The 72,089-nt window shown below is 40.4% G+C and overlaps 1 protein-coding gene and 1 long non-coding RNA gene across 2 annotated transcripts; both read right to left on the bottom strand.

The window, feature by feature from the left end:
- Positions 1-2,789: 2,789 nt before the first annotated feature.
- On the bottom strand, positions 2,790-6,194 carry LOC311290237. The gene is made up of 4 exons (XR_014627346.1): positions 6,167-6,194; positions 4,055-4,125; positions 3,470-3,599; positions 2,790-3,383 (listed from the first exon to the last, which is right to left on the bottom strand). It is a non-coding gene; the product is annotated as an uncharacterized lncRNA (long non-coding RNA).
- A 33,754-nt stretch (positions 6,195-39,948) lies between these two features.
- Positions 39,949-69,931, bottom strand: LOC311290236 (stonustoxin subunit beta-like). Its single transcript, XM_084408596.1, has 7 exons — positions 69,823-69,931; positions 55,989-56,101; positions 55,785-55,881; positions 51,724-51,816; positions 48,828-50,552; positions 40,854-40,901; positions 39,949-40,650 (listed from the first exon to the last, which is right to left on the bottom strand). The coding sequence occupies exons 2-7, from the start codon at positions 56,076-56,078 to the stop codon at positions 40,112-40,114; spliced, it is 2,592 nt and encodes an 863-aa protein (XP_084264722.1). The 5' UTR covers positions 56,079-56,101; positions 69,823-69,931; the 3' UTR covers positions 39,949-40,111.
- Positions 69,932-72,089: the final 2,158 nt, after the last annotated feature.

Below are 72,089 nucleotides of genomic sequence, written 5' to 3'. Positions count from 1 at the left end.
AAGGAGAAATCTTCGAAAAGTTCAGTTCAGTTTTACCATTAAAGCGGTGGTATAATGCCCTGTTCACAATATGTAAAATAGATCTCTGATGTCTTCAGAGTGTGTGTGTGAAGTTTCAGCTCTAAACAGCCCACAGATATTTTTATATAGCATGTTAACCTGATAAGATCCGGGGCCCTTTTGGGGGATTTCCGCCTGGATTTGCCTACCCAAATTGAAAAGCCTGACATTTCATCATTGCTTTGTCAAAATGGACAATGTTGGTGTCATTTTAACAGTGCTAAAAGTGATAAACATTTATGTATATATCTAGATGTTTTGTTTCCTCCAGATGCCAGCAAACACTGGCTATTTTTTTTTTTTTTAACTAACATGAACAATACAATACATTTTTCAACATGAACTAACAATGAGCAATACATTTACTACTGTTTTTGTTAATCTTTGTTATTGTTAATAAAAATAAAGCTGTTCATTGTTTGTTCATGTTAGTTCACAGTGCATTAACTAAAGTTAACAAGATTTTAATAAAGTATTAGTAAATGTTGAAATTAACATTAATAAAGATGAACAAATGCTGTATAAGTGCAGTTCATTATTAGTTAATGTTAACTAATGTAGTTAACTAATGAACCTTATTGTAAAGTGTTGCCGTAATTTTGTATGTTTGATTCTCACATTTAATATGCATTACTTTTGTATTTTTTCATTTGTTCTTCTGGGTGACATTGGTATTATTATACTCTTTTTGAGGGGGTTTTGGGTTGGGGTGGGTGTCACCTGAGAGTATAAAGGCATGGTGTGTTTAACTCTTAACTGTCTGACGAAGAGCCTGCGTGCTCGAAACGTTACCACCTGTGTGTGAGTATACATTTTTCACATTTTTGGACCTGTGGTGTGCCGACTTTTCCTTTTTTATAACTGTGTGTCTTAATGCAGATCATCTGTTGTTCTCACTACTTTGAGGAAAGATTTGTTTACCAACGTTTATGTTACATCAGCCATTCACGCTAGAGCTCGGCTAATGTACACATTGCATACATGCACTGTTATTGATACAGTTTCCACGTGTTCACCGCAATATATTATATAAATAAAAACCTCTGGATGTTTCATTACCAGAAACTTACCAGTTCTTCAGGTGCATTTATATGAGTGAAACACTTCTCAGTATAACCAGGACCAATTAAAAGCACCTCTTACTACAGCTTACGCCACAAAGAACACCTACAAATGTCAAATAATACAATGTTAAACTTGTTACTTTTTATTTAGAGGTATAGCAAGTAAACTGTCCAGTCACATTTATAAACACATGGGTAGGGTTGTAACGGTATACCGGTATAGCGATTTATCACGATATTGGCATGTACGATTATCATATCGTAAACATTTGCTAATCCACGGTTTTGAAAAAAAAAAAAAAAAATTAAACCAGATCTCATCTGCGCATATGCAACTTCTTTTCACTTGACGCTTAGACTCCACCCAATACATGTGCAGCAGACAGAGGCTGCGAATTCTAATCTCGTTTTCCCCCGCCGAAAACAAGTATACTTTTGTCATCTGAAAAACGAACGCGGGATTTTCCTCGAAGATGGATATCCAGTTTAGAGTGCTGATCGGGAATTTTTCTGTCCGAGCCCGGCCCGCGTCCGACAGAGCAGTAATCGAACCCGACCCGAGTCCGACAGGCATAAAGATATGTCCGAGCTCGACCCGAGACCGACAGTTAAAATCTGTTTTTTTTTTTTCTCATACTAATGAGACATGTACGTTTGTTTGTGTGGGAAGCCCGCTTTTATTAAGCAACTGTAGGAAGGCATTCGGAAACTTCAACAGGTCAGTTGTGTCTAGAAATATGGACGAAGAGTGGCTGCAAAAGGAGGAAATATGTCGAACATATTTAAATTTCTAAATGGTAAATTAATCCAAATCGCTATGAGTGTGTCTATTAATATACAGCGGAAAACAATGCTATACTGTAAAACTATATTCTGCTTGTTCTGTGTGAATGAGCAGCGCCATTTCGCCTAGTACATACTTAAGTATGTGCGCTCATGGTGTTTAAAGCGTCTGCTGTCTCACTCATATGAGGACGTGAACACATGAACATATCCAGAGCTGCTCTGCTTTTATTTAAAAGAATCATCATCAAATACACTCTGACTGAAACTCATAGGTGTTTAGTACAACCTGTCAAAATAAAAGTTCGATTTAGCTTAAAGAAATGTTACTATTGTACAATAGAATATAGCTTAGTTATAATAACAACAATAATAAAGTTTATTTAAACATTAAGAAATATAGTTTTTTGTCTGTTTTAATTTAGTAAACCTATCCAGACAAACAAAAGTTGTTACATTTCATCTGATTGCATTTTCAATAATATATTTGTATTAAATCATAGAATCCAGACAAATTATATCAGACAAGTTACCCAGAATTTCTGAGGAAATACATTTTATAAGACTCTACTATCTTATAATTATCTGAAATAATAATTAATAAATTAAGAATAAAAATAAGTTAAGGTTTTATGAATTCAATTGATTAGACATGTTTGTTCAATTGGGAATTTATTTTTTCTTTCTTATTTTTTCAAAAGGTAGACTCATACAAAAAAGTTTGTTTTAATAAACCATATGTTCAACCAAAAAACCCTATCTGTTTTCATTCATTTAAGAGCCATTGTAGCAGATGATTAAAATAATAATAATAATGATTGTTTAATACCGTATATCATGAAACCGTGATATTTTCTGAGACGATTATCATACCGTGAAAATCTCATACCGTTACAACCCTACACATGGGCAGGTGATGAGAAAAGCATAAGGGTTAGATAAACACACAAAGCTGGAGACACACGTCTCCTGTCCGTCCTCCACTCTCTCTTCCTGACGGATTTGCTCCTTATAAAGCACAACTGCAACAGCAATCCTAGCCTGTTCCAGTTAGACTCCTATCGAGGCGAGTAACCGAGAGCTGTTGTTCTGTTCGCTGAGTCTCCGGACTCCAGGGGTCCTTCGCCCAAGTCAACCTCGCCGAGTCCGAACCTGCCCTTGAGGAACACCTCTAAAAGAAGTAGCGTTGTGGTACTCTGCCAAAGGGGATGCGGCTTCAAAGAAATTCATAATGCACATATTTATATCATCTTAAAGGGACAGTTCCCCTCGAAACGAGAAGAGAATGCAGCATTTTATTCCCAGGGAGAACTACAGACGTCAGCCTGCTCTTCATCTTCCTCTCTTGAAGCCGCCGCCTCGTGTTCCTCTGAAGGAGCCGCCCTTGACCATCTTCCTCACGCCGCTCGACTGCTCGCCGTCCTCTTCCTCGGCCGCTCTGGGCCGCTTCCTCTTCTCGTTGCTCTCCTGCATCTCCTGCCAGAGGAAACACAGCCGTCACACACACACACACACACACTCCGTCACACCGCAGTACCTGATCACATGGCAGGAGGACGTACGATGCGTGCGAATCGCTGAGCCTCGCTCACTCGCTCCACCAGCATCATCACTTCCTCTTCCTGTGTGGGGAAGGCGGGCAGCTTCTTCCCGATCAGCGTCTCGATGCGCTGGAACAGCTCCACGTCATACCTGCGCACACACACACACACACACACACACACACACAGCGCGTCAGAAGCCACTGAGAGCTGTTCCCCTACAGACACTTTCTGAAGGCTCCAGGGCTTCATTCACATGATCAACACAGTCGCTCTGAAGAGGGACTTAATCAAGACTTCTTCAGACCTGCACTAATAAAGCCTGAAATCCTTCACTGGTTCATCAGTTCTTAAGCCAATAACAGCTTACAAAGTTGTGAATTTAACTTGTGCACAAAATGGGATGTTTGCTATGCACTTTTAAGAATTCATCTCTGCGTTTCCATCCAGTGGTTTTACATGCGACATCCCATAATTCACATACATATAGGTGTATGGAACCCCTGAAGATGAAGCTAGTAACACACAGATTCTCCTGAACGCAGATTCTAAGGCCTGAGATGGACAGCAGAATCACTGAACGACGGAAGAAGAGGAGTGACTGACTGTGTGACGAAGGTGATGGATTTCCCAGATCTCCCTGCTCTCGCCGTGCGGCCCACGCGGTGGATGTAGTCCTGCGGAGAACACAGCTAGCGTTAGCAAACACACAGGCCAACACTTCTTCAAAGGGTTTTAATCAACTAAATCAAATATCAATTCAAATTAACAACAGCATCTAACTGTATTCTTCCATTACATTAGCAACACACAAACAGCCAGTAAGCAAGCACAGAATAAAGCACTAAAACAGAGTTTTTCAGGACTATATTAAAGCTAATCAAGTGTTTTTATTATTATTATTATTATTATTATTTATTATTATTATTATTATGATTAAGCATCAGATGATTGACACTCAGTTAAAGTTCAAACCAGTGTGTGTGTGTGTGTGTGTGTGTGTGTGTGTGTGTAATATATTCTCTCATCTCTGAAACTCTAGATATCCACAGAATCTCACGTCAGGCTCATTCCAGCTTCTGTTTTCCACATGTGACGTTATCAACGTTCAAACGACCATCTAGAGTCAAACTGATATGAACATCATCATGCTGCGTTCACACCGAATGCGAATTGAGCGTCTGGAGCGAGTGATTTCCATGTTACGTCAATGTAAAGACGCGCGTCTGGAGGTCCTGCGGCGCGATATACGCGTTTAACTCGTTCGCGTGAAAGAGGCACATTGAGTGTCTGCGCGAGTGATTTTATTTGGTGCTTTTTGTGCATTCCCGTGTCTGAAGAGAATTCGCATCTGACGCCGGAGTAGAAAAATCTGAACTTTGGTGTCTGTTCGCACCGCGTTAACCAATCAGGAGCCTGCTTGCTGCCGTCATGTGGTGAAGTGACAGGGTAATCGGGGGCAGGCCCGCTTTTCAGTTTATAATGTTATTTTATATGTTTGGCCTCAAATTATTTTGTAATATGACTAACGCCTGGTGTGGTTGTAATGCACAACAAAGCAAATCTTTTATCACATAAAAACTTAATTTCAATATTTATTCCATATCTAAATCTAGATTATATGAAACAATTATTCTAATGTAAAGACAACCAACATACTTTAGTGAATAAGAACATAGTTCGTGTCTGGGCAGTGTTGTGTGAAAAAAAAAAAAAAAAAAAAAATTCACAGGACATGTTATTACTTTTGGAGGCTGGCTCCATTTATCATCAAAACAAAAATAAATGACAGATTATGTGGGTGAGGGCACGGGTGATCCTCGCTCCGATGCGGGACAACAGGTCATCAAACTGGGCGCGGGACAGGCGGAGGCACCGCTGAGAGCGGCCGTCATCCAGCCGCAGCTGCTGGAGCAAGTGGTGAAACTCCCAAACTGGGTTCGCCTCCGGAGGGTCTGGTGGACCCAAGTACGGCGACGGTGACCCCCTACACCGCTGTCCTGCTCTCCAGAGCAAATACGAGCGGTGACTCTCTCGATGAATGCTCGATCAACATCAGCCATCTTGCAAACAGACAACCGCCTAGCACCTGCTCCTCCCACGAGAAGAATTTCGCCTCGAATGCGCATCTATTTCGCTTCAAACGCTCTCTTTAGATGCGCGAGTGGATTCAAAATGTTCAAGCGTCCAACTAGACACGATAGACGCGAATTAAGTCTTCAATCTAATTGGCCCGTTCCAACACCGGGAAGAAAAAAATAAATAAAGAAAAGAAAAAAACACCACACTGGTCGAAATAAAAAACTGTCTTTGTGACGCCGCGATTGATTGCACCCGGTGTGAACAGCTCTACATTTAAATGTATACATTCACATTCAGTGTGAGGCCCTTCAGTTGGGTAAAAACATTGGTTGCTCTTCACATTTGTCTGAACAAACGCGCTGACTGAAAGTACAGTTTCAATCTCTGACAGTAGGTGGCGCTGATGGAACAGCAGAAATATGGTTACCTTTGTAAACAAAGCAGCGCTGTGCTTATAAACTACTTCATTAGGAATTATTCAGAGTAATGAGGCTAGATTCTGAGCAAAGCATCACAATCCATGTCCTGCCCGCTTTCACCGTTTCACTCAGGCATGTTTATAATAGCACATGCTACTCTAACAGGTTTAACTCAAGCCCTGTCAGGCAGCCATGTTTGCTGTCGCAGCTCTTCTACCTTGGAGTGTGTGGGGATGTAGAAGCTGCTCGTGTACGTACCCTCGAGTGTGTGGGGATGTTATAATTTTTTTTCTAGTAATTTGAATGTTGTATTCGAAAGGAGATGCAAAGAAATTGCACACTGCTGGGTGTTAGATTAGATAAGAGTCACTTATTTGGTTTAAAAAGTCTTTTAAAATGTCAATGACGTCAGAATGCTGACGTCATTAGCAGAATGCTAGCGTGTTATGGGCAACAACAACTCAACCTGTAAGAAATCGAAAAGAAATAAGTACTCGTTCATTCAACTTTCGACCTATAACCCATGTTGAACTTGCAAAACCTACAATAAAATCTGAGATTTCTCAACAGCAATCGGGTGAAAGAGACACATTTAGCCGTCTAGCCCCATAGACTCCCATTCAGTCTGCACTCGCCCGCGATCACCTCCAGTGGAATTCTAATGGAACTGCAACCAAGATCGATACAATGGGGCTAATAGGAAGTACCAAGGCTCTCCGTAGACGGGCTCTGGTATCACACAAGCAACACAATTTCTAGTGAAGCACCGTATCAGGGTGTGTATTGGTTTACTAGAGTCACGTGATCTACGACAAACGAAGCCTCAATTTCTGTCCAATCACGTGCGCGTTTCGCTTTGGGTGTCAGAAGGCTCGAACCCCAGATCTTATTTAACAAGTCATTGTTGGCTCAGTCTGGTTGATGGGTTTGTGAGGAGAGTGCTGTACTTTGAAAGTTAATCAATATATTACATTTAAATAACCAACATTTATTTTTCACTACTTAGGCTATTCTTTTTTGTTGTTGTTGTGTCTTTTTGTTTTTTTAAAATCTTTGCACTTTTGATGATTTTAGGTAATTTGGTGTTGGTATTTGGGTTTAAGGTGGGATTAGGGGAGAGGGGATAGGGGATAGGGTGTTGGTATTTCAGTTAGGGTGGGATTAGGGGAGAGGGGATAGTAACCAAAAGTCCAAATCATAGTCTCTGCTGCACCAATTTAACTGATATAAATACTAGTGTAGAACATATTGCATAGAAACTGTGTCTATTCCTCGTTTAGTGCGATCAAATAATAAATCTACTACAGGATCTAGGAAAAATCTAATTGTTATTAAAACAGAAAATGTTGCTATTAGTAAACAAAAACAATTTCTAAAGCTAGGTCTTCTAAACATTAGATCACTCACACCTAAGGCAGTTATTGTAAATGAAATAGTCACAGATAATAGCTTCGATGTACTTTGCCTTACTGAAACCTGGCTTAAACCAAATGATTATTTCGGTCTAAATGAGTCTACTCCATCTGGATACTGTTATAAGCACGAGCCCCGTCTGATTGGTCGTGGCGGCGGTGTTGCAACAATCTATAGAGATATTCTTAATGTTACTCAGAAAACGGGTTATAAGTTTATTTCGTTTGAAGTGCTTGTACTAAATGTTATCGGATCTGTCTCAGCTACTCAGTGAACCCAAACAAGCAGATGAACTAGAGGAATTAACTAGCACTATGAGCACCATTCTCTCTGGAAAATTGGATATTGTTGCACCCATTAGACTAAAAAAGGTCAGAGAGAAAAGTAAAGCACCATGGTACAACAATACTACGCGTGTTTTAAAGAGAGAAACCCGTAATTTAGAGCGTAAATGGAAACAAACTAATTTAGAGGTCTTTAGAATCGCGTGGAAAGACAGTATGTCACGTTATAAAAAGGCCCTAATAGCGGCCAGGGCTGAGCACCTCCGCAAACTAATAGAAAATAACCAAAACAACCCTAGGTTTTTATTTAACACCGTGGCTAGACTAACAAATAAACAGACATCACCCGAACAAAATATCCCGTTACAGTTTAGTAGTAATGATTTCATGAAGTTCTTCACTGAGAAAATAGAAAACATCAGAACCACAATTGTAAACGTTCAATCTTCAGTCGCGCCTTATAATTCAGCCTCAATTATCACCCCGCAAGAACAATTACAGTGCTTTACAACTATAGAACAAATAGAGTTAAATAAACTTATCACTTCATCTAAAACAACAACATGTTTATTAGATCCTATACCAACTAAACTACTGAAAGAAGTGTTACCTGTAGTGGAAGAGCCTCTCCTCAATATCATTAACTCGTCTTTATCTTTAGGTCATGTTCCAAGAATATTTAAATTGGCAGTTATAAAACCACTCATTAAGAAACCACAATTAGACCTACATAATCTAGCAAATTATAGACCCATTTCAAATCTTCCTTTTATGTCAAAAATATTAGAAAAAGTTGTGTCCGCTCAACTGGGCTCTTTCTTACATGAAAATGACATCTATGAAAAGTTTCAGTCTGGATTCAGGCCGCACCATAGCACTGAAACTGCGCTCGTTAAAATCACAAATGATTTACTTTTAGCTTCTGACCAAGGCTGTATCTCAATATTAGTTTTACTCGATCTTAGTGCTGCGTTCGACACTATAGATCACACAATACTCTTAGATCGACTACAAAATTATACTGGTGTTCAAGGACAAGCATTAAGCTGGTTCAGATCATACCTATCTGACCGCTACCATTTTGTCTATTTAAATGGAGAAAAATCGATCATAACTCCAGTAAACTATGGAGTGCCGCAGGGATCTGTGTCCATATGTAACCGGCAGAGTTTGTCCTCCTGTTCCCACCGTATCCCTCTTCCCCTCAGCCACGCCCTCTAGTTAGCTTGCAAGTGGCTAGTCATTCATTAGCGTCACTTTGTATAAAACTGGCACATCGGGTGGAAAACTAAGTAATCCCTCGGCTCGTACGTCCTCCTTACACTCCCATATGGAAAAGGTTTGCTAAAAACTCCTGTGATTCTTATATGTTCCAACAGAATATTGTAAGGGACATATATGCTGCAAAAACCACATATATAAATTGTATAATATTAGTGTATTTTTAATCATATTATGTCATATATGTCCTACATACAACTGAAGCCATATAGATTTTCATTATGTAAAAACATAGGAAAATAATGCTAATTTAATATGAATGTCCAGCATGGATGTGTATAAAAAACAGTGCAGTTTACCAATCAGTATAAGGCTGTACTTCACTCATGCTTGTTCTTATCTTGTCCTAAGTCCAGCCCTATGCCTGTAGTCAATCATGGTTACTGTATACTGTATAATCAGCCTTAGATGAAACACAACATTTAAACTACACAAGCACACATTTTAATTACAAAATTATTTATTAGAGTGTGTTCTACAAGATGCATATTTCACATATCAATAGTTTTCATTTTAAATCCTGCATCACCAGATTTCATTTTCATTTGTGACAATTTCTCTAAACTTTATCACATGTAGGCTACTGTATGGTATACAACAGCTCTATTCTTAACCTACAAACATAAAACTTTCCTAAATGTCGAAGTGTTTCTTATGGGTAAAATAAAAAATAAATTCTAAAAAATCTAAAAAATTATTCAGTGGCTTAGTAAATATCACAGCAATAATTAACTTTATTCACTTAATAAAATCTCTGAATATCATTTACTTGATAGTTTGAGATGAACATACCGAAATAATTGACTAAAACTCCAACAATTAATTTCGTCTGAAATTTACAGTTATATTTAAGTTTGAAGTTTTTCACTAAAATAATTTAGTATTTGACTAACCAATTATTTATTTAAAATACACTGAGCTAATATATTTGTGAAATTTCCATCACCATATTTGAGAATGGATAATTAAACTGATCTGTTTCAAGAACCACAAATATTACTTAAATAAAATCAATATTATTAATATTTAACACGCATAAGAAATTAAGTTTACTCAATTAAAACAATGCGCGCACCTCCACCCTCCCCCCTCCACTCTCCACTCTGACGTGACGACAGCTCAACGGTTGAGTGAGCGCGCGCTGTTTGAACTCTCTCCAGTCTCCAGAACAGTTCTCCTCTTCTCTTCTCAGCGGCGCAGAATTGGTGCATTTCCTCTGTGAAATTCAGGTGTGTGCATGTTTTATTCTATCTATATAATTCTTAATGTGCTTTAAATCATTTTATTTAATGCGAAAGAACATACAGAGAAGCAATGTTACTCACTTTAAACGAGCCAAACGAGTGTCGACTCGCGCCTCTCTTTTCGCATGATTAACGCCTTGCATAAAAAAACACACGACTATATTCCTAAAGATAATGAATATAACTAATTTGGATGATAAAATGTCCTCAGAACTGTGCACTGTTTGTTTATTGGCAGGTTATAGAGTCAGTCGCGTCGCAGCATCTTTCGGCTGTGAGTGACGCAGGACGGCGGTGTAAAGTTAGAGGCTCCCCCGCAGAGGCGAGTCCATCTCCGGCATGGGAACCAGCACTGATCCGGTGGATACTGGATAACAGACCGGTTGATTACACTTGAATGTTTAGGCCTAAATGTTTAAGTTTTACTTCGAAAATGTTTCTTACATGAGTTTAAATGTAGGCAATATTGTATATATGTTAAAAATAGTATAAAATATGCTGTATTACTGTAGGCTACTCATCGACAATAAAGGCCAATGTCATGTAACTTAGTTATACTGGTGGTTGTATGGAATATTTTTACAAAGGTTTAGAGGGAATAAAAAAGTTTATATTACTGGCATATAAACACAGTTAATATTACTCATAAATATTTGTTTTTAAATGTAGGAAAAAAATATACTATGGAAGTCAATTAGACCAAAAACTGTCTGGTTACTGATATTCTTCTAAATACCTTCCTTTCTGTTCAGCAGGAGAAAGAAACTCATAAAGGATTGAAACAACATGAGGGTGAGTATATGATGACAGAACTTTCATTTTAAAGTGGAGTATCCCTTTAAAAATCTGCCAACTGCATATAAGTGAATCAGATGTTGGTCATCAAAACATGAAATCTGTATGAAACATATAAACAAATGACACAAAACGTGTATAAATTCTATATGACTTCAATTTGAATAGCATATGATTCAATATAAGAACTTTAAATGATTTATATATGAATTTTATATGAGTTTTATATATTTCTACGAATACCATACACATTTGCATACTTTTGTCATGTAAAACTCATATAAGTCTTTTAACAGTATTCATATACAACGCAAAAATCCCCTACAAGTTGTATGTGTGCTATTTAGTATGAAAGTGGCCATAATCGGTCTGATTTTGTATAGGACATATATTGGCCTTATGTGAAACACAGAAGGTAATTCTGGCCGATTTAAGTAAGGAAGATATATGGTTGCTGTATATGAACCATGCAGGTTTTTTTCATATGGGCTGTGTTCGCTGTGCTGTCACCTATGAAAGGTATGTGTCAACACTCCATTTCTACTGCAAACGCTATTTTAGCTAGCTGTGTGTAAAGTGTAACTGTTTGACAACAGATGTTTGACTGTGTACCAGACGCTAGTGGTGGGCAGATTGAGGCTTCGTGAAGCAATGAAACAGTTGAACCAAATGGGCCATATTGTTTCGAGGCTTCGAATCAATCCGACACCCGTCTCACCGGTGACACCTAGTGGTCACTTGCAGGTGTTGATCTGAAACAACCTTGACGAGCCATTAAAAAAAATGTGGTGTTTTTTTATTATTGTATTTTTCTAATATGTGAAGCTTGTAACCTATAGATAGATTTACGATGACGTCCCATTTCTCCCGCAACTCCTTACGCCGCCATCTTGTGTGTCAAGTGGGTCAAGCGTTTGTGTTATAGCAGCAATGGGTCACACCTGTGTTGTGTGGGGCTGTTACGAATCGTGCTGATCCCGACACGACGAAGAGACAATAATTTGATATTCCAAAAGTGATTTATCACCAAGGAACAGAGACGGAAAGGCTTTCGTACAAGAGACGTAACGTATGGCTGGCGAGAATCAACAGAGAGGGCTTCGATCCTGACCCAAACAAAAGACCCTATAAAGTCTGCTCCGATCATTTTATCTCAGGTAAATTGATAGACAGCTGAGTTCCTATAATTCTACGTTGTTTTATTTTCATGATTATCATGCACATGCACATTACGGTGATTGTGTTAGCCTAGCCATTGATCACATGGCTCCTTGTCAGTGCAAAAACACACTAGCGACTACAGTACGCCCAGAGAAGAGTACACACAAATACATAAAGGGATAGTTCACTTTGAAATTAAATTTTGGTATGTTTTAGCTTACCTCAAGGGCATCCAAGATGTAGGTGTCTTTTTTTCCGCAGTAGCTTCAATTTTGAAGAAAACGAACAGTATTTATATCGTTTTTACCTCTTGTAAAAGCCACGTCCAAGTGATCTGAGGGCGCGCGCGCTTCCTGCTGTGTGACGTGTGCGCAGACTGGTGCATAGATATATACACTTACAGTGATAAATTGGCTTAATAATGAATGACTGCGTTTCAGGTGAACAAAGATAATCCCAGCACCTCTTCTCCCTCCACACTGAAAAGAACATACAAAGTTAAACTGTAAATATTCACTCTCTTGTGTACATTATAATAAAATGTGTATTGTATGTTAGTTATAGATGTGGCACAGAAGTATTGTGAAGTTTTGTATAATATATAATATATCAAATAAAATATATTGTATAATATATAATATAATGTAAAATATATCAAATTGATGCAGTGTATGTTCTAAAAAACATTTCATACAATACATTTGATTCAAGTTTAAATATTAAGTTTTCAAGTTTAAATATTATATGAGTTTGCATTTTTTATATATTACAGGAAAGAAGGCAGATCTTTACAGGGTGTCCGCAGGGTTGTAAAAAGTATTAAAAGGTAGTAAATTAAATTAGCCAAAATTAAGGCCATTAAAAAGTATTAAAAAGTAATAAACGTCATCTGTCGAGGTATTACATTTTCGAACCCCCATCCAACTAGGCCTATGAGTTTCAATTTGTGTTAAGTGCAGGCCTTTCTTCTAAAATTCACATGGATTTATTTGGTAACACTTTATATTACGACCCGCAAACAACTGCGTAAGTAAACCGAAATTACGGTGTACGTTTCTGTAATAATAGTGTACTTCCGTGTAGGTATAAGGGAACAATATGTTAATAAAGGTAATAAAGGGGTAACAAGGGTAATAAAGGGGTAACAAGCAGATATACAACCTGAAAAGAACTTTGTAAGTAAACCGAAATTACGGTGTACGTTTCTGTAATTATAGTGTACCTCTGTTACGCTGTCAAGCAAATGGGAACAGTGTTTGTGCTGCTTTGTGCGGTTGTGTTTCTGTTTCCTCTATAGGTCACGTGACATCCCGCCGACTGCTGATTGTGGGTGGGGCAACTGCTTTAAAGACGCCTTGTTTGACATCCGCTCTCTCTCTCACTCTCACTTCCGATCCGCTTCTGGTGGCAGACGGAGCGTGCTCCGAGGTGTCTCGTGTGCTGGGCCCGTTATGTATGGAAGCAGAATAGTCTCAAATATAATTCATGCAAAAAACATGATTCACACATGCGTAGACAATTTCACATGCATGAAACCTAATTCACGCACACACACAAAAAATTCACGTGCGTGAAAAAAATATATATTCACAAAAAGCAATTCACATGCGCAAAATAAAATTATATATTCATAAATTACATTTCACAAATGCAAAACACAATTCGTAGATACACAACTGTGCACAAAAACCTTTGAATGTTTAAAATGTACGAGTTTATCCTTGAATATGAATGTACAAATCGTCATTCACGTGTGAATCGCCTTGGCTTTGTGTGTGTGTGTTTTTGAGACTTTCCTGGCAGCGAACTCCTCCTACACAGAGCAGTCGTACTCTTTAGCCAATCAGATTTAAGCTTATCAATCGACCAATCGGTATCACGTGAGGGCGGGCCTACCGGCATGTTACGTCATCAGTTTTCGACCAAGAACCGGTTTGTGGCTGAGCAGAGGTATGTGTACTGCACTTGATCAGTTCATTTATGTGTTTACTGAAGTTAAAGAGTTCGAGATCAGTTGAAGCAATAGTTTATGAACTGTTGTTTAGTCCACATGTGAACATAAACATTTATTTTTAGTATTGATGGATTTTCATCTCCTGTCCACCACAAATTCAACTGATGATAATGTATGTAATAAAGTGCATATGGAGACATCTCTTTTGTTTTAATCAGAATCAGAATCAGAATCAGAATCAGAAAGAGCTTTATTGCCAAGTGTGCTTGCACCCACAAGGAATTTTTCTTGGTACTGAAGCTTCCAGTGCACATATACAAATACAAATACAACAAGAACATAGTAAAAATTCTAAGAATGAAAATATATAAAAAATAAATAAAAATAGTATAAAAGTAAAAAAGTAGGGTCACAGTTGGGTTTAGTCTGAATAAACATTTACAGATTATGATCATATTTACAGTATTTTGAGTAGTATGAATAATATAAATATCACCTGAATTAGAGAATATTACACTAGACAGTGGGAGTCTAGCGCATGTTACAGATTATAAACATATTTACAGTATTTTGAGTAGTATGAATAATATAGATATAAATATCACCTGAGTTTATTGCACTAGACAGTGGGAGTATTGCACTTACAGGCATATGCTTTGGGGGGCATGTTAAGTGTTCAGAAGGGAAATGGCCTGTGGAAAGAAACTGTTCCTGTGCCTGGAAGTTCTTGTGGCCAGTGATCTGTGTCGCCGTCCTGACGGTAACAGTTCAAACAGGGGATGTCCAGGGTGAGTGGAGTCTGTGATGATTTTACCTGCTCTCTTCCTCACTCTGGAAGAGTACAGGTCCTGGAGGGTTGGCAGGGGGGCACCAATAATCCTCTCTGCAGTCCGGACTGTCCGTTGTAGTCTCCTGATGTCCGATTTGGTAGCTGAACCAAACCAGACAGTGATGGAAGTGCTTAAAACAGACTCAATGACGGCTGAGTAGAACTGGATCAGCAGCTCCTGTGGCAGATTGAACTTCTTCAGCTGGCGAAGGAAGTACAGTCTCTGCTGGGCCTTTTTCACAATGGAGTCAATGTGATTTGCCCACTTCAGGTCCTGGGAGATGGTAGAGCCCAGGAACCTGAATGACTCCACTGCTTCCACAGTGCTGTTCATGATGGTGAGAGGGGGGAGTGCTGGGGTGTTTCTCCTGAAGTCCACGATCATCTCCACTGTTTTGAGTGTGTTCAGCTCAAGGTTGTTATAACTGCACCAGACAGCCAGCTGTTCAACCCCCAGTCTGTAAGCAGACTCGTCACCATTTTGGATGAGACCGATGACAGTGGTGTCGTCTGCAAATTTCAGGAGCTTGACAGAGGGGTCTTTAGAAGTGCAGTCATTAGTGTACAGGGAGAAGAGCAGTGGGGAGAGAACGCACCCTTGGGGGGCACCAGTGCTGATGGTGAGGGTCCTGGATGTGAGTTTCCCCAGTCTCACTAGCTGCTGCCGGTCCGTCAGGAAGCTGGAGATCCACTGACAGATTGTGGATGGCATGGAGAGCTGAGTCAGTTTGGCTGTGAGAAGATCAGGGATGATGGTATTGAAGGCCGAACTGAAGTCCACAAATAGGATCCGTGCATAAGTCCCAGGTCTGTCAAGATGTTGCAGGATATAGTGCAGTCCCATGTTGACTGCATCATCCACAGACCTGTTTGCTCTGTAAGCAAACTGAAGGGGGTCCATCAGGGGTCCGGTGATGTCCTTCAGATGTCCAGTCTTTCAAACGACTTCATGACCACAGACGTGAGAGCGACAGGTCTGTAGTCATTAAGTCCAGTGATTTTAGTTTTTTGGGAACCGGAATGATAGTGGAGCGTTTGAAGCAGCAGGGAACTTCACACTGCTCCAATGATCTGTTGAAGATCTGCGTGAAGACTGGGGCCAGTTGGTCAGCACAGGCTTTTAGACAAGCAGATGAGATGCCGTCTGGGCCTGAAGCTTTCCTAGTCTTCTGTTTTTTGAAGACTCTGCTCACGTCCTCCACACAGACCTTAAGCTCAGGTTGGATGGCAGAAGGGGGGAGGAGAGGGGTTGCAGGAGGTGATGGTGGATGTGTGAAGTGCACATCAGGGCGGGTGTGAGGTGTGAGTCTGGGCTTCTCAAACCTGCAATAGAATGCATTGAGAGTGTCAGCCAGTTGTTGATTCTCCACAGATGGGGGGGATGGTGATTTGTAGTTGGTGATGTTCCTCAGGCCTCTCCAGACTGATGCCGGGTCGTTGGCTGAAAACTGGTTTTTCAGCTTTTCAGAGTAGCTTCTTTTAGCAACTCTGATCTCCTTTGTCAGTTTGTTTCTGGCCTGGTTATACAAGATTTTATCCCCACTTCTGTAAGCATCCTCTTTGGCATGACGAAGCTGTTTGAGTTTCCCAGTAAACCATGGTTTATCATTAGTGAATGATAAGAATGTCCTGGTAGGAATGCATGTGTCCTCACAGAAACTGATATATGATGTTACAGTATCTGTGAGCTCATCCAGATCGGTGGCTGCAGCTTCAAAAACAGTCCAATCAGTGCAATCGAAGCAGGCCTGTAGATCCTGCTCTGCTTCGTTGGTCCATCTTTTTACAGTCCTTAATACAGGTTTAGCTGATTTCAGTTTCTGCCTGTAGGTCGGTATAAGATGAACCAAACAGTGATCAGAGAGCCCCAAAGCTGCCCGTGGGACGGAGTGATACGCATTCTTTATCGTGGTGTAACAGTGGTCCAATATATTACTGTCTCTGGTAGGACATGTAACATGCTGTCTGTATTTTGGCAGTTCACGGGAGAGATTTGCTTTGTTAAAATCCCCAAGAATGATTAAAAGAGAGTCTGGGTACCTTTGTTCCATTTCAGCTAAATGTTCAGCCAGCTGTTGTAGCGCCGCGCTCACACACGCGTCTGGAGGAATGTAAACATTCGCGAGAATGAATGAGGAAAACTCCCGCGGCGAGTAGAAAGGTTTACAGTTTATGAAATGCGCCTCTAAATTAGGAGAGCACATCTTCTTCAGTGTTGTTACATCTGAACACCAACTTTCGTTAATGTAGAAACACAATCCACCACCTCTCGTTTTCCCCGTTAGTTCCGCGATGCGATCCGCTCGGAACAGCTGGAAGCCCGGCAGATGTAGTGCGTTGTCCGGTATGGCTTCACTCAGCCAGGTTTCAGTGAAGCACAGAGCAGCGGAGTTTAAAAAATCCTTGTTAGTGCGGGTGAGGAGAAGAAGTTCGTCCATTTTGTTAGGAAGAGATCGGAGATTCGCAAGATGAATACTGGGTAGTGCAGTGCGGAGGCCGCGCTCGCGGAGTTTAACCAGCGCGCCGGCGCGCTTCCCGCGTTTGCGTCTGACCGCGCGTTTTAACAACACCGCTGCGCCTCCTACGAGAATGTCCAGTAAAACGTCTGAGTAATCAAAATCTGTAAAAAACTTGTCTGGTGTGTGTTTCCTAATGTCCAGAAGTTCGTCTTTGGTGAAACTGATAGGAAAAGAATGACTAAACGCAGAACAAACGAACAAAAACAACACAATGACTGGAGAGCTCCACACCGAGGCAGCCATCCGCGGCGCCATCTTGATCGAAATCTTTAAGCTGCATATATTATGTAATATTATTGTTTCAGATTTCCGAGACAGATGATGTATGAAGTTGCAGACAACCAGTATTGTGATCTTACCATTCCTACTGTAATTCTTTCAAAACAGTCATTCCATCCATTTTGACAGTTGTTTCAACAAGAGGTTGAAAGTGATGCATTGTTACTGTATTCATTTGTCTCCTGCGAACTATGTACACGCTCTAGGAATAAAGCCCTGCGATGCATGCATTATTAAATGTTCTTGTCAGAATTAAAAGATTCAAAGACATAATTACATTTGATGTACACGTTTTATTAATTTGAAAGTTTCTGAATCCTTTGGGAATAAAATATATATAAAATGACTTAATCATGATTAATGTTCCTGTTACATATGAAGATCATGAACTGAAAATCTTAAGTACGAAGCAAAACATTCAGTACAGATAAATATACGTCTCTTCCAGAGTTGTGAGATCCAGTCAGAGTCTTCTTTGCTTTTAAAGTATATATATAAATGAAGAGTTCAGGTGCAAAAGCCTCTAAGTGCCATCTGAAATTTTCTTCTAGAATGATCATTTTTATCAAGCTCGTATATTTAAGTTCAGTAATTTCACTTAAATGACAATAGGTAATTTTCATTGCTATTTAAGTGAAATTACTGAACTTAAATATGAGCTTGATAAAAATGATCATTGTAGAAGAAAATTTCAGATGGCACTTAGAGGCTTTTGCATCTGAACTCTCCAAGTAAGTGCAATACATCAAGTGAAAAGTTAACAAATTAATTGTGTTCAATCCAGTCATCAGTAGACCTCTCTGTTAGGACATATCAGATTTTGGTCTGATATTTAAAATAGTAAAAACCTATAGTACAAGAGGTACAGACAGAGGAAGTGGGAGATTAAGTGATGGTATTTGAATAGAGTTTACTGAATAATCTTAGTTGCATAATCTTAATTGCCTCTATGTATACCTTTGTCTGATCAGCATAAAATCAGATTTGCCTATTTTACTAGGCTAAGTAAAATGAATGCTTCACAACATTGTCCTGTGACACTAAAAACCTTGAGATGACAGTACAGCACAAAACATAATGAAATGAATGTTGAATATATTGGTAACACTTTACAGTAAGGTTCATATGTAGTTAATGTATTAACTAACCATGATGCAATACATTTTGTTGCTGTGTTTGTTAATCTTTGTTAATGTTAGTTAAAAATACAGCTGTTCATTGGTAGTTCACAGTGCATTAACTAATGTTAACAAGATTTTTATGAAGTAATGTTGAAATTAACATTAACAAAACTGTATAGCCTATGTGCAGTTCATTATTAGTTCATGTTAACTAATGAAACGTTATTGTAAAGTGTTACCAATTAAGACATTAATTCAAAAAAGTAAAGTAAAAAAGAGAATAAAGAAACAACATGAATTAAGATGTCTGTGACTGCTATCCAGATGTCATGCCAAAGGGAAAAATGCAGGGAAACAACAAGCGTTTAATAATTTACCAACATACACAAATGGCAAATAAACAATGGGTGTTCATTAAAATAGGTCTATTCACTAGTATTTAAAGAACAATCTCGATGAGGCCAGTGCTGAGAGCTAGGGTGGGTATTAGATGATTGTTTTGCACTCATTAGCGTGATTGTTGAAGCTGTGAGAGCTGTCTGTACCTGTGGCTAAAATACAACAAAACAAGTATCATTCTTCTTAATTTTTGACACGATATGGGACATCTGATTACCACAGCACTTGCTTACAATAGTTTATAGTTCATAAACTATTGCTTCAACTGATCTCGAACTCTTTAACTTCAGTAAACACATAAATGAACTGATCAAGTGCAGTACACATACCTCTGCTCAGCCACGAACCGGTTCTTGGTCGAAAGCTGATGACATAACATGCCGGTAGGCCCGCCCTCACGTGATACCGATTGGTCGATCGATAAGCTTAAATCTGATTGGCTAAAGAGTACGACTGCTCTGTGTAGGAGGAGTTCGCTGCCAGGAAAGTCTCAAAAACCCACACACACAAAGCCAAGGCGATTCAGAATATCTGGGTATTGTGTTAAAAGGTGCTCCACGCATTTTACTCATCATTATTTACAGGCCTCCAAAATACTCTCCAGCCTTTGCTGAGGACTTTACAGAACTGTTATCAACAATTACCTCAGAGTTTGACTGTTTTGCCATTGCTGGAGATTTTAACATCCATATAGATAGTGCAGAGAACAATATGGCAAAAGAAATCAAAAGTGTTTTAAAAACTTTTGATCTGACTCAGCATGTACATGGACCCACACACAATCGTGGACACACTCTAGATTTACTTATCAGTAAGGATCTAAACATTTCATCGATTGTTATTAAGGATGTAGCACTGTCTGATCATTTCTGTATTTTCTTTGATATATTGATCTCTCCTGCCACTGAAGCGAGATCTGTGTCTGTCAAGAAGAGATGCTTAAATGAGAACACTAGTGTACTATTTATGAAGGCTTAACACCAAGCATATCTGCAGACTCTGTTGATTTTCTCCTTGATTCTTTTAACTCAAAAGTTAAAAGTGTAATTGATGATATTGCTCCTGTTAAAGTCAGGAAGAAGAGTGGCAGACAAAAGGCACCTTGGAGAAACTCAACAGCAGTGCAAAATATGAAAAGACAATGCAGAAAAGCAGAGCGCATGTGGCGGAAGACAAAACTTGTAGTCCATTATAACATCTACAAAGACAGCATCCATGCTTTCAATATGGAACTAGGCAAAGCTAGACAGACTTTCTTCTCAAATATTATAAACAGTAATTTAAACAACACACGCACTCTTTTTGCTACTGTAGAGAGACTGACAAACCCCCCAAGCCAGATTCCCAGTGAAATGCTCTCAGACAGCAAGTGCAGTGAGTTTGCTTCTTTCTTCTCTGAGAAAATCAATAATATCAGAAAGGTGATCAGCACATCCTTGAGTTGCACTGGGGTCAGACAGATCAAACCACCTGAGAAAGTAGTTACTATGTCTGACTTCAAAGAAATTGATGGCAAAATTTGGGAAGAAACCGTACAGCACCTTAAAACATCAACCTGCGCTCTTGACACACTTCCCACATCTTTTTTCAAAAGTGTGTTAAACAGTTTAGAAGCAGATCTTCTAGAAGTGGTAAATGCTTCACTTCTCTCTGGGAGTTTTCCAAACTCCCTGAAAACTGCAGTTGTCAAGCCCCTCCTGAAAAAGAACAATCTGGATAAGACCATATTAAGCAACTATAGACCGATCTCAAATCTTCCTTTCATAGGCAAGATCATTGAAAAAGTTGTCTTCAATCAGCTGAACAAATTCTTATGCTCGAATGGATACTTTGGATGGAAAAAAGCTCAGTGTCACTGAATCATCCTGGGGGGAGAGGACGCTGGCGTGGCTTGTTCGCCGCTTCTCCCTTTCTCTAACTGAAAACCCTTTTCAGTGCAACAGTTGTTGTTACGAAGTATAACCTATAGCATAATGTTTATCAGTATTATATACAGTAAGTTATACTAGTGTCGCTGCTCACTAGTAAACATTGTGGATTTGTATGTGTTCTGTACGGATTGTCGGATTCCGATGACTCAAGCGGCTGTTTACCTACCAGTTTTCTATCGCTTCATGTGGATTCCCGTATCTGTTCATCACTGCCTGTTACCGTGAGGCTTTCACCAAAGTCACTGCCGATGATCGCGAGGTATCCACCCATAGTCACAGCTATTTGCTTGCTGTGTCTGTTGGCTTTCCTCTGTGCATCACGGGCATGGCTAACGACTAACAGACCACTCTCCACGACTGGCATAATGCTGAACTATTCCGCCATTCAACTTAAGGAATTCAACAACTATACCACTCCATCGTGTACATCAGTCATTAAACATCTTGGACTCCCTCGCCGGCCCCGTTACATTCACAGAAGTTGCCGTCGAAAGTTTGTTTTATCCCGGTCTGATCACAACATCCCATCCATCTGGTCTGGCGTGCGCACCGTCGCATCTCGGATACGTCATCAGGGCACCGCCACTTCTAGGACTAGTAGTGCTGAAGTTTCCATGACAACGCTACACACTGACTTGGATGGAAATCGCGGAAAACATGGAGTGGATCTCAGTCTACTTCGGCCAATACAGAGACACACTGCTGCATCGAATATCAAGATTGAACTTTTTAATGCACAATCCATCACAAACAAATCTTGCCTCATACATGATCATATTCTAGAAAAGTGTTTGGATATGATGTGCCTTACAGAAACCTGGCATCAACCAGATGTTTATTCTGTTTTAAACGAGACCTGTCCCCCTGGCTACTGCTACTTACAGAAAGCCCGCAGCACAGGGCGTGGTGGTGGTCTGGCCGTAATCCACCGAAGTGATCTGATCTTGTCCCCTATAACTCTGCCTGAGCTGTCTTCGTTTGAATGCCTAGCATTTAAATGTAAGCACCCTCTTTCTACTACGATACTTCTTATTTACCGGCCACCCAAACCAAACTCATCATTCATCCCAGAGTTGTCCAATCTTCTTTCAACTTTCTGTACAATGTCTGCTAACATCATTATACTTGGAGATATGAATATTCATGTAAACTCTTCAACCTGCCGTTTCGCAGCAGATTTCCTCCAACTACTCGACTGTTTTAATCTGACACAACTTGTCGATGCCCCAACTCATACCAGGGGCCACACTCTCGATCTAGTCATTACAAACTCTGTTTATCTCAGCAATCTTCTGGTGTATGATCTGGGAGTTTCTGACCATAAGGCCATCTCCATGAAGATGTCTTCACCGTCCAGCCTCATCAAGCCCAAACGCCAAATCTGCTTCAGAAATCTGAAAAACATCAACCTAGAGACTATGACATCCGATCTCCAGCATCTCCTCTCTGTAAACTGTCTACCACCCATGGAATCAGTGGACTATTATAATAACACCCTCAGAAGCATTCTGGATCTTCATGCCCCGGTCAAAACCAGAACAGTCACTTTCACTCGATCAGCCCCCTGGTATACCGGTGAACTACGAAAAATGAAGGCAGCTGGGCGTGCCATTGAGAGGAGATTCAAAGCCACAGGTCTCACTGTGCACAAGCTCGCTTTCCGGGAACACCGAAAGGACTACTCAAAGTCACTTACAGAGGCACGGTCAAATTTCTACTCAAATGTCATCAGAAATAGTCCCGGAAACTCCAAACAGCTGTTCTCCACTATAAATCATCTACTCAAACCACAAACCCCCTCACTTACAGAAACTACAGAAGAGCACTGTAATACTTTTCTGGACTTTTTCAAAACAAAAATAGACTCAATTCACTCTAACTTTTCTGGATCCTCACCCCTATCCACCCTGACTATCCACTCACAGCCTGCAATTTCTGACCCCCTACATCGCTTTCCAGAAATCTCACTGCAAGAGGTTGAAAAGATAATCAAAAGGATGAAACCCACCACCTGTGCCCTCGACCCTTTTCCTACAGCTCTAGTGAAAGTAAGCACCTCTGTCCTAAGTCCTCTGATTACCACTATAATAAACCATTCCCTCCAGTCTGGCAATGTTCCATCTGCCCTAAAAACTGCCATAATCAGACCACTTCTCAAAAAACCCACCCTTGACCCAGATGTGCTTGCAAATTACAGGCCCATTTCCAATCTCCCATTCCTCTCTAAAGTACTGGAAAAAGTTGTCGCCACCCACCTCCAGGATCATCTCAAATACAACAATCTTTTCGAAAAATTTCAGTCTGGTTTCCGCTCTGCACACAGCACAGAAACAGCCCTGGTTAGAGTCACAAATGACCTACGGATGACAGCTGATGCAGGTTCACCATCCCTCCTCATACTCCTCGATCTGTCTGCTGCTTTTGATACAGTGGATCATGGCATACTCCTTAACCGGCTGCATCAAACCACTGGACTCACTGACACTGCTCTTAACTGGTTTAAATCGTACCTCACTAACAGAACAGAGTACATTTCACTTGGAAGTGCAAGGTCCCGGCAACACACAGTTACCTGCGGGGTCCCTCAGGGGTCAGTCCTTGGCCCCATTCTCTTCATCATTTACATCATCCCCCTCGGCCATGTCATTAGCCGCTATGGAGTCTCATTTCATTGCTACGCTGATGACACGCAACTGTATATGAAATCGGAAACACACACCTCTGCAATTTCATCAACACCATCTCCGTCTTCAACACTCACTGCCTGTCTGGAGGAGATAAGGGTGTGGATGAAACACAACTTCCTCCAGTTAAACAGCTCCAAAACTGAGGCAATTCTTGTTGGCACACCACATCAAACTCAGTCTTCCTCCATAACTGGATTAACTATCTCTGGTCATGACATTCCCCTATCCACAACTGTAACCAATCTTGGTGTAAGATTTGATCCACAACTCAGCTTCGAAACCCATATCAAAAACCTCTGCAAGACTTCTTTCTACCATCTCAGAAATATTGCAAAACTCCGTCCCACACTCACCTTAGCAGATGCTGAAAAACTGGTCCACGCCTTTGTCTCCTCCAGACTGGATTACTGTAACGCACTTCTCATCGGGATCCCTAACAAAAGCTTGCAGAGACTACAGTATGTTCAGAACAGTGCTGCAAGGATCCTGATGAGAGTTCGAAAATACGAGCATATTACACCCATTCTCCATTCACTTCACTGGCTTCCTGTTTCCGCCAGGATTGAATATAAGGTCTCCCTTCTAACCCACCAGTGCATCTATGGAAATGCCCCCCCATATCTGAAAGAACTTCTCACACCTTCAACTACAACTCGATCCCTCCGTTCAACAAAATCAAACCGCCTCCTTCTCCCCAAGACTAAGCTCACCACTATGGGTGATCGGGCTTTCTGTTCTGCCGCTCCTCGGATTTGGAATGCCCTCCCAGACCATCTGAGAGCACCTCAAACTATTGAGACTTTTAAAAAAGAACTAAAAACATTTCTTTTTAGGAGAACCTATGACTTTTAACTATTAAATCTATTTGTATTTTATCACCCTTAAATGATCTTAACTGTAGCACTTTGAGATTTGTTCCAAATGTAAAGTGCAATACAAATAAAATCTATTATTATTATTATTATTACTTTGACAATTTTCAATCTGGTTTCCGACCGCACCACAGCACAGAGACAGCGCTCATAAAGATAATAAACGATATTCGCTTAAATACTGATTCAGGCAAATTATCGGTGCTGGTACTACTCGACCTCAGTGCTGCATTTGACACTGTCGATAATAACATACTTCTTGACAGGCTGGAAAACTGGGTGGGGCTTTCTGGGATAGTCCTAAAATGGTTCAGGTCATACTTAGATGGGAGAGGTTATTATGTGAGTATAGGAGATCATAAGTCTGAGTGGACATCCATGACATGCGGAGTTCCTCAAGGCTCAATTATTGCGCCACTCCTGTTCAACCTGTATATGCTCCCAATGAGCCAAATAATGAGAAAGAACCAGATCTCTTACCACAGCTCTGCAGACGACACACAGCTCTACTTAGCCCTATCGCCTAACGACTACAGCCCCATTGACTCCCTGTGCCAATGCATTGATGAAGTCAACAGTTGGATGTGTCAAAACTTTCTTCAGTTAAACAAAGACAAAACTGAAGTCATTATGTTTGGAAACAAAGATGAAGTTCTCAAGGTGAACGCATACCTTCACTCTAGGGGTCAAACAACCAAAAATCAAGTCAGGAATCTTGGTGTGACACTAGAGTCAGACCTTAGTTTCAGTAGTCATGTCAAAGCAATAACTAAATCAGCATACTATCATCTGAAAAATATTGCAAGAATTAGATGCTTTGTTTCCAGACAAGACCTAGAGAAACTTGTTCATGCTTCCATCACCAGCAGGGTGGATTACTGTAATGGACTCCTCACTGGCCTTCCCAAAAAGACCATAAGACAGTTGCAGCTCATACAGAACGCTGCCGCCAGGATTCTGAGCAGAACCAGAAAATATGAACATATCACACCAGTCCTCAGGTCTTTACACTGGCTCGCAGTTAAATTTAGGATTGATTTTAAAGTATTATTACTGGTATATAAATCATTCAATGGCCTAGGACCTCAATACATTGCAGATATGCTCACTGAATATAAACCCAACAGATCACTCAGATCACTAGGATCATATCAGCTAGAAATACCAAGGGTTCACTCTAAGCATGGCGAGTCCGCTTTTAGCTATTATGCCAGCCGCAGCTGGAACCAGCTTCCAGAGGAGATCAGATGTGCTCCTACTGTAGTCACTTTCAAATCCAGACTCAAAACACATCTGTTTAGCTATGCATTTAATGAATGAGCACTGTGCCGCTGTTCGTCCGACTGTTTGTACTTTACTGTATTTTATTTTTTATTTTTCTAAACTGTTTTAATTTTTCTTATTTCTTTTTCTTATTTTAATTTCTTCTATGTAAAGCACTTTGAACTGCCATTGTGTATGAAATGTGCTATATAAATAAACTTGCCTTGCCTTGCCTTGCCTAGGCATTACGAATTAAAGAACTTGAGCTGAAGGCCCGGGAGGCTGGTGTTTCATTCAAGCCAGATCAATTTGACATAACTCGTAACATTCGCCTCGTTCCACCTTTTAATGAGAGCGAAGTTGATAAGTTTTTTTGCACATTTTGAGCGCGTAGCGTTGACTTTTAAATGGCCCAAAGAAATTTGGACCATGACGTTGCAATGTGTTTTCACTGGGAAAGCACAGGAAGCTTATTCCTCATTAACTCTTGAAGACGCAGCAGATTACGAAAAAGTCAAACATGCTGTTTTACGCATCTATGCTCTTGTGCCAGAGGCTTATCGACAAAAGTTTCGTAGTTATCATAAACCTGAAGCTCTCACGTATGTCGAGTATGTTAGAGAAAAAGAAATGCTATTTGATTGATGGCTTAGTTCTCAAGAAGTAACAACATTCCAATCTCTTCGTGATTTGATGATTCTTGAAGATTTTTAAAACGGTCTTCCTCAAACAGTCGCTACCCATGTTAGTGAGCATCAGAATCTGACGCCAGCTCGTGCAGCCGTGCTTGCTGACGAGTATGTACTCACACATAAGCGTGTTCCTTCTAATTCTAAATTTTCACAAAACGTTTCTAGTCATCCAAATGTGTCCAAGATGTCTAGAGAAACCGTGCCTGTTTCTGCCCGCTCTCCTGATTGGTGTTCGTCGGGGTCTAACGCTACAGTTCCTATCTGCACCTATTGTAAGAAACGTGGTCATGTTCTGGCCGACTGTTATTCTCTAAAGCGTAAACATAAGGTAGCGAGTCAACCGGCTTATAGATCAGAAGTGGGTTTGTGTGTTTCAAACATGCCTGTGAGTAGGGACGTCTTCAATACTGACAATCACAGTTTTGCACCTTTTATAATGGATGGCTTTGTCTCTTTGCCCAGTGAGTTTAGTGAGCGCTTAAAAATTCCGGTAAAAATTCTGCGTGATACTGGCGCCTCACAGAGCTTTATTTTACAAGATGTGTTGCCTTTCAGTGATAAGACTTTTACTGGTGATAGTATTCTTGTACGTGGATTCGAAATGGGTTATGTTAACGTTCCTTTGCATGAGATTTCTCTTAGGTCTGACTTAGTTACTGGCAAGGTTACTGTGGGCGTACGCCCCTCCTTGCCTATTGAAAATGTAGCAGTGCTACTTGGTAACGATTTGTGTGGTGGAAAAGTCTTGCCTTGCCCCATAGTGTCTCATGCATCTCCAAAAATATGTACTGATGACCTGTCAATTAACTTACCTGAGGTTTTTTCTTCTAGCGTGGTTACTCGTGCTATTGCGAGAAACGAAAAAGAGAATGAAATTGAGGATCAACTTGATCTTAGTGATACTTTTATTGCTCGACCTTCACTCTCAAGCGATAGTGACTTATCTGGGAATTCTGTTTCACTGTCGTTTTCTTCTGATGTTCCTAATTTTTCTATGAGTCGAGAGCAGCTTATTAAGGAACGGGAAAATTGACCCATCTCTGTCTTCTCTCTTTTCGGAAGCTATGTTTGAGGAAGACATTGAGCATTCGCCGCATGGCTATTTTTTACGAGATGGTGTCTTAATGCGCAAGTGGAGACCTCTTATGGCCTCAGCGCAAGATGAGTGGAGAGTTCTTTTTCAAATTGTTGTCCCAGTTCCGTTTCGTGATAAAGTTTTGAGTTTAGCTCATGACCATCACTTCGCGGGTCATCTCGGCGTAAATAAGACTACTGACAGAATTTTACGCCATTTTTTTTGGCCAGGTATTAAGAAATATGTTGTGAGATATTGTCGAGCATGTCACCTGTGTCAGGTCACTGGTAAACCTAACCAGGTGATTCCGCCTGCGCCTTTACAGCCGATTCCGGTTACGTCTGAGCCTTTTGAAAACGTTATATTGGACTGTGTTGGCCCATTGCCTCGAACAAAGACTGGGAATCAATGGTTACTCACCATAATGTGTAGCTTGACTCGTTTTCCAGAAGCTATTCCCCTCTGTAAGATCACAGCTCCTGTCATCATTAAAGCCCTGATGGGTTTTTTCTCTCTTTTTGGCCTTCCAAAAACTATTCAGACTGACCGCGGTACTAATTTTATGTCCCGTGGGTTTGCTATGCGTCAGCTATGCGTCAGCCATGTTATATCCAGCCCGTATCGTCCACAGACCCAAGGTGCACTTGAGAGGTTCCATCAAACTTTGAAAAGTATGCTCAAGTGTTTCTGCCTCGAGTTCCAGCGTGATTGGGATGAAGGTGTTCCGTTTGCTCTTTTTGCTGTGCGTGAGGTAGTACAAGAGAGTTTGGGTTTTAGCCCGTCGGAGCTGGTTTTCGGGCACACGGTTCGTGGACCTTTAAAGCTGTTGAAAGAGTCGTGGCTTGCTGAGTCTAAAGAGTGTCCCAGTTTGACGGATTATGTGTCCAATATGTGTAGTAGGCTCAGTCGTGCATGTCAGTTGGCTAGAGATAACTTAGGTCTCTGTCAGAAGAGAATGAAGCAGAGGTTTGATCAGAGGGCTGTTTCCCGAAGTTTCAGTCCTGGTGATAAAGTTCTTGTGTTGATTCCTGAGATGGGCTCTGCTATGCCACTCCAGATCGAAGGAGAAAGACCACGCTATGTCACATTAATCGTTTGAAGTTGTTTTGTGATCGTGGAGAAGGTTCAATTTCGGAACTCAAGTCGCCTTGCACTTCAATTGTCAGAAATAATGCTTGCGCAACAAAAGTGGCGCTGTCCAAGAAGTGTGGTGCTGAATATGTTACTTCACTGGCGGTTGCGGCACAAGTTGAAAACGTGTCTCCGTCAGTACAACAGGGTGCTGTGACTAGTCCTTTATTTGAAGGTGAGGGTCGTATTCCCTCGAGTGAGGTTATTGAAGGGAGAATGAAGAATTCTGAGGTTCTTAATGATCTAGATCAATTTTTGTCTAGTTTGTCCACCTTAGAACGAAATGATTTAATTTCTCTGATCAAGCAACATGAGAATTTGTTTCCTGATGTGCCTCATCGGACAACGGCAATTGAACATGACATTGATGTGGGCGCTACATGCCCAATAAAACAACATACTTATCGTGCAAATCCACATAAAAGGTTGTTGTTTCAAAATGAGGTGAAGTTTATGCCAGCAGCCATATCACTCTGTAGCCCAAGACTGGTTGCCCACTGAAGCTAAGCAGGGCTGAGCCTGGTTAGTACCTGGATGGGAGACCTCCTGGGAAAAGTAGGTTGCTGCTGGAAGAGGTCTTAGCGAGGCCAGCAGGGGGTGCTCACCCTGTGGTCTGTGTGGGTCCTAATGCCCCAGTATAGTGACGGGGACACTATACTGCCAAAAGAGCACCGTCCTTCGGATGAGACGTAAAACCGAGGTCCTGACTCTCTGTGGTCATTAAAAATCCCAGGATGTCCTTCGAAAAAGAGTAGGGGTGTAACCCCGGTGTCCTGGCCAAATTTGCCCCTTGGCCTCTGTCCATCATGGCCTCCTAATCATCCCCATATACTGATTGGCTTCATCACTGTCTCCTCTCCACCAGTAAGCTGGTGTGTGGTGGGCGTTCTGGCGCAATATGGCTGCCGTCGCATCATCCCAGTGGATGCTGCACATTGGTGGTGGTTGAGGAGATTCCCCCCTTCCATATGTAAAGCGCTTTGAGGTCTCAGAAAAAGCGTTATATAAATGTAACGAATTATTATTATTATTATTATTATTATGCTGAAAAACGGCATTGCGGAGTCTAGTAATAGCCCATGGAGTTTGCCCTGTTTACTGGTTCCAAAGAGTGATGGTTCCATGCGTTTTTGCACGGATTTTAGGAGGGTGAACGCCGTTACAAAACCTGACAGCTACCCATTACCGCGTGTTGACGATTGTGTTGATCGTTTGGGTTCAGCTGTATTTGTCAGTAAAATTTACCTATTGAAGGGTTACTGGAAAGTTCCGCTGACACTCCGTGCCAAAGAGATCTCAGCCTTTGTGACACCCGATCACTTCCTACAGTATACCGCCATGGCCTTTGGCCTTCGCAACGCTCCCGCCACTTTTCAAAGACTTATCAACGGCGTTCTTGAAGATGTGCCTAATTGCGAGGCCTATTTAGATGATTTGGTCATCTATAGTGACACCTGGCTTTCGCATGTGGCCCATCTTTCTACTGTGTTTCGCAGACTATTAGAAGCTAATTTAACCATCAATTTAGCTAAATGTGAGTTTGGCCAGGCCACTGTGGTATATCTGGGTAAAGTGGTTGGCCGTGGGCAGGTGCGTCCTGTCCAGTCTAAAGTTGAGGCAATTGTGAATTATCCTCCTCCAACCACCCGCCGCGAACTCCGTCGCTTTCTTGGCATGGTAGGTTACTACTGGTCATTTTGTAAAAATGTCTCTGTTTTTGCCTCACCCCTCACTGATTTGCTTAGTTTGAAGGTGACTTACAACTGGACTTCACGGAGTCAAGCTGCTTTCGAGTCCGTTAAAGCACTGCTGACTACTGCGCCTGTGCTAGCCGCTCCTGATTTTTCTCTGCCTTTTTCCATCGCTGTTGACGCGAGTGATCTGGGAGCAGGAGCTGTTCTTCTGCAACGTGAACACCCTGTCTGTTTTTTTTCGCGCAAGTTTAACTGTTATCAGCGTGCTTATTCGACCATAAAGAAGGAAGCTCTTGCTCTTGTGCTTGCCTTTCAGCACTTTGAGGTCTATGTGGGAGGTGCTGCATGTCCGGTTGTGGTCTATACAGACCACAACCCTTTGGTTTTTCTTGATTGCATGCGCAATTCTAACCAGCGCTTAATGCGGTGGAGCTTGATTCTACAAGGTTGTAACTTGGAGATTAGGCACATCCGAGGACGTGACAGTGTAGTTGCCGATGCATTGTCTCGTGCTTGATGGGAAAGTATGATAAATAAATTGTGGTACAATAAAAAAAAAAAAAACGTACTTGTTGCACCTTCATTTTTTCTCTGTTTAATTTAGTAGGTTCCTGGAGCCATTGCTGAATGTGGGTTTGTAAATGTTTATTTGTAAATATTTATTAGTTGTTGACTTAAACCCCAATTTATTTTCTTTAAGGGTGGGGGTGTTACGCTGTCAAGCAAATGGGAACAGTGTTTGTGCTGTTTTGTGCGGTTGTGTTTCTGTTTCCTCTATAGGTCACTTGATGTCCCGCCAACTGCTGATTGTGGGTGGGGCAACTGCTTTAAAGACTCCTTTTTTGACATCCGCTTCCTCTCTCACTCTCACTTCCGATCAGCTTCAGGTGGCAGACGGAGCGTAGCTCCGAGGTGTCTCGTGTGTTCGCCCCGTTATGCCTCGTTATGGAGTTTCTCGTGTCGACTTCATGATCGTGTTTCATAAGCACGGTCCCGGAGGGGAATGCACGTTTGTTAGATTCAGTTTATAACTTTATTTAGAGCTGGTGGTAATTGGTGATGGGTTTTCACATGTTATTTAGTTTAGGATTAGTTAGGGTAGCAGTCAGAGGACCCGGAAGACTCACGGAGAACATTGTCTTTTGTTTTCGAACGGGAGGTAGGCAAGTGTTATTTCTCCGGTAGACATGTGTGCGCAGGGTTTTCTTTCTGTTTGTTTTGTTACTTTCTTTTACCACCATGCTCTGCTTATGACAATTTTTTCATTATTTAAATCATTTATAAATAAATAATTTATGCACTGTCACTGAATCTCTGTGGTCTTTATATGTTATGTTGTTCCATATTTCAATTCATTTGATGGGCACGTAACAATGTATATATATATATGTATATTTTTTTTACACACACACACACACACACACACACACACACACACACACACACACACACACACACACACACACACACACACAGTGAACAGTAGGGTAACACACTGAGGTCAGATATAATACACACATATACACACACACATTCATATACATGTGTATATATGAAGGCTTCAGATGTAAAAGAAAACAAATTCTTCAAAAATGAGCATTTTTATCAAGCTTGTATATTTAAGTTCAGTAATTTATTTAATAGGTCCTTTCCATTGCCATTAAAGTGAAATAACTGAACATAAACATACAAGCTTGATAAAAATGATCAAACTAGAAGAAAATTTCAGCACTTTTACATCTCAAGTATTCATATATGTGTGTGTATGTGAATGTGTGTGTATATGTGTATATATGTGTATATATATGTATATGTGTATATATATATATATATATATATATATATATATATATATATATATATATGTGTGTGTGTGTGTATATATATATATATATATATATATATATATATATATATAGTCAGAAGTCAGAAGTAACTTTATTGCCAAGTAGTGTTTTACACATACAAGGAATTTGCTCTGGTCAAAAGGTGCTACACGTAAACAAAACATACATTTGACATAAATAAAATATAAAATATAAAAATATAAAAATATGTAATGGACAATACAAATACAATGGACAATAATATAAAAAAATATACAATTCTCTTCACTGCCACAATGTGCAATGTGCCAAGTTGTACATGCTATAAAATAAGATAATAATTACATGTGCAAAGACATTTGTATAATTTGCAAGGGGGGAAGTGTCAATGGGGGACCCAGGGCTTGTTAATGAGGTTAACTGCAGACGGGAATAAACTGTTTTTGTGGTGAGAGGTTTTGGTCCTGAAGGACCACAGCCTCCTGCCAGAGAGGAGAGTCTGAAACAGTTTGTGTCCGGGGTGGGAGGGGTCAGCTGCAATCTTGCCTACTCGCCTCAGAGTCCTAGAGGCGTATAGGGCCTGAAGTGATGGAAGATTGCAGCCAATCACCTTCTCTGCTGAGCGAATGATACGCTGCAGCCTGCCCTTGTCCCTGGCGGTGGCGGCATTGTACTAGATGGTGATGGAAGGCGGTGATGATGGACTCAACAATGGCAGTGTAGAAGTGCACCATCATTTTCTTTGGTAAGCTGAACTTCTTCAGTTGCCGCAGGAAGTACATCCTCTGCTGGGCCTTTTTGATGATGGAGGTGATGTTCAGCTCCCACTTAAGGTCCTGGGAGATGATTGTGCCCAGGAAGCGAAAGGAGTCCACCGCGGTGATGTGAGAGTCACACAAAATGATGGGGGAGGGTGGGGCTGTGTTCTTTCTAAAATCCACGACCATCTCCACTGTCTTCAGAGCATTGAGCTCTAAACTGTTTTGGCTGCACCAGGTCACCAGATGGTCGATCTCACACCTGTAGGCAGACTCATCACCATCAGAGATGAGCCCAATGACGGTGGTATCGTCCGCAAACTTGAGGAGCTTGACGGTCTGGTGACTGGAGGTGCAGCTGTTGGTATACAGGGAGAAAAGGAGGGGGGAAAGAACGCAGCCTTGAGGGGATCCGGTGCTGATGGTCCTGGAATCAGAGACATGTTTTCCCAACTTCACATGCTGCTTCCTGTCCGTCAGGAAGTCAGTGATCCACCTGCAGGTGGAGTCAGGCACGTTCAGCTGAGAGGGCCTGTCCTGCAGCAGGGCTGGGATGATGGTATTAAAAGCACTGCTGAAATCCACAAACAGGATCCTGACGTAGGTTCCAGGGGAGTCTAGATGCTGGAGGATGTAGTGAAGGGCCATGTTTACTGCATCGTCTACAGACCTGTTGGCTCTGTAGGCGAACTGTAGGGGGTCCAGGAGTGGATATGTGATGGATTTTAGGTGGGACAACACAAGACGTTCAAAAGACTTCCTAACCACAGAGGTCAGAGCTACGGGTCTGTAGTCTTTTAGTCCTGTGGTCCTTGGTTTTTTGGGGACAGGGATGATGATGGAGGCTTTGAAGCAGGCTGGCACATGGCATGTCTCCAGTGAGATGTTAAAAATATCTGTGAACACCAGAGACAGCTGATCAGCACAATGCTTTAGGGTGGATGGAGACACACAATCTGGCCCAGCTGCTTTGCGGGAATAGCCGGTTGACTTCCCCCTCTGAGATGGAGAGAGGAGGGGAGGGGGTAGAGCTGGCCAGCTCTGAGGAGGGGGAGGAGAAAGTGGTTGACTGAGGCAGAAGCTGAGCGGAGGAGTCACGGGGGATGGTGTCCGATTGACTCTCAAAACGGCAGTAGAACTGGTTCAGCTCATTTGCCAGGCGAGAGTCGTTCATGGAGTGGGGGGCTTTGGGTTTATAGTTTGTAATCTGTCTGAACCCCCTCCATACAGAAGTGGCGTCATTTGCTGAGAGCTGGTTCTTTAGTCTCTCTGCATACAGCCATTTAGCTTCTTGCACCTCCTTGCTAAACCTGTACTTTAACGCCCTGCACCCGGCCCAGTCACCACTCCTAAATGCCTCCTCCTTTTCCAACCTTAGCTGTCTGAGTTTAGCTGTAAACCAGGGTTTGTCATTATTATAACTCACCTTGGTGCGTGTTGTTATACAGCGTTCTTCACATAAGCTTATATAGGATGTCACCGCTCATCTAGATTACTGGTAGCAGTCCTGAAAACGTCCCAGTCAGTGCAGTCGAAACACGCCTGAAGATCCACGCCAGAAGATCCATCTACAGCTTCACTGGTCCATTTCTTTGATTTCCTCACTACAGGTTTACAGAGTTTTAATTTTTGTCTGTAAGCAGGAATCAGATGGGCCATCGCGTGATCAGAGTGTCCCAGTGGAGCGCGTGTAATGGTGTGATAGGCACAGCTAACTGTGGTGTAACAGTGATCCAAAGTGTTCCCCTCTCTGGTTGGACTCTTTATAAACTGTCTGTATTTGGGGAGTTCTTGGCTGAGATTTCCCCTATTAAAGTCACAGAGAATAATAACAAGGGAGTCCGGGTTTGTCTGCTCCACATTGGCCAGGGGCGGAATGTAAACACCAACCAGAGTGAATGAAGCAAACTCACGGGGGGAGTAAAACGGTTTACAGTTTATGATAAAATATTCCAGATCAGGAGAACAGTGCTGGTGAATCACTGTCATGTCAGTACACCAGCCATTGTTAATGTAAAAACAGACACCACCACCTTTTGTTTTGCCGGAGAGTTCTTTGTCGCGGTCCGCTCTGTACAGTTGGAGTCCGGTATCAGTTCACACAGCCACGTCTCCGTGAAGCACAGAACAGAAGATGAATAAAAGTCTCTGTTTTTCCCCACCAGAAGCTGAAGTTCGTCCAATTTGTTGCACAGTGAGCGCACGTTGGAGAGAAATATTGCCGGTACCGGTGTGCGGAGTCCCCGCCGGCGAAGACGCACAAGCGACCCGGCTCTTTTTCCGCTCCTGCGGCGCTTCACAGCGCGAACAACAGCAAGAGAGTCCTTCACCAAAAAGTCCAATAATTCCACTGATGACGCGAGGAAAGTGGGAATTAAGTCCGCTGGAGTTGTTCCCCTGATGTTCATGAGCTCTTCTCTGGTGAAAGAGCACCGAGAATCCCAGCCGAAAACTGAATTAACGCACAAAAACAAAACACACCTAACACCGAGGCGGCTATACTCAGCGCCATCTTGGATCTTATCTTAGGATATAATTGCCAGTGATATACACACACACACACACACACACACACACATACATAAGAAATGAATCATATACATATAATACATACATACATATATTTATAAATTGTATTCTAAAATAAACTATAAACACGTTTACAGATTGTGAGCCCTACAACCTACTGCGCCAATTCTTCATCTATATTTTAAAGATGGAGCTGACCTCCACCCCGACCTCCGACTCTCACGGTAGTCCATCCAGTCACTGATTGCGACCATGGGTGGAAAAAAAGGACATCAATAAAATTATTTCTTTTAAATTTGGGTAGGAAAAATTCAAGTGGAAATCCAAAAATTACCCAGGGTGTAAAGTTCTCATCTTTTTTACATAACATAATTTTAAAGAAACAGATTTTGAATTATTTTAAAGTGATGTCCTACAAATGAGATTGTTAATAAGAAAGTCCCTTTAGATCTTTTAGAAACCTGTGAAGGTTACCTTACTGAAGCTGCTGACGTTCATTTTCTTCCCTCAAGATGACACTTTAATAAAAAAAGTTTTAAAACTTTTGCTTTTGGCGGTGCTTTAAGCTCTATTTGTGCCAAAGTTTTGGGATTTTGTTTTGAGCTTTGTATTCTGTATCCATTTAAAAGTTAAATAATATACAAAAATAAAGCAAATACATTTTAAAGGTGTCTGGCATGTGCGGGTGTTTCTCTATAGTGCGGCATTCATATTTTTCAGATATACCTGCAATTTACTTGTTTCAAAAACCATCTGGAATCTGCCACACAATAGGGCTCGAGCCCCTTTCATACAGCGCGATGATCCCAGGAAATTGCCGGGAAATTGCCAGAGTGCCTTCTGTGTGAACGCAAACACGACCCGGGATCGATGCCGGGTTGGGGATCTAGTAACATTGCCGCATTCAGTCCCGGAATGCGCGCTGTGTGAACAAAAGCCGTAATAATGCCATATCGTAACGATGACGCTGAAGCCGGGATCGTTCGCCAGCTGTGAAACGGTACGTAATGCGCAAGTTTATGATCGAATCAGAGAACAAAATGCACAAGCGTGGTTTCTCCAGAGAGAAATCGCAGCTCATAAGCAAACTTAAGACGCTGCTGAGACATTACAAGTCACATCGATGTCACGTGTCTTTACGGGATTTTTACTGATTGTGTGTGAACGCACTCTCTGATTCCGGAAAATCATTGGCAGTGTGAATGAACCAAAATCAAACGAACCCGGGTCAAATGCCGGGTCACTTTATCCTTGTATTTTCCGGAATCTCTGTGTGAAAGGGGCTATGTAAATCCCTGGGAATTAAGTGTTTTGTAATAAAACTTGCATGACAAAATGAACTTGTAAAATGTAAATAGAGTGCCTAACATTTGTTTTCTTTATTATTATTATTATTATTTTGCAATTATTTCTAAAAGCTGAAGGAATCTTTCCTCTCTCTCTCTCTCTCTCTCCTGTTCTTGTCTCTCCTCATGCTCTCGTCGCTCTTTCTTTTCTTTCCTCCCTTTCATTAGCCACTCTCCACTCTATAAGAACACAGGTGTGTTCATCAGCCCCTGCAAAATCAACACAGAATTTAACATTAGTGATGAACCATGGTCAATCTATATTATTATATTGATATTAATGTTACATGGACAAGTTGAGGTACACTTGATAACAGTAGCTTGCTACGTAGCCAACACATATTACATATCAACACTGGTAAAGGAGAAATAAAATCGTTGTAAAATAAAAGTTTTGTAACTATCTCATTTAACTGAGAAACAACGTCATTGGTTAAATAAAACAGTGTTAACTAGCTGACAGGCATTAGCTCGTTCTGTTCGGTAATAATAATAATAAAATTGTCATTTTGCAGCCAATTCACAAAATTGTACCCTTGATTTACATTATTTAAACTTTTAACAAGTCAATCATTTACTTATATGATGTTAAACAAACACAATTTAACCGCAAAGAAACAAAAAGTGTTTTGTAAAGTAACGTTACTTACACTTGAAAACAGCCGCGTCTCCGCTTTCCGTCATTTTCAAATATAACGACGACAACTCCTCTCCCGTGGCATCATGGGATAGTAAAGTGTCCATCGTATGCACACTTCAGAATCTCGCCGGAAGTAGTAGGTCATCCGGGTACTTTTTCGCCTACTGTTTTTCCAATTCTATGATTTCGGACATACTACTCTGCTCGCGTACTGTTTTTCACATACTATATAGTAGGGAAGTATTCAATTTCGGATGCAGCTTTGGTTTTAGGGATCAGGTTATAATGAGGTCAGGGGTCGGTTTAGGGTCAGGGGTCGGGTTAGGCACTTAGTTGTGATGGGTAAGGTTAGGGTAAGCGGCTAGAGATTGCATTGTGTCAATGAATGTCCTCTTAAAGATAGATGTACAAGAATGTGTGTGTGTGTGTGTGTGTGTGTGTGTGTGTGTGTGTGTGTGTGTGTGTGTGTGTGTGTGTGTGTGTGTGTGTGTGTGTGTGTGTGTGTGTGACATCATGACGCCTCTCATCTCGTCCAAAGGAGCATCATCAGGATCTTCTGTGGTTTTTAACCCTTAACTGGGAAAATCGATCCTCATGAACTTAAAGCAGTGCTTTCCAGTATGAGAGAAGTTAGATTCCCAACAGGTGTGGAACAGATTAGAACTGAACTTACAGGTGTAAACAGAGGTTTATGTGAGGAAACATTTCATCTTAAAGTGCTGTAAACATACAAATGAAAGTGGATCGATTGATTTCTTATCCTAGAGCTGAGAACATTAATATCACAGCCGTCATCTGTCATTCCCATTGATATAACGGCTGGTGTTTTAACACTGAAGCTCAGAAAACATCAGTCCTCAGAATGTCCTGTTGTGTACTTTTGTGAAGTTCAGAGTCGACTAGTGATGGGAGAAACCAAGCTTTTCAAAGCTCTGAATCAACTGAACAAAATGATTCAGTGTTTCGGATCGTGTGAATCGCCACACGCTGGCGACTCCTGCTGGGGAACAGTGGGAATGCAGTAACTCAGGCCAAACTTGCACTAAAACAGGCAGTGTAGAGAAAGAATTCTCTGATAACCGAGGCACTCCTTAATTAAAATGTCTTTATTACAAAAATGACATGTCCTAACTGGACAACTTTAAAATGGCATTTTAAAGTTGTCCAGTTAGGACATGTCATTTTTGTAATAAAGACATTTTAATTAAGGAGTGCCTCGGTTATCAGAGAATTCTTTCTCTACACTGCCTCTTAGATGTTCTACCTTGGACCGAAGAGCACCCAAATCAAACTCAAAAGGAATTGAGCACGCCATTCATCTTGAATCTAATGCACTAAAACAGCTTTTACAAACACATGCAAATGTTTTATTGATCGTATAATCCATCAGATGCAGTGAACTAAACATCTAATAAGATTAAATATCAGGTGTCTGTATAATATCTGTTCTTTTATCAGTTTTCAGGGCTTGTTGTGTTTCGAAGCTTCACTAGGAAACAGAGTTATTAGCAAAAATGTAATGTTGCTTATTATAGCGCCACCATGTGGCTGAATCTCTCAAGATTTGATACACAGCCTCATTTTGACACATATACGTTAATTATCATAAGAGTCAGACATTATGAATTGACCTCATTAGCTGCTGTGATTTGATTGGCTGCTGACGACCATGTTTGTTGAATTGTGTGAGTGATATTTGAAGAGTGTGTTATCATGTGACCCAGAGAAGATGAATATCAGGATTCGTTGGGTTTGATCGTGACGTTCAGCAGATGCAGATCAACACATACAAATTATCATTTAATATCTTCAGTGTTTTGATGTGTCAGGGATTTTTTGATGACTTTTTGTCCTGAGTTTCAAGTGAATTGGATCAAACGGTCGAGGAGAAGTTTTTTTTATTTCCCAGCTTGAGATCTTTATGACTTACAGTCTCTGACGCACAGACATGTTTAGAGCAGGAAAATAATAACTGATAAAACTCTGCAAATATAATAATGTTGCATAAAATACACCTGGATTAAAATACGTTTAACAAATCTCACTTCTACATGATTTATAAATGATTTATGTGAATCTACTGTGAAACTAAATGAAGCTGATCTTCAGCAACACAAACAGAGCTTGAGAAAAGCACAGATACACACCGTCACACACACTGATGTCTATATGAGGAAGACACACGCCGTCACACACACTGATGTCTATATGAGGAAGACACACGCCGTCACACACACTGATGTCTACATGAGGAAGACACACACCGTCACACACACTGATGTCTATATGAGGATTTATTACACAGTTATTCTGACATGATATTGCAGTGACAGAAGTTCAGCTGTGTTATTAATGTAATGAAGAGAAAATAAGAGACTCTAGAACATCTCACTGTTACTGATTTATCATGAAGCTCAAAGCATTATGGGTAGAATCTCTCTACAGTCTATTCTCATTCATCAACAGTTTCACTGATGATTCAGGACCAGCCGCAAACCCCGGATAGAGCGGCTGAGTGAATGTGGTGTTCTGTGTGTGGATGAGGCTCATTGTGTCTCCGCTGATGCTGTAGAAGGACAGAGTTCCTGCACTGGGATCCACATACACTCCTACTCTACTGCTGATGGACACTACAGGGAGATCAGTCCCTATGCTATTGTGTAGGAATGCGTAACTGGAGGACGTGCAGAACAAACTCCAGGACTGATCATTAGCTCCAAACATACACTCTTTAACCTGTCCCTTCCTGCAGATGCTCTTATATGACACTGATATAAACACACCACCACTCCACTCAATCTCCCAGTAGGAGCGTCCTCTCACACTCTCTCTACACAACACCTGAGGCCACCCATCAAATCTGTCTGGATGATCACGATACGATTGCTCTGTGAGAGTGCCAGTAATCGCTCTGTTCTCCTCAGACAGAAGGAGGAGTTTATGCAATGTGTTCGGATCTAGAGTGAGCTGACGGGAATCTGATGGAGAGAAAACACATCACAATCAGGAGTTATGAATCTGATCTTTTAATGTATCTGAACTCTTCATGTTCAGTATATCAGCAGTGTCTCAGTGCAGTGTAATCATCATTCACATGATCAACTCTAAAACTCTTCTGTCATGTTTTCTTTCAGCTTCTCCAGGAAGAACATGAACATTCTCTGCTTGTTTTCTGACTTACATTGAAGGAACTCGCTCCTGGTCTTGACTGTGTCTTGACCCACAGTGGCTGTGGAAATCAACAGACATGAAGAGTGTGATTATCATGTCAAGAGAAAGTGATCCTGCATCCATTGCTAACACATGCAGAAATCCTCCAACACAGAAGATATTTAGAGATGTCTCTGCTGTTTACAGAGCCCAGATCCTGACACAACCACTGTTGAGGGGTTGATATTAGTGACGTCACCATATTTGATTTGGCTTCTGTAGACATGAACTGAGCACAGATTTGATCAGAGGGAATATGGTTAATCATATTAACCATATACAAAGTAATCATATTGCTTTATAAGACTTGGATTAAACCTCAACCTCCTTTTTATTCTTTTTCAAAGAGACATCAATTGATCAATACATGTCTGATGCTCAATCATTTTAATCATTCTACTGAAAGCCCAAAACCCTGGATAGAACGGCTGAGTGAATGTGGTCTGGACTGTGTGGATGAGCAGTTCAAACATGTCCCTGGCATCATTCAAAAGACAGCTGAAAACCAATCTCTTCCGTGAGCACTTAACCTCATAAAAAAATTAAAAAATATTTTCCTTAGCGGGGTTATGCTACTCTGAACAATGCCTGCACTTGGTTTTTTGAGCACTTCTTGCGTTGTTTTTTGCCTCTTCACAATGACTCGCTTAATTTAGTCCTAATTTGTAAGTCGCTTTGGACAAAAGCGTCTGCTAAATGACTAAATGTAAATGTACTGCTTATTATGAGAATTTCTGTGAATACATGAAAGCCACATTTTAGTTCTAATTATTAAAATCATAAAAATGCATCATTGACGTTTGGTTTTAAATGCTGGTATCACAAAATCATATCTCTTACATTCTTAAAAACACATTGTTATCAGATATTCATTCAACTTTTGGTATCAATAGAATCAGCAGTATTTAAATGTGTGATTTTAACAGTAAATATCAAAAGTTTCCTTCATGTTCACAAATGCATTGTTGTCATAAAGAGTGTCTACTTAAAGTCACAGAGTATGGGGATTTAATGTCAGATATACTGTTTTAATTATTGGCTTAAAGCACGTTCAACTCGTTCAAGTATTTCCAATAAGACAAGCTGACAACAGAGAATACGGTGAGTTGTGTTGTCTGTAATATTGCTGTCATGATGTGGGGAACTAATTCATACAGTATATTAAGATTTAATCTGCTAAAATATTGAATATGTTCTCATCTTTCTCATTTTATCATTGAACAGCCTGGTCCCATTGTTAATATGTAGGTATTAATACGTAATTTTCAGAGACACAAAAATGTATGTTTTTTTGTACATGTGGATAGATGCTAAAATGTATAATGTGGAAGTATCTGCAACATTTAAACAAAATATTATTATGATGTTTTTACAGCTACAGAACGTCTCATATTTACAAATCTTTCATAGCATAAAGATATCTGTATAATTTTCCTTTTACCTAAACATACCCTTTTTATACAGAATTTAAACAGCATAAAACGTAATGAACAGAGATGTGGCGGAATTTGGAAAATTACAATTTTAGAAACAATATAGCATTAAAAAGATGTTTTGAGCCACTAGGTTAGGCCGCTACGCCTAACACATAACCATTGCTTCAAACTACGTAACGTTATGAAGAAAAACATAACAGGACAGACAAGTGTAATCACAATCATTTATTTATTGTGAAAATGTCAAAAGCGCCACCAAAAGTCATTCATATGACGATGTGTCACAGTCGCAGTATGGATTCTAAAGATTAGGATAACAGCGAGCGAATAATTTGATGTCTTTTGTGAATTTCTGTTGTGTTTTGGTGTTATACGAGCAGGGTTCGGTTAAGCACTAGTAGAAATGGTGGTGGGAGTTTCCAATTAGAGAAACTGGAGCAAGAGAGCAGAAGGGTTTTAGTAGGATTATTTCCTTTGCAATGAACTTCTGCATGCTTTGCATTAATAATGATTATTATTAACCCTCTGGGGTCTGAGCTGTTTTCTGGGCCCTGGAGGTGTTCTGACATGCTCTGACATTTGTGCTTATTTCTGTTACTTGTGACATTTCCATGGCTAAAGTCTGATTACACTGGTATTCAGCACAAACTCTGCTACAATAATATATCAGCAGCATGTGTGTAAAAGTTTGTAGTTTTGAGATAATGACATTTATGCGTGGTTTGTGAAAATACAAAAAAAAATTCTCACTGAAATAAGGTCATGAAACCCATACTGATTATTTCTTCACAAGACTTTTGAAAATTGTATGACGTAGCCTAGAATATTTGCTCTAAAACTATGTGAAAATCACCCTGACTGCTCATTCAGATAAGACAATTGATTTAAAAATTTTACGACGTGTTTTGTGCGACAAAGCTTTATGCGGGAGCTCATTAATATGTACGATTTTCACACCTGAGAAAGACAAAGACCCTCCCCTAACGGCCCTATTAGGAGCTATCAGGCCCTGTCATTCTGAGCAACCTTGCACAAAGAATGAGGAGATTTAAAAAAGAATGGCTTTTAGATTGTTTGATTTATTTACAACACAACATAATCCAAAGATACACAACAAATGACAAAAAGCACTCATTGAAACCAATGATCCAAAGAAAGAGACCTTTGTGCCATTCCTAAAAACATTGTACATACCTTTCATTTCCAAGGTGTTTGATTTTCACTTTACCATGTTCATGTACAGAGACTCGTGTGAATGTTGAAGTCAGCAGGACTCAGTGGCATCTGGGCCCTGAAAGAAAAAAAAAGTGAACATACTGATATCAAGAGAAAGGCCTTCACGATTTTGGGAATAAATTTTAGATTTTTCTGGTTAAAATTGCTTTTTAAAATTCACAAAATACACACACACACACAAATGTTTCCAACAATATATAATATAATGAACACCAGGTTTGCTGTGCCTTGTAGGCATAGGCTATGCGCAGTGCTGGATAAAATAATAACAATAACCATAACAGCCTATAAATCTTCCAAAATATTTCAGTAACAACTAAGCTAGAGAAAAAAATATATTGATTATCATGTTACTTCAAATGTTTCCATTCGTTATGATGATATGAAATGAGATAATAGTAAAAACATAAAGCCGTTTGTTGCGTTTTGCTTTTCGAATGTATCAAATATGATACATTCAAACGCAATCACGCTCAAATATAAAACATTATGGTTACCATACATATCTACGTTTGAGCAGATATCCACAAACACAGTAACAGTAAACACGGGTCTAAATATTATAATATTCACCATATATCTAGCAACAGTTCAACTGCAATGTGAAATTTATGCAACGTTAACAAATTAATATGTAAGAATTTCTTACCTTACATCTTTCTTGTCTTCAAATCGCGTTCTTCTTCTTTGATGTAAATCCAATGTAAGCTCAGGCGCGTCTAAAAGCAGAGACTTGTGAAGTGTTTTGGTGTTTTGTTTTTGAGGTAGGCCTAATGAGCGCGATTGCGTTCCATGTGGAGATTTGCATGTGAATATCTTTTGCACGAGTGGGCGTGGTAAATTAAAAAAATAATGAGCAAGCGTTTGAGAAGCTGGACATTTTGTTGGTTTTATACAAATTACTTAAACAGAGAATATTTGTTTTCAGTGTGAATCCGATCATTTAAAAGTACACACTTAAATGTTTATAAAGGTATATGGCTCATAAATCTGTGACAAGTATTCGCTGAGTTTTGTTTCAGTTTATAGACGTGCTCAAGAAGTTCAAAAAAGTTCACCGCGACGGAGAGGTAGAACGCACACCCTGTTTATTTTCTTTATTTTACAAAAACACAATGTTTTGATTTGATTGTAAGTGGACACATAAAAAAGTAGAAATATCACAGATTCTTTTATTATATTTCTTTTTTCTGTATGACCATAAATGACGGAGTAATTTAAGTTTATAGTGCTACAATGTGGAGAAAATCCATTATGTTCTGTATCACTGTGTTGTATTTGTTTCCTTTTTCTGTTTAGAAGATAAGCGAGCCTTTAAATCTCCTTTATAAATGCTTTACAAGGCATAACTAGTCCTCGTTACATCAAAAAGTAATCTGATTAGGTAATGCATGTTACAATACATTACTCGTAACATTAAAACAAATCTGATTACGTAATGCATGTTACTTGTAACACATTACTTTACTTGTAACATCAAAAAAGTAATCTAAATGCATTATGCATGTTACTTGTAATGCATTACCCCCAACACTGATCATTTCAGATGAGATTGAAAAAAACGTATCACTAGGTTTTCTCAGAGGAGGGCTATGATAGAAATGTGCATGTCCATCTTGAACATAATCAGAATTATCAGCTAATAAGGGTAAATCTCCATACTCTGATGCACTGGAGGGAGCATCTGAATGGTTTCCACAGTTGTACCTTGACAGACTGTAGAAAATTCTGATAGAATCACGTCCTCATGTTCTGATATCAAAGATACGCGAAGTGCAACTTGTATGAAGTTGTATGAAGCCTTTGCAATATTTGGCATTTATATTTTTTGTATATATTTTATAGTTTTCACATGATTTGATATAATTGTATTGATTAGTTTGTTAAATGCACATACTTTATCTGTTCGATTATTGTATTATATTTAATACAGTATATCTTCAGTTTAAACCATAACCGCATGCTGTCCACTCAAGTGGACATCTGAAGATCTCTTTGAAAAATTTGTAAAAAAATATGCAATTTTTAAAAAAAAATTTTACAATTATTTTCAATGGCAAAAATGGACCATAATTATTGCATAAACATGAATAATTACCATCAAATCCTCTCAAAATACAATTTTACATTTTACAAATTTGACTAAATAAAACAATATCAGGCGTGCGGTCACTTTTGACCGCGAAGAGAATAAGTGTGACTCCCAAATGAGGAGCACCAGAGGGTTTTAAATGTCCTATTGGTTTTTATACAGAGAAATGTACGTGTCACTTGTTCAAGGCTTTGTATTGTTTATTGTGAATGTCATATGATTAAGTATAGTAGCCTACATTAGACATCAAATACATAATATACTCTGCGTAACAACATGAACAAAGGAAATAATACGTTCATATATACAGTCAAGTGGGAAACACTTTACAAAATGTTACACATTTAAAGGGTTAGTTCACCCAAAAATGAAAATTCTGTCAGTAATTACTCACCCTCATGTTGTTCCAACCCCGTAAGACCTTCGTTCATCTTCGGAACACAAATTAAGATATTTTTGATTAAATCTTAAAGTTGTCTAACTCCTCCATAGGCTTCCAAGGAACCGAAACTTGCTAGCCCAAAAAATGTATTAAAGACATCGTTAATATAGTCCAAGTGACTCCAGTGGCTCAATCTTAAGTTTATAAAGCGACGAGAATACTTTTTGTGCGCAAAAACAAACAAAAATAACGACTTTATTCCACTTTTCATTTCCTTCTCTCTGGGCCTCGGGTCTTTTTGCGTAGTGTTTAAGCGTAGCGCGTCTGTGTTGCACGTCACCACGTATCACACATGACAAGGGTCGGCCAATAGTGAGCCTATGTGGTGACGTGTAACACAGACGCGCTGCGCAAAAACACTACGCGAACCAACTAGAGGTCCAGAGAGAAGGAAATAAATAGTGGAATAAAGTCGTTATTTTTGTTTGTTTTTGCGCACAAAAAGTATTCTCGTCGCTTTATAAACTTAAGATTGAGCCACTGGAGTCACTTGGACTATATTAACGATGTCTTTAATACATTTTCTGGGCCAGCAAGTTTCGGTTCCTTAGAAGCCTATGGAGGAGTTAGACAACTCTAAGATTTAATCAAAAATATCTTAACCCTCTGAGGTCTGAGCTGTTTTCTGGGCCCTGGAGGTGTTCTGACATGCTCTGACATTTGTGGTTATTTCTGTTACTTGTGACATTTCCATGGCTAAAGTCTGATTACACTGTATTCAGCACAAACTCTGCTACAATAATATATCAGCAGCATGTGTGTAAAAGTTTGTAGTTTTGAGATAATGACATTTATGCGTGGTTTGTGAAAATACAAAAAAAAATTCTCACTGAAATAAGGTCATGAAACCCATACTGATTATTTCTTGACAAGACTTTTGAAAATTGTATGGCGTAGCCTAGAATATTTGCTCCAAAACTATGTGAAAATCACCCTGACTGCTCATTCAGAGAAGACAATATATTGATTTAAAATTTTTACGACGTGTTTTGTGTGAAAAAGCAATATGCGAAGGGGCGGATCATCTCATTAATATGTAAGGCTTTTTACACCTGAGAAAGACAAAGACACACCCTAATGGCCCTATTAGGAGCTTATCAGGGCCCATCATTCTGACCAACCTTCCACAAAGAATGAGGAGATTTAAAAAAGAATGGCTTTTAGATTGTTTGGATTTATTTACAACACAACATGATCCAAAGAAAGAGACCTTTGTGCCATTCCTAAAAACATTGTACATACCTTTCATTTCCAAGGTGTTTGATTTTCACTTTACCATGTTCATGTACAGAGACATGTACTGTGAATGTTGAAGTCAGCAGGACTCAGTGGCATCTGGGTCCTGAAAAAAAAAAAAAGTGAACACACTGATATCAAGAGAAAGGCCTGCACGATTTTGGGAATACATTTTAGATTTTTCTGGTTAAAATTGCTTTTTAAAATTCACAGAATACACACACACACACACACACACACACACACACACACACACACACACACACACACACACAAATGTTTCCAACAATATATTATATAATGAACACCACGTTTGTTGTGCCTTGTAGGCATAGGCTATGCGCAGTGCTGCATAAAATAATAACAATATAGCAACCTATATAAATCTTCCAAAAGATTTCAGTAACTAAGCTAGAGAAAAATATATTGATTATCATGTTACTTAAAATGTTTCCATTCGTTATGATGATATGAAATGAGATAATAGTAAAAACATGAAGCCGTTTGGAGCGTTTTGCTTTTCCAAAATATGATACATTCAAACGTGATCGCGATCCAAAATGTGATACATTCAAACGCGATCGTGCTCAAATATAAAACATTATGGTTACCATACATATCTACGTTTGACCAGATATCCACAAACACAGTAACAGTAAACACGGATCTAAATATGATAATAGTCACCATATATCTAGCAACAGTTCAACTGCAATGTGAAATTTATGCAACAATAACAAACTAATATGTAAGAATTTCTTACCTTATCTTTCTTGTCTTCAAATCGCGTTCATCTTCTGGGGTAAAGCCAATGTAAGCTCACGACGCGTCTTTCAATCTCGACGAAAAGCAGAGACTGATGAAGCGTTTGAGTAGCTGGACATCTTGTTGGTTTTATACAAATTACTTAAACAGAGAATATTTGTTTTCAGTTTGAATCCGATCATTTAAAAGTACACACTTAAATGATTATAAAGATATATGGCTCATAAATGTGTGACAAGTATTCGCTGAGTTTTGTTTCAGTTTATAGACGTGCTCAAGAAAAAAAAGTTCACCGCGACAGAGAGGCAGAACGCACACCCTGTTTATTTTCTTTATTTTTCAAAAGCACAATGTTTTGATTTGATTGTAAGTGGACACATACAAAAGTAGAAATATCACAGATTCTTTTATTATATTTCTTTTTTTCTGTATGACCATAAATGACGGAGTAATTTAAGTTTAAAGTGCTACAATGTTAAGAAAATCCAACAAAACGCGGGGGCGCGTTTGCCGACCTCAGAGGGTTAATTTGTGTTCCGAAGATGAACGAAGGTCTTACGGGGTTGGAACAACATGAGGGTGAGTAATTACTGACAGAATTTTCATTTTTGGGTGAACTAACCCTTTAATTATAGCCACACATGTTAGGAAATATGGTTGTCAATGCAAACATTGACTGTGAATGAAGCGAAATATATATTTTTTTAAAAGATAAAGATTAATGCAAAAAACACTTACCTGAAGATGGTATGGGGCCGATAGTGTCACTGGCTTCACTCACTCCCACTTTACCCACTATCCTGTAGCGGATCGAGTACTGCTTTCCAGACTCCAATCCAGTCAGAGTAAAGACTTCCTCAGCTGTGTTTATGATAATCCACTGTTCCTCAGCGCCAGAATCTGCTTTCTCCTGCTGGTACTCCACTCTGAACCGCACAGTTTCTCCAGTTGGGGACTTCTGCAGTTTCAGGGTCACACTGCGCTCCAGGACCTTCATCACTTCTGGTGGAGGAGGCTTCGACACGGGCTGGAACTGTGTGTCTGTCAGCTTCCCTTTTTCATACAGATAGATAGAGGAGCCAGGACTGGAGGGATTGGAGATGGCAGAAATAATGAATCGATATCTCTTTTCATCTTTATTAGCCTCTGAAAAACTTCTGAAAAGAGATAAGTTCTTTCTCATCTTTGAGCTGACATCAGGATGGTTGAACCACTTTCTGACAGGTGCTAAAGTGCTAGAATGTGGTTTCATTCCCACATTTAGCCCTTTAAATTCATCAGATTCCACAAACTTCTTCAGGGTTGAGAGATCTGGGTCTTCATACTTCAGAGATGTGAAGGTCAAGCACACCACAACATCAATATTAAGATTAAAGAGGATGGTGTTGAGACTGTTTGAGTCTTCAGTATTGATTCCCTCCAGCATCTTGGTGTGAGAACTGAAGAGGTTAAGTTCAGCCTTTGCATGATCTAACCACTGGTTAAGCATGCTAGCATTAAAGGGGGAGCTGTTGTGGATCTTCAGGATGTCTTCCAATGAATGTTGCTCCATCTCTCCTCCTCGTATAGCAGGCAAGACCTTGGCCACTTCTTTCAGGAGCACCGTTTCGTAAATGCTAAGAGAGCCCTGAAATAAACGGAGCCTCTCTTTGATGTCTTTGAAAACATTTACCAGAGTTTTTCTGGAGAGGTCGTTGCAAGTCCTCTCTACTTCTTCCAGCCCCTCTATTATATCTTCAGTGTTGGAAACCAGACTTGTGCTAATTTCTCTCTTGACCTGAGCAGCTTTTGTATCCAGTAGAGAAAGAGGATAGAGCCAGACTTTTATTGGAACTGCATTCTGTGGATTCTCCTTCAGTATAGTGGGGAGCTTCTTGTACACCTCTAGGGCCTCCATGTAAGTGGTGGGGTTCTGCTCAAGGCGGACATCACCATAAAATGTGCAGGCAATATTCTCAGCCACTTTCTTTTGAGCATCTGTCATATTTACAGCTTCGTGTCCCTCAATGGAAAATTGAGGAATCTTCTCAACCATGATATTCAGTTCTCCCTCAATCTCCTGCTTGTCTTCCTCTTCTGAAAATATCCGATCAAACACCATGACGGCCTGAGCTCCGTACAGTACACCTGTGACCACATGAGTTGCAGTTTTCTGGTCAAAGACCTGAGGGTAGGTGATCTGTCCCAACTGAGTCATAGTGAGCTGTTCAAATCTAGAGGTTTCACTGTAATACATTGTAACTCTGGACTGTTGGTTTGAGGATTTGGTGTCACGCAGGAACTTGGCAGATCCTCCCACCTCCACCAGCCCTCCCAAGAAGCTGGCCTTCAGGGAAGCACTCACATCCAGGAGACTGGACTTACTAGAGAGAGAGTCGGAGCTACTGAACTTCACATCTGTCTTTGGCTGTGGACGACTGTCCAAATCTTCTCTCAATGATTTCTTATCCCACAGAGTGACACCTGAAATTAGAAATTACTTTTAGAGTTTCTAGTGCAAAATGCCCGTGCAAAATCAGTTTTTGTGTGTGTTTTTAGTAATTGTTGGTTTGGTGTGTTTGAGTGCTCATTGTTACAATTACACAGCAAAAGTTCAGTGACATTTTTATTTGTGCATGGTAGAAAGCACACAGTAAACTCCAAGAAAATGCTATGCTTGAGCAAACAGTTTGTGCATAGGCTACTACAAATGATGTCTGTGAAAGAGACTGTGTGAACGCATTGAATAGGATATGTTTAGCTGGTGAATAGTATAGGCTACTATTACACAGTAGCGATAACGTTAAGCGCACCTGAATGAAATATAATATTCAGAAGTAAACAGCAGAGCTGACTTACAGTTTCAGTTAACATCCACAAATGAATAAATGCGTCGATTCAGGGAGCAGTGCAAAGTGCCCGTGCAAAATCAGTTTTTGTGTGTTTTTAGTAGTTGTTGGTTTGGTGTGTTTGAGTGCTCATTGTTACAATTACACAGCAAAGGTTCAGTGACATTTTTATTTGTGCATGGTAGAAAGCAAATACTGAGACTGACATAATGACATACAATAAATGTGGAAAGTTTAACTACACGATTCAGGGAGCAGGCTACACAGTGAACTCATAGAAAACACTACTTAAGATCCACTGCTTTCTACGACCCTCTCTGTCTCTGGTCCTGGGGAGTGGCCAGTTGTGCTCACTCAGTGTGCAGTGTGTGCTTCTTTTTCCGATATATATTAACAATATCTTTTGCATTTCTAATTCAAACAACGTCATACTTGGCACTGCACTTACTCGTGCCTGTAGCAAGACACCTGTCAAGTTTGAAATCCAGCGGACTAACGGTACGAGAGATATGCGAATAACACACACACACACACACAGGGTCACACACACACACACACACACACACACACACACACACACACACACACACACACACACACACACACACACACACACACACACACAGACAGACAGACAGACGTTGCTGTAATTTATAGATAGATGTATGAGGAAGTGATTTACTGTTGAAGAAACATGCAGGTTTTATAGTGTTGTTAAACAAGGACTGGTAATTAGTGATGCAATATTTGATGAAGAGGGGAAAATAAACTTTTATTTATTTATATATTTTAGGTTTGTAAAGCACCTGGAATGAAGGTATCCTTGCGGCAGTCATACAGCATACCAGGAAACAGAGGTCTTCCTAGAGCTGCCACTTTAATGGTCTGTGATGCCAGGGCTGCAGTAAATAAATAAAAGGTATTATTTATACTTAGAATATTTATCATATATTAACAAAATTATATCTGATGGTAATGAATACTGTTTAACCCTCTGGGGACCAAGCTGTTTTTGGGGTCCTTGAGATGTTCTGACATGCTCTGACATTTGTGCTTTTTTCAGTTATTTATAAACATGTTAATGGCAAAGGTGTAAATTCACTCTATATAGCACAAACAGGGCTACCATAATATGCGAGCAACGTGTATGTAGATGTTTGTATTTTTAAGAGAATAATGTTTATGCGTGGTTATTGGAAAAAAATTCAAATGAAAGTTGCTGAATTAAGACCACAAAACACATATTAAATATGTGTCCACAATACTTTTGACTAATTGATGTTGTCCCTTTGAGTTCTAGCTTCAAAATTATGTGAAAATAGTCTTGCTTTATCGTTCACAAAAAAAATACATTGATTTAAATGGTGTAAAACAGGTTTTGCTTGGAAAGCCAATATGCGAGGGGGAGGAGTAGTTTACACCTTAGATTACCCAGTCCCACCCACTCTGCATAATGACTCTGCATAATTAGCCATTCATTCAGGTGTGACACTGACTGAGCCACAATGCAAGGACAAAAGATGTATTTAGAAGAAGACTTATATTGACCATTTAAGATTTCGCTTACATCTATCTTGTAAATATGTTTTGCTATTTTATTAAAAATGTTACAATTACAACAATAATTACAATTTCAACAATATTTCAAGTGTACTCTTTCTTTGTAAAAAAGAAAAAGAAAAAAGATTATAGGCCTACATTTTATCATATGTATTCATTATTTTGAATATAGCAAATATATATATATATATATACATATATATATATATATATATATATATATATAATATATAAATAATATAGTTATATATATAACGTTAGATATGAGCAGAAATTGCTAAACAAAAGCTTAGGCTATTTGATGTGGCAGTATATTCTACAGTAGCCTAAAAACTGTACCCAAATCTAGTCAACAAGTGACTGACTGTAACGTTGTTTTTATGAAATATTAGGGCATATAAATGCTAATTTGCAGTTTAATACGTTGCTTATACAAAAACATTTTATTTCAACATATTCCAGTCGATTTTTACTCATCTCAGTAGGCTATAGCAAAGCACTTTATTCTTTCACACACAGACGCGCGATTCAAACAGTCTTTACAAATATGTACCCTTCATTCATCTCACAGAAAGGCGAGTCATATTATAGAAATGCGATTCATCTTTTTGCGGTTTGCATAGGCCTACACTAACGTTATTCCATAACGTTATTCCATAACGTTATTCCACATCAACACTTGAGAAAAGAAAACAGCCTACCTCACTCCTCAGCGGGATCTGCTCCTCATATCAGGAGATATTGCTCCTCATATCAGCACTGTTCTGAGAAACTTTTCTCCATAAGGTAGGCTATATTATGCCTCACTCGATTGCAACACGCTTTGTTTACAGCTGATGTGGGCGTTCTCAGAATTTGCGTTTGAATAGCACGCGCTCTCCGGGGAGTGGTCAAATTACTTTTGAATGGCTCGTAATGAGCTCGACTGGAGTCGCTCTCTTTTTGTACAGATTACAGAAGCTGAGAATATTTGTTTTTTATATAAATTACTTCATTTAAAAGAAGCGATCTCAAGCTTTATGCCCGTGGGTCTGTTTGCCTGTTTGACTGAATTATCGCGGAGTTATAGATCATTTTCAAACGCGTTTCAAATGGGAGTTTACTGACAGAGAGAACGCAGAAATCGCATCATGTTAATTTTTCTTTATTTGTCAAAAAGCAAAACACTATATTTTTATTGTGAGTATACGGAAAAAAAATAGAAACTGAACAGGATCGATTGATGTATTACACGAAAATGAAAGATCAAAATTAACAGAGCATTTAGTGTTTATTTTCATTGCTAAAAAAAAAAAACAAGCAAAACGCGCGGGCGCGTTTTTGGTCCCCAGAGGGTTAACTGTTTACCCGCCAGCATTTTTGAAAAAAGTTGCTAGCCACTGCCAGCATTTTTGATCATTTTCACAAAATTTTCATGATCCCAGAATATTTTGTTGTGTGAATATCTCAAACATGCAACATTTCAAAATAAAGAGCACACCCTCTGCTTTAAAAAACAAAAAGGTTTTATTCTAGCTCTATGCATTTCCTTTTTAAGTTAAAAAAGCAACAATTTGAGCAAAAAGCTGAAAAAGCAAAAAAAAGTTTTTGTCAAAGACTACATCTAGATCTAATTCAGAACGATGATCAAAACATAGATGGATAGAGTAGATTGAGTCAACACCCTCAAAGCTTGCACAGTCCTATAGCTTGTCCAGGGTTGACTTTTCATTCAGTAACATTAGGCAGTTTGATTAATGTGCTATTTAATGTTGATGAATGAATGTTTCTGCTTCTTTTTCACCTGTGTTTTGATCAGGAGATTCGGTATTCTTTCAGAAGATGCATGATAGTGCCCCCTACCGTAAAACAGTGAAAACACGAAATGCCGTAAATTTCCGTCAATGGCAGGGAAAGAGTTAATACTGAAGAAATCCATTTTAAAATAAAGATGCAAGCAGCAATATGGGGTCAAGCAAGCACTGAAGCCATAGCAAGCACATGGCATGGCAAAGAAAATGGTCTTTGGAAATACAGATTTAAACTTTAAACTTTAACTATAATTATATCATATAAAATGCTTTATTTGCATGTACACATTTAAAAGACGCTTTTATCCAAAGCATCTTACAATAGAGTGTCTTACATCAGTCACCAAAGCGAGCTGTGCTTGCACCTCCTATTCAGGCAAGCACAGCAGTTCCTGCTTTTGGCAGAAACCAAACTGCTCTTCCAGAGGGCAATTTACTTTCTGGCTGAAGATTTGGAAACTTTGGGTCTTGTACCTGAAAGGTAACAGCTCATAGATTCTGATCTCTCAACTGAGGATTTTGAGACACTTTTGACTTCCAGAGCTCCCACCACAAGAAAATTGTATGACCTAAAATTGCAGAGTTCCTTTGTAGGATCTTTCTGTGGTCCTGGAAAGTTTTATTTTTTTTTATATTTTTTATTAGAGGCTCCATTTGAGCCTTGAGAAAGGCTGCATCTACTATAACCAATCCAGGCTCTTAGGATTTATGTCGGGCCAGTGGCGTACATTCTCCTAATCTTTTGCAAGTGTGGATATCTGCAGGTTGGAGTAATGAGCATTATGAATGTTTGGGGCATGCCGAATGGTAGGTGCGCGTGGAAGGGTCTTTATTATTGGTCGCGAAAGCTGTCGACCAAGGTGTGTGGCAGGGTTAGTTTCTGTTGTAGCAATTCACACCTCCAAAACACACCTCCTTTCTGCACGCCCAGTGCTCTGACCTGCAGCTACCCCTGTCTTGTTTTCTGGTCTGCTTTAGTAACACAGTCCCCAAGCAGTGTCTTTCCCATTGGATTGTAGATGCTATTGCTCTGTCCTATGAGGCTCTCGTAATGGCTTTGCCTCTGGAAATCCACAAGGAGTGTAGAATCTTCTATAGCTCTATCTAGGGGTGGGCCCTGACATAAGGTTTGTGCTGCAGCCGGCTGGCCCTCTCCACACACATTACTCAGGATTTACAGTCTGGACATGGGCTCAACCCCAGGGTCACAGGTCCTTCAGGGTTTACCAAGTCATGTCTGCATTCAACAGTTGTCTGTGACATTCCCATAGTGTCAATGCCATGACAGTGTTGAGTTCCGAAAGGGAACGTTTCCGGTTGCGCATGTAACTTGGTTCCCTGAAAGGGGAACTAGATGCTGTCATGGTGTTGACACTATGGAAATGTCATTACCAACCCCTCTTAGGGAACCAGGTTATATACGTAACCTGAGACATTTTTCCTTCAAATGATATTGAATCTGTCCAGTGATATTTTTGATAGCACATTCACATTCTGTAACAACATTTCAATCTTACCTGGATGTTTTTTGTTTCCTTTGTCTGCTAAGAAATGAAGTCCTCTGGTGTCTTTATTTAAAATCTGAAGTTCATCAGGTTTGGGTTGTAACACTTCCTATTTTTGAAGGAATAGTTAAAAAAAAAAAGTTAAAAAAAAAACTTCCACAAAGGTTTTTTATCCTTAATCTCATGAAATACATCTGGTTACACTTGCACACTTACCTGTGCATTCACCGCAGCTAGGGTCGCCAACCATAGATATGTACAGTAGATGCAGCTCGGCTGCTTCAGGTACGTCAAACGTGCCGCCATCTTGGAATCGTCAACAAGGAGACCTGTTTGAATGTCAATGTGAAGGAGATGCCTGTCACGACCTTGTCTTGTTTAGTTTCATGGTCATATTCTGCTTAGTTTCCCCCTGTCACCCTTTGTTCTCATTCTTTGTTTGTTGTTTCTTAAGTGTTTCTTTCTAATTATTTATAGTTATAGGCTGCCTGCATTTTTCTTATAAAATAAAGGTAAAATTATTATTATTATTTGAATTACTATATTATATTTATTTTTAAATACTGTAATTTTATAATAATGAAATAGTGCAACCCTACAAGTAGGCACAATGTGAATGTCAAATCGCAATTTTAACCAGAATTTAACCAGATTTCCCCCCTAAACTGTGCAGCCCCATTTGCTCCTGATTTCAGCAGGTTCACAGTTGTTGTTTTTTTTACAGGGACCAGATGCCACTGATGAGTCCTGCTGACTCCTCCTAACCTCTCCTAACCTTCTCGGATCAAGTCAAGTCAACCTTTATTTTTTATAGCATACAACCGAAGTTGACCCAAAGTGCTTTACAGATCAAGCAAGAATAAACTTTTTTCTTTTTAAATACAACATCATACATTATATCAGCTTCAAAAACCCATTTCATGATCTATTCAAAGCCAAACAAAACAGATATGTTTTAAGAGAAAACTTATAAATGGCTAGCGATGAAGATGACCTCACATGGAAAGGAAGACTATTCCATCATTTCAGACCCTTCACCCAAAAGGCACGGTCACCCTTAGATTTATAACAGCAATGAGGAACTGTCAATAGCAATAGGTCAGAAGACCTGAGTCTCTAGTTGGAGAGTAAGGCTGGGCATACACTGTGCAATTTTCGTCCGATTTTGAGCCGAAATCTGACTCGTGCGACTCTTTTTCGGGTCGGGTCGATTTTCAGCTTTGTCATGCGTAGTTTATCGCACAGTGTTCGTGCAGTGTATGGGGGGATACGGGAGGCGATAAACCTCTCCTGACCGGCAATCGGATGGTCGGATGAATCGCACAGCTGAAACATGGAACATGGTGCCGCCGCGTTCGGACGCCGTTCTGGTTGCTCCGCTTAGACTGTGTTTTTATTTAGTATTTTATTTAGAACTACTTTTTTCTTTTGTACATATAACATCTGCAGTGATTATGTATGATAGTAGAACACTTTTAACCATTAGAAATCATTTTAATTACCTAGTGAGCGATGTTTTATCCATTGACCCAGCGTGGCCACCAGAGATTCTTCGTGCTATGGAGGGGAATAATAGCCAGGAGAAAGCTCCTCTGAAGCGACGGAATAAAAAACACAGAGGGAAACGTGCTGGGGTACGGAATAGACTGAGGACTAGAGCGCATAGTCCACCTTTGCCCAGTATCCTGCTTGCCAACGTCCAGTCACTTGAGAACAAAATGGATGATCTGAGAGCTAGGATAAGATTCCAGCGGGATATCAGGGACTGCAACATCCTCTGTTTGACCGAAACATGGCTTACCCCGGAGGTACCGGACGCAGCTGTAACAACGTCCGAAGATTTCTCAGTTTTTAGGATGGACAGGACAGCTGAGGCTGGTAAAATCCGGGGCGGTGGGGTATGTTTCATGATTAACAGCAAATGGTGTGACCTAAGAAACATCGGGCCCTATCTTGCACCCAGCGCAATTGACTTTGTACACCGACGCATGTTTCATTCCTATTTTGCACCCGCGCAAAGCGCGCTTTTCCCTCCACAGAAGCACGTCGCTAAACTAGGGAATGAACTTGCGCTCCCTGGGCGGTTCAGCGCAAAAAAGGAGGCGTGTTCCGGCGCAAACAAAACCTGGTGCTATTTTACTGTTCCATAAAACAATTGCGCCACTGGCCAGAAAAAACCTAGTCTAAAGTCAGTGGCGCGTTGCGCGTTGTTCATTATGCTATTTTAAGGGCGCATGCTTGACCATAATGTATAGCGTGCACAACGCGCATAAACTTTGATTCTCTAATCTACACAGAAGCAGCTGTTTTCATTTTTGCAAATCATATTATTACAAACGATAGATAGATAGATAAGTCAAGTCAAGTCAAGTCATTTTATTTGTATAGCACATTTAAACGAACGACAGTTGACCCAAAGTGCTTTACAAGTTAGAGCAGGAAAGAAACAATATGCCTTAAAATTACATAAAAATGTGTGTAAGACACACATAAAAAAATAAATATGTATCAACATTTCAAAACAAAAAATAAAGCAAAAAGACATAAGAAATTAAAGAGAATTAAAAGCAAGAGAATAAAAGTATGTTTTCAAATTTGTCTTAAAACTGACAATTGTGTTACAGATAGACAATTTATTATAAAAGCATACATCTAGCTTACACATTTACCCACATTATTATATGCCTGTTTAACTGAAGCTAATTTGGGTGTTTCTCCATCCCCAATGTCACTTCTCTCTCTTTTACGGCCGTGACGAGAGCGTTGCTCTCCTCGGCTGTGAACCGTTCCTGGCGCGCGCCTGGCAAATCTGCCGTTATAATAGCAATACGCCAAGGAAAAAGTGCGTCTGCTCTTAAAGGGAATGTGAGATGATGCTCTGATTGGTTTATTTCACGTTACGCCCAAACCACACCTATGAATAATGAAGCTACTTCAGACCAACCCCTTTTAGATTTGCGCCGGGCGCAAGAGTCATTTATCCCGCCGGGAAAATAGCAACAGCGCCGAGACCCGCCCACAAAGTTACTTGCGCTCTGCGCTTTGACACTTGCGTTTCAGATCGTTAAAATAGGGCCCATCATCACTTTGTCCCATTCCTGCTCGCCTCACCTGGAGCATTTAACGATCAAGTGCCGCCCGTTTTATCTGCCACGGGAGTTTACGTCGGTCATTGTAACGGCCGTTTATATCCCACCTCAGGCGGACACAGATACGGCCCTGTCTAAGCTCCATGACATGCTCAGTGTGTGTTTAAACCGTCATCCGGACGCTGCCATCATTGTGACTGGAGATTTTAATAAGGCAAAACTCAGACAGGTAATGCCAAACTTTTATCAACATATCTCCTGTCCAACCAGAGGGAAGAACACACTGGATCACTGCTATTCGCAATTCAGCAATGGTTATAAAGCTAACTTGCTACTGGCTTTTGGGAAGTCAGATCATGCCGCTATCCTTCTAATACCGGAATATAAACAAATGCACATGCGGGTGGCTCCAGAGAGGCGGGTCGTGAAACATTGGTCTGCCCAATCAGAACCCATGCTGCAGGATGCGCTCGATGACGTGGACTGGGATATGTTCAGAGCTAGTTCTGGTGACGTCGATGAGTTTGCGGATGCAGCTATCAGCTTTATCGGCACTCTGGTTGAGGAAGTAACATACACCATCACAATAAAAACTTTTTCTAACCAGAAACCATGGGTTGATAAGACGATCAGATCAGCAGTGAACGCGCGCACAGCTGTGTACAATGAGGGACTTGTGTCAGGAGACATGAACAATTACAAAGCGTCATGTTATGCTCTCCGACGCGCAGTGCGAACCGCAAAACAAAAGTACAGAGAGCGAGTGGAGTCTCATTTCCAACTTGATGACACCCGACGCATGTGGCAGGGACTGAGGACTATTGGCGCATTAGGAGGGGGACCCACCGCTGCGGTAAGTGCAGACTCTTCTCTGGCTGATGAGCTTAACATCTTTTATGCACGCTTTGAGACAAACTGCTCTAGTACTACTTTCAGTTTGCCAGTGTGCAACACTGGGGAAATAGATACTGGCGTCGGAAACGAGCGCACGATCACGGTATCGGAAGACGAAGTTCGTAGAGCTTTGAAGCGTGTGAATGTCAGGAAAGCAGTTGGCCCGGACGGCATTCCGGGTCGAGTGTTGAGATCCTGCGCTGAGCAGTTGACGGGCTTGTTTACATCTATTTTTAATGAGTCTCTCGCTCAGTCAGTGGTACCCACTTGTTTCAAGAAATCTGTAATTGTTCCTGTGCCAAAAAATAATAAGCCCTCTTGCCTAAATGATGATTGACCAGTGGCACTCATGTCACAAATTATGAAGGTTTTTGAGAGGCTTATCAAGAACATAATTTGCTCCTCCGTCCCAAATAACATCGATCCACTCCAGTTTGCCTATCGTCCCAATAGGTGTACTGAGGATGCTGTCTCTCATATACTACATGCCACTCTTACCCATACTGACAGCAACAAAGGGAATTATATGAGACTACTATTTATAGATTACAGCTCAGCTTTTAATACCATGGTTCCCCTCAGACTGGTCTCCAAGCTCAGGGGCCTTGGTATTAATGCCCAGCTCTGTGATTGGGTCCAGGACTTTCTCACGTGCAGAACACGTGCAGTCTTTTTTTAAAAAGACTTAAAAACTTTTTTATTTAAAATTAGCTACAATTAATGTTAAACTGAACTGTTTTTTTTTTCAGTTTTCTTATTCCTGTCCATGTTTTTTACTTCTGAAATATGTAGCACTTTGGGATTTGTTCGCAAATGAAAAGTGCATTATAAATACAATTTATTATTATTATTATTATTATTATTAACACAGGTAGTGAGAGTGGGTCAGACCATTTCTAACAGCATTACCCTGAGTACAGGAGCACCACAAGGATGCGTTTTGAGTCCCCTGCTCTACTCCCTCTATACGTACGACTGTGTGTCCTCTCATAGCTCCACTTCAATTGTTAAATTTGCAGATGATACAGTTTTGATGGGTTTCATTGCTGATAACAACAAGACTGCATATTTGGATGAGGTGGAGAAATTAACGACATGGTGCCAGTTAAACAATCTATCTCTGAACATCAGTAAAACCAAGGAGATGGTTGTTGATTTCAGGAAAAGGCCGCAGCGGCACTATACCCCCCTCAACATCAGTGGGACACCAGTAGAGAGAGTGAGCAGTTTCAAATACCTTGGAGTGCATATATCTGAGGATTTGACCTGGACTCATCATATTCAAGCCCAAGTAAAGACAACCAGAAAAAGACTATACCATCTGCGGTTGCTGAGGAAATTTGGGGTTTCCCCTGCAATTTTAAAAATATTCTATACTGGGGCAATAGAAAGTACATTGACATATTGCATCTCATCATGGTTTGGAAACTGCTCAGCCAAGGATTGTAAAGCCTTAAAGAGAGTGGTGCGCACAGCAGAGCGTATAACGAAGAATGCTCTTCCTTCTATGCAGGATATTTACAACCGACGGAGCAGGGTCAGGGCTGTCAAGATATGCAAGGACTCCACTCACCCTGGAAATGCATTGTTTAAACTGCTGCAATCAGGTAGACACTTTCGTAGTCTGATGGCTAAAACAGAGAGGCTCAGGAGGAGCTTCTTTCCTCAGGCCGTCAGACTACTCAACTCAGACATAAAAAACATGGCACTTTAAGGACTCTGACGACAAAATGGTTAATACATGGCACTGCTTATGCAATTTACTAGTAATTATTATTTGTATATTTATTTAATTGTTGTATCTTTTTAAATAATATTTAGGGTATGTTTTTATTGCACAGTCTATAGGAATACCAGGCTTACATTTCACTGCTTGTTGTATGAACTATAACTGGTATGTGACAAATAAACTTTGAACTTGAACTTGAACTTGAAGCAGAGCTACGAACCGATTGCCCTAAACTCATTAGCTGTGTCCCAATGTGAAGGCTGCACACTTCGGAGGTCGCATTTGAAGGCCAATTGCGTCACCGCGGCGCGATGAAGGCTAAGCGACGCCAAATGCACCCTTCGTTTCCCCGTGAAAGGAAGGATACATAAATGGACACTTAGCAGACTATCCTACCCTATCCTACCCCATAAGTCATCGCGCGCCGGTGACGACAGCATTTTTATTTAAAAAAAAATTACGGCCGAGAGTTCGGTGGCGGACGGCAAATTCACATTTAAATGTAAGTATTATGTTTTCATTTACTCAAATAGCTAGTGAAACCTGAGTTAAAAGCCACAAGTTTTTCTTTCTTATAAACTTCATCTTAACTCCTTCGTCACCATTGCGTGGCTTCATTTGTCAGGTGGTCTGAGGCAAAACTTGTGCTAATATTAGTTTAATAATTGTTTCAGGAGGCAAGGAGTCTAGTCTAACTTGTGTGAATAAGAAATATCACTCACCCTATAAAGCCCACAAACATAAGAAAAGCAGTAGATAAGGCAATGGGGTTTCACTTTTATGTGTTTTTGTAGTGCTGTCATGCAAGCTATATACAAAGGTTTTAACCACATTATTTGAGTATCCATAAATATGATTTCTGAATACAAATATGATTTTAAAAATACAAAGTAAGAAAGTTAAGATCATATCTTTGCTGAAATGTATTGTGCTGTTGTTGTTAACAAGCCATGGTTAATTTGCTCTGCCTTAGGATTGCAAGTGTCCTGGGACAGGAGAGGGAGTGGGTGGGAAACCCACTGCTGAAACGTGGCCCTGGTTTGTCCTCATGGATGAGGTGTTGGGACAGAGGCATTGAATCCCTGAGGACACACCAGGGCCGAGTTCAGCAGTGTGTGACCAAGAAGAGGAGGAGCTAGAGGCAGCACCAGCATCAGCATCAGCATCAGCACCACGAAGAAGGCGAGACAGAGAGGACGAGTTTTTGGACTTGATTAGAGAAGACATATATATATATTCTTGTTTAACTTTTTTTCACTTATATTTTTTAAAAGGAAAAAAAAATCTGTACATTTATTTCTTTTTATGCAACTTTAAATGTGTAAATAAAAGAGAATTCATTGCTCTGGACATTGTTTATTTTTGTAATGACAGTCATAATTTCTACATGAAACAAATTATTCTATACCTTTTTTTCCCCCAACTATTTACAACATATGTTAAACATCTCAAAATCAACATAAACATTTAAATTTACAGTACATAAAATAAGAAAAAATGAAGTAGACTTTTATTCAGCTGAGTGGGAGACCCTGGTGTGCTGCTGGACCGGGATGGGCACAATAGAGACCCTGGTAAGGCCTCCTGCTGGTGGGACATCATCTGGGATGCTCTCCAGAGTGTTTGACTGCATATTTTCACTATCCACTAAGTTGTCTACCAACAGGTTTGCTGGGCTGACTCATGGAATAAATATTGAGATACTTTATTACACTAAAGTACTTTTAATAACCACTAATACTGCATTGGGGAAAAACTACTAGTCATATATTTCAAACCTTAGTTAAGCAAAGTTATCTTGCATACTCTAATGTACTTAAGGCATCAAGAGTAAAAGTAAAGGAATTCTGCAGAAAAAAAAACTTGTCAGGGTTTTTATGATGGTTCTGCTTTTATATTACTGCATATGTTGCATTTTACTTTTGAATATTTTCAAGATTGATACATTTAAACTATATACTTTTGTGTAGTTTAATGTAAAACAATGCATCATATTGTAAAATAACATAATTTTGTAGTGTTGCTGTCCTGTGTGGGAAAATTACTTTGAGTATTAACGAAGTATGTAGTTCCTTACATACCACCACTGGTTATTTTGAAAATTAAAGTAACAAAATGTAGGCCTATTGTCACAATATTAACAAATTGTTGCTAACTACAGCTCCGTCACATTTGGCGCATCTGAAGCGCTCGGACCGGTCTAGCCTACGGAGGATTGTTCTTGTCGCCTAGCAACAGTGACTGACAGCTGCCGATGAAGAGCGGGAGTAACATTCGCACTGGACTTTTTATATTCAACTGGGTTTTATATTCAAATAGGGTTGAAAACCTGTGTAAATATTATATATTTACCATGGTCCATTTATGTGCATAATAAAAAGAATACACTAGCCTACAAAATCGCATCAAGGTAAGATATAAATGAACATTTGAATCTTCGGCTAAGCTGAAAGTACATGACCTGAAACATCCTTAATACCATGTCCTCCAGTAAAATATAAAACATAAAAATGACAATAGCCAATTCTGGCTCCATAGCTGTTTACTCAATTATATCAAATGAATTATCAGGATGGCAGCTGTCCTCTCGCACCGTTGCTTGGCGCCTGGAGCGGTAATCGGGAACACCTGGCTGCGCAATTAGGAAATCCTACGAAGGCTACATGGTGCGTCGTTCGGAGGACGCATAGGCTGCATCCTTTGAAGTCCGCGGCCTTCGGAGGATGCAGCCTTTACATTGGGACACAGCTAGTGTGTTTTTCCTCACTGCGCCTGTGCGAAAACAGAAGTGTCACCATTTCATCTTTAATGTAGCAAGAAAGAAAACGAAAAGAGGGAGATCTTTAAGTTCTGTAGATATCAAACTAGCCACAAATTACTGTTGCTTACCTCCAGTTCGTGTTGCAAAATGGATAAACCATATTACCCATGTCTTTCAAGCCACCTGTGATGTAGCTACACTCTGTCTCTTTTATTAATTTGTTAAACAATGTTCATGTTACACAAGCTGTTTTTGAAATAAAGCTGTTTTTAATTTTCATTGGTGACTGTTACGAGCCCATCAAATGAATTAAAATGGAACATCATAACATATAAAGACCACAGAGACTCATTGACGGTGCATAAATTATTTATTTATAAATTATTTAAATAATGAATAAATTGTCATAAGCAGAGTTTGAGTTTGAATACACCTTCTGGTGCTACTTGGACACGTCATCAGTGAAGAACCCGGGGTCATAGGGTGTTTCGGGTCTTTAATCTTCATACACCCTCACCCGGGCGACCCAGCCGGGGGTGATCAGTCCCCGGCTTGTGTCCAAGTGGCCTGTTGCTCCACGGATCCCCCCTACGGATCCACAGCCACCGAGAAGCCCTCTCTGCGGCCTCTAAGATGTTTGTGGTGGCTTTTCTCAATTGCAGTCCTTTCACACCAAGGAGTTTGAGGGTTCGCAGCAGTGAGCGGCCAGCGAAGCCTCGGCACCCAACCTCGACTGGCTCGCAGCGAGCTTTCCAGCCGTTGTTCCGGCACTCCGAGCTGAGCTCTGCGTACTTAGCCCTCTTGCGCTCGTGGGCCTCTTCGATACGGTCTTCCCAGGGGACAGTCAGTTCCAGGATAACCACTTGCTTGGTAGACTCAGATGTTAGCACCATATCTGGGCGGAGAGAAGTGGCTGTGATGTTGCCTGGGAACTTAAGCTGTCTTCCAAGGTCGACTTGAAGCTGCCAATCACGAGCAGTGGAGAGGAGCCCCCCCGTAGAGTTAGGCCGGTGGTGTTGTTCCTTCTGCCCAGCTCTAATGAAGGTGATTGTTTGTTTGGGGGCTGCCTGGGTCTTGCTGAGCTGGATCGCTGTGCAGATGGAATCTGCCAAAGCCTTTAGCACCTGGTCGTGGCGCCAGCGGTACCGCCCCTCCCCTAGCGCTTTTGAGCAGCTGCTCAAAATGTGCTCCAGTGTGCCCCTCTTCTGGCACAGCTTACACTCAGGAGTGTCTGCCAGGCCCCAGGTGTGCAGGTTAGCTGGGCTTGGGAGGATGTCATAGACGGATTGGACAAGAAACTTGATCCGAAATGGCTCTGCTTTCCAGAGCTCTGCCCAGGTTATTCTGCGTGGATCTGCATGTTCCCACCTGGTCCACGCTCCTTGTTTGGACATGCCGGCCATTTTGGTGTAGCGTTCTTCCTCCACCTCTGCTCGTATCTCGTCCTGAATCAGTCTGCGCCTCTCTTTTCCACGAGCCAGATCGTAACGTGGCTTGGGAAAACAACCAAGACCTGCTCGTCCCGTTGCCACGGGACCCACCAGCGTTTTGTGCCTCAGTCGCGCCTCAGCTGTAGTGACGGCTTCTTGCGCCTGCCACTGCCTGCACTGCTGTTGCGACTTTTGTGTCTCTGGAGTCCCTGTACATCAATACCTCTCTGGAGCGGGTGACTTTGAACTCCTCTGATAGTCCACTCAAAGGAAGATGCAGCTTGGTGGAATGTCCGTACAGGGCAATGCTGCTCAAGGACCGAGGGAGCCCCAGCCATTTTCTGAGAAACTGGCTGATAGACTTCTCTAGAACCTCGACTGTTGATATTGGTATCTCGTAGACTAACAGGGGCCAGAGTATTCTTGGCAAGACTCCATGCTGGTAGATCCAGGCTTTGAATTTTCCGGGGAGGCCAGATCTGTCAATCGCTGTGAGCCAGGTAGTCAGATCGCACTTGGTTTGTTTTATGGCAACTGTGTCCTTCAGGGAGCTATCAAATATCTTCCCCAGGCTCTTGACCGGTTTTTCAGTCACCGATGGAATCATGGTCTTTCCCAGGGCAAAGCGGAAACGGTCGGACACTTTACCCTTCTTTAGGACCAGAGACCTGGACTTAGTAGGCTTGAAGCTCATCCTTGCCCAGGAGGTGAGCCGTTCAAGCCCCTGGAGGAGCCACCTGCACCCTGGAACAGATGTTGTCATCACTGTTAAGTCGTCCATGAAGGCTCTTATGGGGGGCTGGCGGGTCCCAGATCTTGACTTGGGCCCTCTGCATTCCACCTCGGCCGACTTGACAATCATGTTCATGGCCAGTGAGAAGAGAGATACAGAGATTGTGCAGCCGGTGATTATCCCCTTTTCAAGTTGATGCCAGGAGGACGTTACTTGGCCTGAAGAGACTCGCGCGCTGAAGTTGTTGTAATAGTCCATGATGAGGTTGCAGAGCATGGTGGTAAAAGAAAGTAACAAAACAAACAAAAACATTACCCTGCACCCACATATCTACCGGAGAAATAACACTTGCCTACCTCCCATTCGAAAACAAAAGACAATGTTCTCCGTGAGTCTTCCGGGTCCTCTGACTGCTACCCTAACTAATCCTAAACTCAATAACATGTGAAAAACCCATCACCAATTACCACCAGCTCTAAATAAAGTTATAAACTGAATCTAACAGACGTGCATTCCACTCCGGGAACGGGCTTATGAAACACGATCATGAAGTCGACACAAGAAACTCCATAAAGAGGCATAACGGGCCGAGCACACGAGACACCTAACCTTAACCCTCACCCTAACCCATCTGAAAAATGCATTAAATATAATTCTGAAGAAAGATTGGCAGTAGACGAGTGAATAGACCGGGCTTTACATAAAGGCTGAGTGTATGTAGGGCGAGGGCAGGTTGACACAGACTCAAATATGATTGAATAATGGTCAGAAATGCCAGTATATAAAATTTCTAAACACAGAAAGACCATACAGTAATACCAGATCTAATGTATGACCCTTGTTGTGAGTAGGATCAGTGATGTGCTGTACAAGGTTTAGTGACTCAGTGAGTGAGCTAAATTCATTTACCAGCAGTTTTGATGGACAGCATACATGGATAATAAAATTCCCAAGAGTGAGGAGTCTGTCACCACGAGTCACCAGTCCAGAGAGGAAGTCTGAAAATTGTTGAATAAAATCCTTGTTAAATTTGGGAGGTCTGTAGACGAGTACACAGAAAACAGGATCCAAGATGTCATTTTTTTACAACTTGGCCTCAAAACTGGAATACATGTCCATAGATAGCATTCTGCATTTAAAAGAGTTTTCAAAAACAGTAGCGACGCCACCGCCGAGTCCTGAAATCTGTGGGGAATTTAGAAAGTCGCAGACTGGCGGTGTTACATTCCCCAAAGCCATTTGTTCGCCGGGGTTTGGTTTACGCTCTGTTGTTATGGATAGCCATCACTGTCCTGCATTCTCATTGGTTTACGCTCTGTTGTTATGGATTGTCATCACTGTCCTGTGTTCTCATTGGTTTAGGCTCTGTTGTTATGTTTCGTCAAAACTGTCCTGCGTTCTAATTGGTTTAAGCTCTGTTGTTATGTATCGTCATCACTGTCCTGCGTTCTCATTGGTTTAGGCTCTGTTGTTATGTATCGCCATCTCTGTCCCACGTTCTCATTGGTTTAGGCTGTGTTGTTATGAATCGTCATCACTGTCCTGCGTTCTCATTGGTTTAGGCTCTGTTGTTATGGATCGTCAAAACTGTCCCGCGTTCTCATTGGTTTAGGCTGTGTTGTTATGTATCGTCATCACTGTCCTGCGTTCTCATTGGTTTACCCCCTATTGTTATGGATTGTCATAACTGTCCCGCATTCTCATTGGTTTATGCTCTGTTGTTATGAATTGTCATCACTGTCCTGCATTCTCATTGGTTTAGGCTCTGTTGTTATGAATCGTCATCACTGTCCCGCGTTCTCATTGGTTTACCCCCTGTTGTTATGGATTGTCATAACTGTCCCGCTTTCTCATTGGTTTAGGCTCTGTTGTTATGGATCGTCATCACTGTCCTGCGTTCTCATTGGTTTAGGCTCTGTTGTTATGGATCGTCATCACTGTCCCACGTTCTCATTGGTTTAGGCTCTGTTGTTATGGATCGTCATCATCGACAAGGAGTTGTGTAGCTCTGAAAGGAAGGGTCTGATCCTCCTAATGTTGTACAAGACAAATCTACATGACCGGGCAGTTCTAGCAATGTGGTCTGTAATACTGTAATTTTCCAGATGTGCTGGATCTCTGGTTTCTCTTTTAGTAAAGAGAGAGAATGGGAGAAGGAAGTTTGTTTGAGGTGGACCTGGTCACCACAGACCCAAATCTTCTCAGCTGTTGCTACTGTCATATGCTGCACTGTCTCTTCATGTGGCACATTATGTTTGGCACATTGTATGGGTCACTATATCATAACAAGGTAATACAATGTGTAGTCAAGTGATGACTGATTAACAGTAATGTAAATGCTAAATGTCCTAATACCTGTTGATGATACTACAACAATGCAAAGCATATGCTCTTAACCTTGCAGTTTTTCACATATCATGTAAGACTCAATTTCTATATTTCTTTGCACAAAACTCCCTAGAAAGTGTCATTTAATGGTTTATTTTTCAAATAAAATTCCAGAGGGGGGCATACCCCTGGACCCCCCTAGGGAGAGCCCCCCCCCCCCACATAATAAATCCCAATTTAACCCCTGCTGATAATGGTCAGATAAGTATGATATAAATCATGCTAGTGCAATTCCACTAATGCCAACATAATTTTCGAGTCTATTTAAAAGAATGTTGTGGTCGATAGTGTCAAATGCAGCACTAAGATCGAGTAACACTAATAGAGAGATACAACCACGATCGGATGATAAGAGCAAATCATTTGTGACTCTAACGAGAGCAGTCTCAGTACTATGGTACGGTCTAAATCCTGACTGGAAATCCTCGCAGATATCATTTCTTTCTAAAAAGGAACATAGTTGTGAGGATACCGCCTTTTCTAGTATCTTTGACAGAAAAGGTAGATTTGAGATCAGCCTGTAATTCACTAATTCTGTAGGATCAATTTGCGTTTTTTTAACAAGGGGTTTAATCATAACAAGCTTAAAGGTTTTTAGTACGTATCCTAGTGAGATAGATGAATTAATGATATTAAGAAGAATTAACATTCTGACTCATTCTGCTAGCACAGGACACATACACACACACACACACACATATATCAGTAATATAAAAGGTAAAAGATAATATAATAGTTAAATACAACTTTGCACTTTTTAGTATTTTGAGTTTCAAATTCATGGTCAAGTCAAGTCATCTTCATTTATATAGCGCTTTTAACAATGTAGATTGTTTCAAAGCAGCTTTACAGAGATATTACAATATTTTCACAATTACTTATGTCTATCCTCTGAAAACTTGCTTTAACTTTTTCTTTCAGTGAACATGTAGATTGATTTGCTGAGCATTGTATTAACCTTCTCTTAACCTTTACTCCAAAACACACTGACACTGCCTGTTGATATTGTTTTAAATCACATCTTACCTGGAGTCTCTGTTCCTGATATGGTAAGAAGTCTGAGGCTGTAGTTAAAGTTCTGCTACTGATGAAATGTCTCATGAAAAAGTGTGTTGTCAGAAAAAAGTATTCTCAGAAATGTTGAGAAAGGTTGGAGGGGAGGTGACCCAGTGGTCATTGCCCCTTTGACCTTGAAATGCTTTCTGGCAGTATACAATCATTTTTGGCAGTATACTGTGTTTGTGTGGCTACAGTGCCAGGGCTGAATTTTTGTCCCAGTCCGCCCCTGCATATAGGCCTACAATATACATTATATTCTGTATCAGATTATGTTATCTTATATCCCACCTGGATTTAATACAAAAGCAAATATAGCAGACAATATAATCAGGGCATGGAGGCGCCGGCGCGATCACTTGCATTGCACGTGAACTGAAGCTCGTCTCATAAATGAACCAAAACTCAGCGTATAGGCTACATGCCTCACAGACATGAGAAATATATCATTTGTGCCAATGAGGCCACAACTCGTGTGATGTGTAGTCTGGTAAACAGATTCACATACTGATCAATGATATAAAATATACAAGTATGTGATCATAATTAAAGTAATTGAGAAGAATATTTTAGATGTTCTGTTTAAAATATATATAATTTATATTATAGGGATGTGTAGTGTTAAATCATTTAAATAATGCTTCCTCAATAATCATTTCCCTTTTTATGCATCGGATGAGGTTTACATTTTTTTTATACTGCATGACATTCGAAGCTTCTAACGTCATCAATCACATGGTAGTGTAATTTCAATACAAGCATCGGTACAGTGTGTGATACAATAGTGCTACAAGGCTTAAAGGCAGGGTAGGCAGGTTTTTTCTAAAAAACTTTTTCCCACTTTTTCTCTGCCATAATTGTGATTCTTCCTAGCTTCCATGCCTCTTCCCCTCCTGCAGGTGTGCGCATGTGGGCAGCTCCTGTAGCGGCAGGGGTGGTAGCCAAGGTAGCGAGGGAGAGTGACAGTCACCCAGCCAATCATTTCATTCGTTCCGAATGGAAATAAGTAGCTGTGTTTATTGCAGCCCTGAGAGGACTACAGACACTCGATAATTATGTATTGGTATATAAAGACAGTTTAAACAAATTTTGGAAAAAGTTTTTTAGAAAAAACCTGCCTACCCTGCCTTTAAGCCTTGTAGCACTATTGTATCACACACTGTACCGATGCTTGTATCGAAATGACACTACCATGTGATTGATGACGTTAGAAGCTTCGAATGTCATGCAGTATAAAAAAAATGTAGTATGGCGATAAATCAATAACAAAAAGAACCGAGCACACAACTGATGCTGGCTCGCGCTGTAAATGACTTTCGCAAGAGGATAACAGATCTACACGTGATAAAACGGGAACTTGCGAGTTCATTCAAACCCTGCACGTGCGCATGACAGCTCCTCTGCACACAATACAAGCCCTTGTGCGCGTGCGCATGATCATGATCTCCCCTCGCCTGCTGCTTCTGCTCGCTTGAACACTTTTATTTTTGGCAGTCGAGGGGCGGGACTTACTGTTTTAATAACTTCAAATGTCATTGGAAGTCAGTTGTGATTGGACGCCTGACCAATGACCCGTAATTCACTTGAAAGTCTTACTAGTGATTGCATCATGTTGTTAAGAGATATTTACAGACTGTAATGAGGCATTTTAATGGTTATTAGCATTGTAAATCTACCAAAACTCTTATACATTTTTACATTTTATATTTATAACACTTTGATTTGTGTTATTGGCATTAAAATATCTAAACGAAATTGGAGAAAAATGGGAATGCAAAGTCATATTTGCTGTAGTTCACCACTACATTACCACTATACTTCCATTCGACACTATTTACGTTTACCCAACCAAAATTATATTGGATCTGAGAACCTCATAAATGTAAAAAGTGTCCATTAAATAGTTGTAAATATAACAAGGGCTTGAGATGAAAGATAAATTACTTGTTTATATCAATAAGCAAGAGTTGTTGTGTAAGCTTTTTGTTATCATCCTATGTATTACTATTATGTCAATTTCGAGTGGGTCATTATTAGGGATGGGTGCCGAAACCCGGTATTAAACGGGCCCCGGTGCTGAATTATGAAAGACCGCTGGATCGATAAGCTCGGACGTTATCGGTTCTGCTGTCGGTACTGGAGAAATTAAGAAAGTACACGCGCTATTTATTATTGCTATTAAGAAATTATTATCTTGCAAATTTAATCTTGCCAGCCACTTCTATATATAATAATAT

Source organism: Rutilus rutilus (genome assembly GCF_951802725.1).
Source record: "Rutilus rutilus genome assembly, chromosome: 5".
In the NCBI taxonomy this organism is placed as follows: Eukaryota; Metazoa; Chordata; class Actinopteri; order Cypriniformes; family Leuciscidae; genus Rutilus; species Rutilus rutilus.
The sequence above is the reverse complement of the archived record's forward strand: the minus strand, read 5'-3'. Positions and strand labels throughout refer to the sequence as shown.

Coding starts and splice junctions, on each gene's coding strand:
- LOC311290236 (XM_084408596.1), bottom strand. CDS start 56,078: ATGGCGGCACGTTTGACGTACCTGAAGCAGCCGAGCTGCATCTACTGT. Junction 51,817..55,784: donor AGGAAACAAAAAACATCCAG/GTAAGATTGAAA, acceptor TATTTACTGCAG/CCCTGGCATCACAGACCATT. Junction 40,651..40,853: donor CAGGAGCGAGTTCCTTCAAT/GTAAGTCAGAAA, acceptor TCTCTCCATCAG/ATTCCCGTCAGCTCACTCTA.